The sequence below is a fragment of the Oncorhynchus gorbuscha genome, linkage group LG02, assembly GCF_021184085.1.
Source record: "Oncorhynchus gorbuscha isolate QuinsamMale2020 ecotype Even-year linkage group LG02, OgorEven_v1.0, whole genome shotgun sequence".
Classification (NCBI taxonomy): domain Eukaryota; kingdom Metazoa; phylum Chordata; class Actinopteri; order Salmoniformes; family Salmonidae; genus Oncorhynchus; species Oncorhynchus gorbuscha.
In genome coordinates, this window is record NC_060174.1 from 25,592,136 (window position 1) to 25,647,371 (window position 55,236).

General features: G+C 43.4%; 1 protein-coding gene across 1 annotated transcript; it reads left to right on the top strand.

Annotated features, from left to right (window-relative positions):
• The first annotated feature begins 5,096 nt into the window (after positions 1–5,096).
• Positions 5,097–49,735, top strand: LOC123999752 (sphingomyelin phosphodiesterase 3-like). The gene is made up of 8 exons (XM_046305783.1): positions 5,097–5,262; positions 38,820–40,533; positions 45,340–45,415; positions 46,517–46,675; positions 46,838–46,927; positions 48,343–48,406; positions 48,534–48,693; positions 49,151–49,735. The coding sequence occupies exons 2-8, from the start codon at positions 39,163–39,165 to the stop codon at positions 49,250–49,252; spliced, it is 2,022 nt and encodes a 673-aa protein (XP_046161739.1). The 5' UTR covers positions 5,097–5,262; positions 38,820–39,162; the 3' UTR covers positions 49,253–49,735.
• Positions 49,736–55,236: the final 5,501 nt, after the last annotated feature.

The following is a 55,236-nucleotide window of genomic DNA, read 5'->3' on the forward strand; positions in this document are numbered from 1 at the left end:
TCTTCTCAGGAGGAACCTGGTGATTTGACAGGAGTGCCGGAGGAATATCATGATCTGCGCACGGTCTTCAGTCGGTCCAGAGCCAACTCCCTTCCTCCTCACCGGTCGTATGATTGTAGTATTGATCTCCTTCCGGGGACCACTCCCCCTCGGGGTAGACTATACTCTCTGTCGGCTCCCGAACGTAAGGCTCTCGAGGATTATTTGTCTGTTTCTCTTGACGCCGGCACCGTAGTGCCTTCTTCCTCTCCTGCCGGAGCGGGGTTTTTTTGTTAAGAAGAAGGACGGTACTCTGCGCCCCTGCGTGGATTATCGAGGGCTGAATGACATAACGGTTAAGAATCGTTATCCGCTTCCCCTTATGTCATCAGCCTTCGAGATTCTGCAGGGAGCCAGGTTCTTTACTAAGTTGGACCTTCGTAATGCTTACCATCTCGTGCGCATCAGAGAGGGGGACGAGTGGAAAACAGCGTTTAACACTCCGTTAGGGCATTTTGAGTACCGGGTTCTGCCGTTTGGTCTCGCTAATGCTCCAGCTGTTTTTCAGGCATTAGTTAATGATGTACTGAGAGACATGCTGAACATCTTTGTTTTTGTCTACCTTGACGATATTCTGATTTTTTCACCGTCACTCGAGATTCATGTTCAGCACGTTCGACGTGTACTCCAGCGCCTTTTAGAGAATTGTCTCTACGTGAAGGCTGAGAAGTGCGCCTTTCATGTCTCCTCTGTCACTTTTCTCGGTTCTGTTATTTCCGCTGAAGGCATTCAGATGGATCCCGCTAAGGTCCAGGCTGTCAGTGATTGGCCCGTTCCAAGGTCAAGTGTCGAGTTGCAGCGCTTTCTAGGTTTCGCTAATTTCTATCGGCGTTTCATTCGTAATTTTGGTCAAGTTGCTGCCCCTCTCACAGCTCTTACTTCTGTCAAGACGTGCTTTAAGCGGTCCGGTTCCGCCCAGGGAGCTTTTGATCTCCTCAAGAAGCGTTTTACGTCCGCTCCTATCCTCGTTACTCCTGACGTCACTAAACAATTCATTGTCGAGGTTGACGCTTCAGAGGTGGGCGTGGGAGCCATTCTATCCCAGCGCTTCCAGTCTGACGATAAGGTCCATCCTTGCGCTTATTTTTCTCATCGCCTGTCGCCATCGGAACGCAACTATGATGTGGGTAACCGCGAACTGCTCGCCATCCGCTTAGCCCTAGGCGAATGGCGACAGTGGTTGGAGGGGGCGACCGTTCCTTTTGTCGTTTGGACTGACCATAAGAACCTTGAGTACATCCGCTCTGCCAAACGACTTAATGCACGTCAAGCTCGTTGGGCGTTGTTTTTCGCTCGTTTCGAGTTTGTGATTTCTTATCGCCCGGGTAATAAGAACACCAAGCCTGATGCCTTATCCCGTCTCTTTAGTTCTTCTGTGGCTTCTACCGATCCCGAGGGGATTCTTCCTTATGGGCGTGTTGTCGGGTTGACAGTCTGGGGAATTGAGAGACAGGTTAAGCAAGCACTCACTCACACTGCGTCGCCGCGCGCTTGTCCTAGTAACCTTCTTTTCGTTCCTGTTTCTACTCGTCTGGCTGTTCTTCAGTGGGCTCATTCTGCCAAGTTAGCTGGCCATCCCGGTGTTCGAGGTACACTTGCTTCTATTCGCCAGCGCTTTTGGTGGCCTACTCAGGAGCGTGACACGCGCCGTTTTGTGGCTGCTTGTTCGGACTGCGCGCAGACTAAGTCAGGTAACTCTCCTCCTGCCGGTCGTCTCAGACCGCTTCCCATTCCTTCTCGACCATGGTCTCACATCGCCTTAGACTTCATTACCGGTCTGCCTTCGTCTGCGGGGAAGACTGTGATTCTTACGGTTGTCGATAGGTTCTCTAAGGCGGCACATTTCATTCCCCTCGCTAAGCTTCCTTCCGCTAAGGAGACGGCACAAATCATCATCGAGAATGTGTTCAGAATTCATGGCCTCCCGTTAGACGCCGTTTCAGACAGAGGTCCGCAATTCACGTCACAGTTTTGGAGGGAGTTCTGTCGTTTGATTGGTGCTTCCGTCAGTCTCTCTTCCGGTTTTCATCCCCAGTCTAACGGTCAAGCAGAAAGGGCCAATCAGACGATTGGTCGCATACTACGCAGCCTTTCTTTTAGAAACCCTGCGTCTTGGGCAGAACAGCTCCCCTGGGCAGAATACGCTCACAACTCGCTTCCTTCGTCTGCTACCGGGCTATCTCCGTTTCAGAGTAGTCTGGGTTACCAGCCTCCTCTGTTCTCGTCCCAGCTCGCCGAGTCCAGCGTTCCCTCCGCTCAGGCGTTTGTCCAACGTTGTGAGCGCACCTGGAGGAGGGTGAGGTCTGCACTTTGCCGTTACAGGGCGCAGACTGTGAGAGCCGCCAATAAACGTAGGATTAAGAGTCCTAGGTATTGTCGCGGCCAGAGAGTGTGGCTTTCCACTCGTAACCTTCCCCTTACGACAGCTTCTCGTAAGTTGACTCCGCGGTTCATTGGTCCGTTCCGTGTCTCCCAGGTCGTCAATCCTGTCGCTGTGCGACTGCTTCTTCCACGACATCTTCGTCGCGTCCATCCTGTCTTCCATGTCTCCTGTGTCAAGCCCTTTCTTCGCACCCCGTTCGTCTTCCCTCCCCCCCCCGTCCTTGTCGAGGGCGCACCTATTTACAAGGTACGTAGGATCATGGACATGCGTTCTCGGGGACGTGGTCACCAGTACTTAGTGGATTGGGAGGGTTACGGTCCTGAGGAGAGGAGTTGGGTTCCATCTCGGGACGTGCTGGACCGTTCGCTGATTGATGATTTCCTCCGTTGCCGCCAGGATTCCTCCTCGAGTGCGCCAGGAGGCGCTCGGTGAGTGGGGGGGTACTGTCATGTTTTGTCTTATATTGTCTTGTCCTGGTGCTTTCCCTTCTGTTCGTTTCCCCCTGCTGGTCTTATTAGGTTTGTTCCCTTTTTCTATTCCTCTCTCTCCCCCTCCCTCTCTCTCTTCTCTCTATCGTCCCGTTCCTGCTCCCAGCTGTTCCTCATTCTCCTAACTCACTCATTTAGTCTTTTCACACCTGTCCCCTATTTTGCCTCTGATTAGAGTCCCTATTTCTCCCCTTGTTTTCCGCTTCTGTCCTTGTCGGATCCTTGTATGATGTTCGCTGTGCTGTGTCCTTGTCTCGCCCTGTCGTGTCTTGTCTCCTTCAGATGCTGCGAGTGAGCAGGTGTCTTAGTCTGCTACGGTCGGTGCCTTCCCGAAGCAACCTGCAGTCAATGGTCGAGTCTCCAGTCTGTCCTCATTACTACGAGTGGATTTAAGTTTTTTCCTGTTTTGTTTTCTTCTTTAGTGTTCCAGGATTATTACTTTTGCCATTTTACTGGAATAAAGACTCTGTTTTCGCTAAGTCGCTTTTGGGTCCTCATTCACCTGCATAACAATGCAGACTTGGTGTCACGCCCTGACCTTAGAGAGCCTTTTTTATGTCTCTTTTTGGTTTGTCATGGTGTGATTTGGGTGGGCATTCTATGTCCTTTATTTCTATGATTTTTGTTTCTATGTGTTGGTCGGGTATGGTTCTCAGTCAGGGACAGCTGTCTATTATTGTCTCTGATTGGGAATCATACTTAGGTAGCCCTTTCCCCTCCTTTCAGTATGGGTAGTTAACTTTAGTTTTGTTAGCGACATTCAAATAAAAAGGAATATGTATGCTCACCACTCTGCTATTTGGTCTCCTTCCACGATGGCCGTGACACTTGGCTACACAACCATACAGTATCTTCTGATGTGAGAAGGGCAGGTTTTCTATATGTTGCATCTTGGTTGCTCAGCAACACTCCCTTTCACAGAGCCAGGCATTACTGTCCTGTTTAGTTGTCCCAGAAGAGTAGATGCATTTGGACTATCAATCTATAATGCATATGATTGCCTGTGACAGGAATTAATCATAGAGTCTAGGGTATGATGAGACTTCTGTTTCCAGCAGAAGAGGAGTGCTATGGCGGGGAGGGGATGGGTAGAGATACACACAATATCTTCAATGTGATTGAGGTATTGTCTAGAAGGGCGCAGGGAGTGGATGGGGTTGCTAGTACCTGTGGAACAAGCTCAGGGGCGTCACTGGTTCCCAGCAGCTCGTGGAAGTCAACTGATGAGTTGGGCAGTGAAGTCACCCCTGCTGCCGTCTATTTTGGCCTTGACCACACAACTATCCATATTCACAGGCTCTTCGTTTACCCTGCAGGAATACCTGCCATGTTACCATTCAAGTATAAGCTTAGCTAACAGCTTACCTGGTCTCCCAGATCTGCGTGTGCTACCTTGTCACTTCTGCCAATGACCATGTGGATTAGCAACGCATCATCACAACACAGATCTGTGACCACTGGCTATCATTGTTTCTTACACTGTGTGCTATGAGCTATGTCACTTACCTGCCTGTTGCTGGTAGCCTACAAAAACTTCTCTGTTATGTTATGATAACCATGGAAACACTGTATTAACCTGTGCTTTCTGGGAATTGAAGTCTTATATATTTTACACAGCAAATCATATGGTAAAAGATCGAACTAGAATCCCACTGAGAAGTGTCATGCTAGATTGAAGATGCGGTTTTTGAACCGTACATGTTTTACTGGGTTGTCATGGGATCAGATAATAATGTAGTCGTGCAATAATAATGTAGTCAGGCAACCTCACGTTTGCATTTTTTCTTAATTAAAATAGCAAATGTATAAATGCAATATATATTGCCTCATTCAAAACAACTGGGAACGGGGAGCTCGGAAATGTCCGACTTCCGAAATCAGTGCGTTCAAGTCAACTGGGAGAAAATGTTTTGGACGGTCATCCACCTCGGAATTCTATGTCGGAAACTCGGGCATCTTTCTAGAGCGCCGACTTTCCAACCAGAACATCATTGACCTATTTTTTTGGAGTTCCTAGTTTTCTTGAAAGCACCACGAAACCAAATTTCCCCAACAAGCACCAAAGTGATCGTCATGAGATGTAACAAGGTTTGTCTCTTTGCCTTGCGATTGGCTGTGGTCGTTTTGAAAAGGGTGTGGCATCGAGCCTATGAGCGATGACGTCAATGGAGCTGTTCATGGAGTGGTGGTGCTGGAAGGAACCTCACGTAGTCCAACAGCTTCTGCGGGCAAGAAGTGGACTGTACCGTGGATTTCAGAGCATCAGAGGTTATTACCACGGTTCATATGGGAAGAATACCGACGCGAAATAGGGTTCCACCTGTTTGAATAAATCTGCGGGATCTGAAAGAAGTGAGTAGCTATGCTAGATCGCATGGTTTGCAAGGGAGCATTAAAGGGTTGGGTTTAATGAGGATGTTGCGTTTTTTTAACATCTTGAGAACGTTGCTCATATGAATTATCAACCGTTCACAAACGGTCCGGATTGGTTAGGTTACCTCCAGACTGTAATAGCTTTATGAGTGCTTTTTGTAGCATATTTATTATGCCGCGTCTTTCACCTCAATGCCTACAACATGGGATGATTTGACTGTATTTGCATGAAACCCAAAGATCGAATGTTCAAGGCAGATTTTGTGCGTGTGTGTGTGTGTGTGTGTGTGTGTGTGTGTGTGTGTGTGTGTGTGTGTGTGTGTGTGTGTGTGTGTGTGTGTGTGTGTGTGTGTGTGTGTGTGTGTGTGTGTGTGTGTGTGTGTGTGTGTGTGTGTGTGTGTAGTGAGTGAGTAAGAGAGAGAGAGAGAGAGAGAGAGAGAAAGAGAGAGAGAGAGAGAGAGAGAGAGAGAGAGAGAGAGATTGTTCTTTTACACGGGCCAGTCTAGTAAATCAAACCCATGGAAACAAATATTGTATATGCGCGCACCGTTTCCTATAGCCTAGCTTACATCTATCTCTCTCTTCTACATGGCTGAGGGGAGGGCTGCCTCAACATTGCAAAATACGCTATCAGACACGTTTTGTTTCAGGAGGCTAGGAAAAGTCACTTGGACCGAGTTTGAAAAATGTAGCCTTTAATAATACGTCATAATAACAGCTTGCAAGGAATTATTAGGCCTAGATATCACCACTGTTTGCACAGAATTGCAGCCTATTGAAATAGGCTAGTTTTGTTGACTGGACATGACTACTGCTTTAGCCCCTATGTTGCAGATTCAGTGGAAACACGATCTTTGATTTCGGGATGGTGATCTTATTCCAATGATAGGCGTGGCACAGCTGCGGCTGACCTGGTGAAGAAGCAACGTGGTCTCAGGGCAATTCGTATTATTCTGTAAATGTTTTTACATATAAAATTTTGGTCATTTAGCAGAGGTTATTTTCCAGAGTGACTTACATTTTCATACTTTCTTTGTCATACATAAAGCTGTGACAGGCCATTTAGTGTGATATATTACGTTAGGTTACATGATGAATGAAAAAGCAGTTAAACAATATCATATGAATTATAGCATGTATAGTATCATAGTATCAGCATGGTCGTACAATAGCGTACAAACTGGATGAATTTATTTAAGCGGTTAGAAGAACTAATGACAAAGGTTAGGATCATTTATGTAAAAGGTTAGGGGAACTAAAATGACAAAGGTTACGATAATTTATGTAAAAGGTTAGGGGAACTAAAATGACAAAGGTTACGATAATGTATGTAGTTAGGTGAAATGGGTTAATTTTAGAATAAGGGTTAGGGGAAGGGTTAGCTAAAATGCAACAGTTGTCCCCGACACACCTTGAACACGCAACCTTTGGATTCCTAGACGCTATGGAAAGTAACTAGACCATTAATAGGTCAAATCAAATCAAATCAAATCAAATCAAATCAAATCAAATCAAATTTATTTATATAGCCCTTCGTACATCAGCTGATATCTCAAAGTGCTGTACAGAAACCCAGCCTAAAACCCCAAACAGCAAACAATGCAGGTGTAAAAGCACGGTGGCTAGGAAAAACTCCCTAGAAAGGCCAAAACCTAGGAAGAAACCTAGAGAGGAACCGGGCTATGTGGGGTGGCCAGTCCTCTTCTGGCTGTGCCGGGTAGAGATTATAACAGAACATGACCAAGATGTTCAAATGTTCATAAATGACCAGCATGGTCAAATAATAATAAGGCAGAACAGTTGAAACTGGAGCAGCAGCACAGTCAGATGGACTGGGGACAGCAAGGAGCCATCATGTCAGGTAGTCCTGGGGCACGGTCCTAGGGCTCAGGTCCTCCGAGAGAGAGAAAGAAAGAGAGAATTAGAGAGAGCATATGTGGGGTGGCCAGTCCTCTTCTGGCTGTGCCAGGTGGAGATTATAACAGAACGTGGCCAATATGTTCAAATGTTCATAAATGACCAGCATGGTTGAATAATAGTAAGGCAGAACAGTTGAAACTGGAGCAGGAGCATGGCCAGGTGGACTGGGGACAGCAAGGAGTCCTCATGTCAGGTAGTCCTGGGACATGGTCCTAGGGCCCAGGCCAGTTGAAACTGGAGCAGCAGCATGGCCAGGTGGACTGGGGACAGCAAGGAGTCATCATGTCAGGTAGTCCTGGGGCATGGTTCTAGGGCTCAGGTCCTCCGAGAGAGAGAAAGAAAGAGAGAAGGAGAGAATTAGAGAACGCACACTTAGATTTACACAGGACACCGAATAGGACAGGAGAAGTACTCCAGATAAACAAACTGACCCTAGCCCCCGACACATAAACTACTGCAGCATAAATACTGGAGGCTGAGACAGGAGGGGTCAGGAGACACTGTGGCCCCATCCGAGGACACCCCCGGACAGGGCCAAACAGGAAGGATATAACCCCACCCACTTTGCCAAAGCACAGCCCCCACACCACTAGAGGGAAATCTTCAACCACCAACTTACCATCCTGAGACAAGGCCGAGTATAGCCCACAAAGATCTCCGACACGGTACAACCCAAGGGGTGGGGGGGAACCCAGACAGGCCGACCACAACAGTGAATCAACCCACCCAGGTGACGCACCCCCCCCAGGGACGGCACGAGAGAGCCCCAGCAAGCCAGTGACTCAGCCCCGTAACAGGGTTAGAGGCAGAGAATCCCAGTGGAAAACGGGGAACCGGCCAGGCAGAGACAGCAAGGGCGGTTCGTTGCTCCAGAGCCTTTCCGTTCACCTTCCCACTCCTGGGCCAGACTACACTCAATCATATGACCCACTGAAGAGATGAGTCTTCAGTAAAGACTTAAAGGTTGAGACCGAGTTTGCGTCTCTGACATGGGTAGGCAGACCGTTCCATAAAAATGGAGCTCTATAGGAGAAAGCCCTGCCTCCAGCTGTTTGCTTAGAAATTCTAGGGACAATTAGGAGGCCTGCGTCTTGTGACCGTAGCGTACGTATAGGTATGTACGGCAGGACCAAATCAGAGAGGTAGGTAGGAGCAAGCCCATGTAATGCTTTGTAGGTTAGCAGTAAAACCTTGAAATCAGCCCTTGCTTTGACAGGAAGCCAGTGTAGAGAGGCTAGCACTGGAGTAATATGATCAAATTTTTTGGTTCTAGTCAGGATTCTAGCAGCCGTATTTAGCACTAACTGAAGTTTATTTAGTGCTTTATCCGGGTAGCCGGAAAATAGAGCATTGCAGTAGTCTAACCTAGAAGTGACAAAAGCATGGATTAATTTTTCTGCATCATTTTTGGACAGAAAGTTTCTGATTTTTGCAATGTTACGTAGATGGAAAAAAGCTGTCCTCGAAATGGTCTTGATATGTTCTTCAAAAGAGAGATCAGGGTCCAGAGTAACGCCGAGGTCCTTCACAGTTTTATTTGAGACGACTGTACAACCATTAAGATTAATTGTCAGATTCAACAGAAGATCTCTTTGTTTCTTGGGACCTAGAACAAGCATCTCTGTTTTGTCCGAGTTTAATAGTAGAAAGTTTGCAGCCATCCACTTCCTTATGTCTGAAACACATGCTTCTAGCGAGGGCAATTTTGGTGCTTCACCATGTTTCATTGAAATGTACAGCTGTGTGTCATCCGCATAGCAGTGAAAGTTTACATTATGTTTTCGAATAACATCCCCAAGAGGTAAAATATATAGTGAAAACAATAGTGGTCCTAAAACAGAACCTTGAGGAACACCGAAATGTACAGTTGATTTGTCAGAGGACAAACCATTCACAGAGACAAACTGATATCTTTCCGACAGATAAGACCTAAACCAGGCCAGAACATGTCCGTGTAGACCAATTTGGGTTTCCAATCTCTCCAAAAGAATGTGGTGATCGATGGTATCAAAAGCAGCACTAAGGTCTAGGAGCACGAGGACAGATGCAGAGCCTCGGTCCGATGCCATCAAAATGTCATTTACCACCTTCACAAGTGCCGTCTCAGTGCTATGATGGGGTCTAAAACCAGACTGAAGCATTTCGTATACATTGTTTGTCTTCAGGAAGGCAGTGAGTTGCTGCGCAACAGCCTTCTCTAAAATCTTTGAGAGGAATGGAAGATTCGATATAGGCCGATAGTTTTTTATATTTTCTGGGTCAAGGTTTGGCTTTTTCAAGAGAGGCTTTATTACTGCCACTTTTAGTGAGTTTGGTACACATCCAGTGGATAGAGAGCCGTTTATTATGTTCAACATAGGAGGGCCAAGCACAGGAAGCAGCTCTTTCAGTAGTTTAGTTGGAATAGGGTCCAGTATACAGCTTGAAGGTTTAGAGGCCATGATTATTTTCATCATTGTGTCAAGAGATATAGTACTAAAACACTTGAGCGTCTCTCTTGATCCTAGGTCCTGGCAGAGTTGTGCAGACTCAGGACAACTGAGGTTTGGAGGAATACGCAGGTTTAAAGAGGAGTCCGTAATTTGCTTTCTAATAATCATAATCTTTTCCTCAAAGAAGTTCATGAATTTATCACTGCTAAAGTGCAAGTCATCCTCTCTTGGGGAATGCTGCTTTTTAGTTAGCTTTGCCACAGTATCAAAAGGAATTTCGGATTGTTCTTATTTTCCTCAATTAAGTTAGAAAAATAGGACGATCGAGCAGCAGTAAGGGCTCTTCGGTACTGCACGGTACCATCCTTCCAAGCTAGTCGGAAGACTTCCAGTTTGGTGTGGCGCCATTTCCGTTCCAATTTTCTGAAGCTTGCTTCAGAGCTCGGGTATTTTCTGTGTACCATGGAGCTAGTTTCTTATGAGACATTTTTTTAGTTTTTAGGGTGCAACTGCATCTAGGGTATTGCGCAAGGTTAAATTGAGATCCTCAGTTAGGTGGTTAACGGATTTTTGTCCTCTGGCGTCCTTGGGTAGGCAGAGGGAGTCTGGAAGGGCATCAAGGAATCTTTGTGTTGTCTGTGAATTTATAGCACGACTTTTGATGTTCCTTGGTTGGGGTCTGAGCAGATTATTTGTTGCAATTGCAAACGTAATAAAATGGTGGTCTGATAGTCCAGGATTATGAGGAAAAACATTAAGATCCACAACATTTATTCCATGGGACAAAACTAGGTCCAGCGTATGACTGTGAGAGTGAGTGGGTCCAGAGACATGTTGGACAAAACCCACTGAGTCGATGATGGCTCCAAAAGCCTTTTGGAGTGGGTCTGTGGACTTTTCCATGTGAATATTAAAGTCACCAAAGATTAGAATATTATCTGCAATGACTACAAGGTCTGATAGGAATTCAGGGAACTCAGTGAGAAACGCTGTATATGGCCCAGGAGGCCTGTAAACAGTAGCTATAAAAAGTGATTGAGTAGGCTGCATAGATTTCATGACTAGAAGCTCAAAAGACGAAAACGTCATTTTTTTTTTTTTTTTTGTAAATTGAAATTTGCTATCGTAAATGTTAGCAACACCTCCGCCTTTGCGGGATGCACGGGGATATGGTCACTAGTGTAGCCAGGAGGTGAGGCCTCATTTAACACAGTAAATTCATCAGGCTTAAGCCATGTTTCAGTCAGGCCAATCACATCAAGATTATGATCAGTGATTAGTTCATTGACTATAATTGCCTTTGAAGTAAGGGATCTAACATTAAGTAGCCCTATTTTGAGATGTGAGGTATCATGATCTCTTTCAGTAATGACAGGAATGGAGGTGGTCTTTATCCTAGTGAGATTGCTAAGGCGAACACCGCCATGTTTAGTTTTGCCCAACCCAGGTCGAGGCACAGACACGGTCTCAATGGTGATAGCTGAGCTGACTACACTAACTATGCTAGTGGCAGACTCCACTATGCTGGCAGGCTGGCTAATAGCCTGCTGCCTGGCCTGCACCCTATTTCATTGTGGAGCTAGAGGAGTTAGAGCCCTGTCTATGTTGGCAGATAAGATGAGAGCACCCCTCCAGCTAGGATGGAGTCCGTCACTCCTCAGCAGGTCAGGCTTGGTCCTGTTTGTGGGCGAGTCCCAGAAAGAGGGCCAATTATCTACAAATTCTATCTTTTGGGAGGGGCAGAAAACAGTTTTCAACCAGCGATTGAGTTGTGAGACTCTGCTGTAGAGCTCATCACTCCCCTAACTGGGAGGGGGCCAGAGACAATTACTCGATGCCGACACATCTTTCTAGCTGATATGCACGCAGAAGCTATGTTGCGCTTGGTGATCTCTGACTGTTTCATCCTAACATCGTTGGTGCCGACGTGGATAACAATATCTCTATACTCTCTACACTCGCCAGTTTTAGCTTTAGCCAGCACCATCTTCAGATTAGCCTTAACGTCGGTAGCCCTGCCCCGGGTAAACAGTGTATGATCGCTGGATGATTCGCTTTAAGTCTAATACTGCGGGTAATGGAGTCGCCAATGACTAGAGTTTTCAATTTGTCAGAGCTAATGGTGGGAAGCTTCGGCGTCTCAGACCCCGTAACGGGAGGAGTAGAGACCAGAGAAGACTCGGCCTCTGACACCGACCCGCTGCTTAATGGGGAGAACCGGTTGAAAGTTTCTGTCTGCTGAATGAGCGACACCGGTTGAGCGTTCCTACAGCATTTCCTTCCAGAAACCGTGAGAAAGTTGTCCGGCTGCGGGGACTGTGCCAGGGGATTTATACTACTATCTGTACTTACTGGTGGCACAGACGCTGTTTCATCCTTTCCTACACTGAAATTACCCTTGCCTAACGATTGCGTCTGAAGCTGGGCTTGCAGTACAGCTATCCTCGCCGTAAGGCGAGCACAGCGGCTGCAATTAGAAGGCATCATGTTAATGTTACTACTTAGCTTCGGCTGTTGGAGGTCCTGACGAATCGTGTCCAGATAAAGCGTCCGGAGTGAAAAAGTCGAGGAAAAAATAAATATATGAACGGTAATTAAAAAGTGAAACCCGTAAAGTTGTCAGGTAGCAAAATAGGTTGGCAACAAAACGCACAGCAATTTGAAAACAAGCCTGCAAGTTGTGACCGGAAATGACGTTACAACAATTTGATTTGATTTGATTTGATTTAATAGGTATCATTGGTCTTGAAGGTGTTCAGAAATACGTAAAGTATGTTTTGTATGGCTCTAAGGCCAGGTTGGAAAAAGAGTCGGGCCATAAAACTCTTGCTCTCTCACTCTTTCTTTCTCTGTCTCTCTTCTTGAGGATAGACGCTCAAAGCTGAGTTAAAGCTGACAGGACTAGGGAGGGAGCATGATGATGCTGGTAGCTGACACGTGTGTTCTGTAATTAAAAGACAACCTGCAACTCCTAAATGCTTGGCTACAATAGGAAGGGGTTGTGTGCTGACTGTCAAAAGTGTGTGTTTAGCGTAGCCTATTCTCCTTGTGCAAGGTGAAAGTGTCTCAGAAATAGGCTTACACAAGCACCTAACCCCAAAAAGGTAGTCAGACTGTACCCAGCCAACATGTGTTCTTAGCCACAAGGGCCCCAAGTTTAAAGCCAACATGGGTTAAAGAATGGTTTTAAGATGTGGGCCCCAAATAGGATAACCACTTAGTACCCACAACATTTTGTCCATGTTGGCCCCACATGTGGTTGCTATGTTGAGCTTTATGTGGGCTTTATGTTGGGCTTATTAAGGGACCTCAGTGGGAAAATGTCTAATAACTAGGGTTGCAAAGGTTCGGAAACTTTCCGGTAAAGTTTCAGAATTTTCCCAGGAATTTTCCATGGGAAGTTAAGCTCTGGAATTTGGGGAATTTAACTTAAATTCATCAAAAATGTTAGCTTATAACAGTGAACCTTTTTTGTGGGATACACATAAGACAATTCTAGGTCTTGTGGGATATCTTGACTAAACTATCCCCAGTTCAATGGAATTGCAACCCTCTGCATGCACAGTGTATTCTTCCATCACATGTACAGCTGATTCTCAAGATCCCACACACTAATGAGATGCTATTGAGCCCACATTACTACACTGTCTGAGCCAAGGATTACATGCTTTCTGGTAAGTTTTGATTACAATACCTGGTGGGGTGAAAATATTTTATATGACATACATGATTTTCTGTTAACTAGTAAATAGTAGCCTACAGCAAAGTGTATTAATCCTTTCTAACTTGTTAACAATTTCTGCTTGTTAGTTTTTGCTACCATGTGGGTTAGAGCTTGATTGAGCCTGCTAACTGAGGAGTGTTAATTCACCTGTTTCCATACGTTTCATTTTAAATCATTTATCTTACAAAGGAGTTGTCTAATCTAACTTATTAACTATTTATCTATACATGGTATTGTCTTTGCGTTTTCTTTTACATTTTTTTCCTAATCTTTAAAAGGAAAATGCCACGGGCACTATCTGATGTGTGGAGACATTTCACTGCAGCTAATGTAGAAGGAAACGCTGTGTACATTTGAAAATACTGTGCCAAATCATATGTGAAGAATGCAACAAAGAAGCAGAATCATCTGGCCAAGTGCATAACGTTCCGTCAGCACTCACAACACGTAACCTCTGACAAAAGTCACTCTACTTCTATTCAAGGTGACGATGCATCAGATAGCTTATCAATAGCAACAGCTCATCGTCCTCCTGGAATCAGAAGTTTTTTTGACTCAATGGAGGAACGTAGTCAGAGAAATACTGCTGAATGTCTTGCCCGAGCTGTGTATGCAACTGGTTCACCTCTGATGCTCACAGACAATGTGTATTGCAAAAGATTTCTGAATGTTCTTTGCCCAGCATACACCCCTCCAACCATACATGCTTTATCTACTAATTTGCTGGTTGCAGAGTTCAACAGAGTTCAAGTGAAGGTCAAGCAAATCATAGAGAAAGCAGACTGTATTGCAATCATCTCTGATGGGTGATCGAATGTTTGTGGGCAAGGAATAATTAACTACATTATCTCCACCCCTCAACCAGTATTCTACAAGAGCACAGACACAAGGGACAACATACACACCGGTCTCTACATTGCAGATGAGCTGAAGGCAGTCATCAATGATGTTGGACCACAGAAAGTATTTGCACTGGTGTCAGACAATACTGCAAACATGAAGGTTGCTTGGTCTAAAGTGGAGGAGTCCTACCCTCACATCACACCCATTGGCTTCTGCTGCTCATGCATTGAATCTGCTCCTCAAGGACATCATGGAACTGAAAACAATGGATACACTCTACAAGAGAGCCAAGGAAATGGTTATGTATGTGAAGGGTCATCAAGTTATAGCAGCAATCTACCTCACCAAGCGAAGTGAGGCTGACCAATACAAGGGTTGAATAATTGGTGGCCATCCGGGCAAATTTGAGGATTTTTGAGCCTAGCAACGAGCCATCCTCAACAAGGTTGGAACGTGACAGGGAAGATGAGGCATCAGAGTCGATGGGGATCATTCAATATTCTCTTTCTTTTGTTGTTCAGTGAAATCATCCCATGTGAAGAGTCAACTCATTTAATTAAAGTTCAATTCGTAACTAAATTGTTTTTTATTTAAACATTTGCAATTCTGTCTATGGTAAGGTAAAGGGTTTATGTTTCTGTCTCCATATGATATGGTAAATATATCCAATGCAAAAAACATCTACATTTAAATGGTATTAATATTAATTTACTTATATTTATGTTAGTTCCCATATATTCCCGTTAATTCCCATATATTCCTGTTAATTCCTACAAAAAGATTCCACCTCTGAATATTCCCCAAAATGTGCAACCCTAGTTATAACCCATATGGGTGTCACGTTCTGACCTTTATTTCCTTTGTTTTGTCTTTATTTAGTATGGTCAGGGCGTGAGTTGGGGTGGGCAGTCTATGTGTGTTTTTCTATGTTGGGGTTTTGAGTTCAACCTAGTATGGTTCTCAATCAGATGTAGGTGTCGTTAGTTGTCTCTGATTGAGAATCATACTTAGGTAGTCTGGGTTTCCCTTTTGAGTGGTGGGTGTTTGTTTTCCGTGTGTGTGTTTGTTGCCACACGGTACTGTTTCGGTTTCTTTCATTTCACGTTTATTGTTTTCTAGTGTTCAGTTTATGTCTTTAAATAAACGTTATGGACACTTACCAAGCTGCGCATTGGTCTTCCGATCCTTCTCGCTTCTCCTCCTCAGAAGAGGATGAGGAATGCCATTACAATGGGCCCTAGGTTTTAGCCCAGGTGTGTTAAAGAATGATTAACACTTGGCCCCACATGTAGGATAACCACAACGTGCACACAAGGTTTGGCCCTCAGCATCCACATTTGCCCCACATGTTGTTTTCATGTTGGGCTTGATGTGGTTTAAGGTTGGGCTTCATATGTTGCCCTAATGGTTTACCTAAATGGGTTACATCTGGGTAAAGGATGGGTGTGTAGTGAGATATATAAGGACAATAGGGGATTTCAGTTGGCCTGACCACCTGAAACAATCTTGAGTTTGTTCTCAGTCTCTATGCAGGCCCTAGAGGCTGCTGCTAAAGCAAGCTTTCTTAAGAGATTTAAGAGAATGAATACATGTTTATTTATAGCACATGGTCAGATCAAATGCAATGCAGGAACTCTGATTAAAAGGATAGTTCACTCAAATTACAAATGCAGACATGGTTTCCACACACTGTAAACAATTTAAAAAATGTGCATGCCAGCAGTGAAGTTCTCAAGATAGAGGACTTTCAGTATAGCAGTGTTCTCCAATCCTGGTCCCAAAGGGGTGCATATTTTTGTTTTTGCCCTAGCACTCACATACCTTATTCAATTCAAAGGCTTGATGATGAGTTGCTTAGTGGAATCAAGTGTGTGAGCATTAGGAAAAAACAAAACAAGCGGACCACTTTGAGTCCCCAGGACCATAAGTGGGAAACACTGCAGTGCAGAGAGAAAATAGTGAGGCTGATGCAAATTATATGCATTTATCATTTAGCTCATTTGCATATAATTTGCGTCACCATCATCATCATCACACTTTTAGCTCTGTACTGAAAGTGCTCTATCTTGAAAACTTGATTGCTAAAAAGCACAATTTTGGGGATTGCATTAACAGTGGACTAATGAAGAACATAATACAATACTTTGTTTTTGTAAAACATCCCTTTCAGAGTACCTACCACTCCATTCAGGAAAGCTGTGGGTTACTTTTAGTCCATCGCCTCCACATCCTGGACAGTATTCATAGTGTAATCAGACCCCTTGTGTAGTGCTGCTGTTTCCATGTTACCATTGTCAGGTCCTGACTCTTCTTCATCCATTTCTGAGTCCATCTGCACATCAGAAATCTTATCTGCCCTTTTAAGTTTGATTCGGGCCTGTTCATAGATAGCTGTGAAAATAAAACATCATTAAGCATTTAGGCTACTGATCTACCCCAGCATCCTGGGGTCGATTCTTCACTGTAGACGTTGAGACTGTAGACGTTGATACCCCTCCCTCTATAAAAATAAATACATTTTAAAAATTTAAAAATCCAAATAGCTTCACAGATCTTAATTGTAAAAGGTTTAAACACTCTTTCCCATGCTTGTTCAATGAAACATAAACAATTAATGAACATGCACATGTGGAACGGTCATTAAGACACTAACAGCTTAAAGACAGTAGGCAATTCTCGTCACAGTTATGAAAACTTAGGACACTAAAAGAGGCGTTTCTACCGACTCTGAAAAACACCAAAAGAAAGATGCCTAGGGTCCCTGCTCATCTGCGTGAACGTGCCTTAGGCATGCTGCAAGGAGGCATGAGGACTGCAGATGTGGCAAGGGCAATAAATTGCAATGTCCGTACTGTGAGACGCCTAAGACAGCGCTACAGGGAGACAGGACGGACAGCTGATCATCCTCGTAGTAGCAGACCACATGTAACAACACCTGCACAAGATTGGTACATCCGAACCTCACACCTACGGGACAGGTACAGGATGGAAACAACAGCTGCCCGAGTTACACCAGGAATGCACAATTCCTCCATCCGTGCTCAGACTGTCCGCAATAGGCTGAGAGAGGCTGGACTGAGGGCTTGTAGGCCTGTTGTAAGGCAGGTCCTCACCAAAATAAACGCAGTTGACAGTTGAGAAGACGTTGTTTACTTTTTGCTGAGTTTATATGACACCCAAATAACCACACAACACAACTATGTAGAGTTTTCTTATTGCAGGACTTTATCAGTCTTGCTATGTCACGACTTCTGCCGAAGGTAGCTCCTCTCCCTGTCCGGGCGGCGCTCGGCGTCGCCGGTCTACTTGCCATCACCGATCCCTTTTTCCTTTTATGTTTGTTTTGTCTTTGTTTCTTTTTCACACCTGGTTTAATTTGCGTTAATTTCTGTGTGTATAATTGTCACCTGTTGCCTGCCTATGTTTGTGCGGGATTAGTCTTTTATGGTGATGTGCTCGGTTAGATTATACCGTTATTTGTTTTCATGGATTCTTAAGTGTATGAGTGTCAGAACTGTGTAGTCAGTGTTAGTCAGTTAGTTGTGTTAGTCAGTACCGCTTACTGGTCGAATCACTCTATAGATTTCCAGCTCGATTTCCAGCTCCTGTTGTCTTGCCTGGACATACAGTTCCTTCAGAAAGTATTCATACCCCTTGACTTATTCAATATTTTGTTGTGTTAGAGCCTGAATTAAAATGGACTAAATAGATGTTTTTCTCATTCATCTACCCCATAATGACAAAGTGAAAACATGTTTTTAGAAATATTTGCACGCTTATTGAACATGAAATACAGAAATATCTCATTTACTAAAGAATTCACACCCCTGATTCAATACTTTGTAGGAGCACCTTTAGCATTGATTACAACTGTGAGTCTTTCTGGGTGAGTCTCTAACAGCTTTCCACACCTGGATTGTGCAACATTTGCACATTATTCTTTTCAAAATTCTTTATGCGCTGTCAAATTGGTTGTTGATCATTACTTGACAACTATTTCAGGTGTTGCTATAGATTTTCAAGTAGATTTAAGTCAAAACTGTAACTCAGCCACTCAGGAACAGTCACGATCTTCTTGTTAAGCAGCAGTGTAGATTTGTCCTTGTGTTTTAGGTTATTGTCCTGCTGAAAGGTGAATTAATCTCCCAGTGTCTGGTGGTAAGCACACTGAACCTGGTTTTCCTCTAGGATTTTGCTTGTGCTTAGCTCCGTTTCTTTTTATCCTGAAAACTCCCGTCTTTAATAATTACAAGCATACCCATAACATAATGCAGCCACCACTATGCTTGAAAATATGGAGAATGATATTCAGTAATGTGTTGTATTGGATTTGCCCTAAACGTAACACTTTGTATTCAGGACAAAAAGTGAACTGCTTTTCCACATTGTTAGCAATATTACTTTAGTGCCTTGTTGCAAACAGGATGCATGTTTTTGAAGATTTGTATTCTGTACATGCTTTCTTCTTTTCACTCTTTCAATTAGGTTAAAATTGTGGAGTAACTACAATTTGTTGATCCTGAGCGGTGTCCTTCCTCTCCGGTAACTGAGTTAGGAAGGACGCCTGTATCTTTGAATTTACTGGCTGTATTGGTGCACCATCCAACGTGTAATTAAAAACATATAAGTGTATATTAAAACTTAAAACTTGATATTCAATGTCTTTTATTTTTATTTTACCTGTCTACCAATAGGTGCTCTTCTTTGTAAGGCATTGGAAAACCTCCCTCGTTTTTGTGGTTGAATCTGTGTTTGAAATTCACTACTCGACTGAGGGACCTTAAAAATGATTGTATGTGTGGGGTACAAAGATGAGGTAGTCATATACAATTCATGTTAAATACTATTATTGCACACAGAGTGAGTCCATGCAACTTATTATGTCACTTGTTAAGCACATTTTTACCCCTGAATTGATTTAGGCTTGCCATAACAGAGGTCGACTAATTATTGACTGAAGACATTTCAGCTTTTCATTTTTTATTCATTTGTAGAAATTTCGAAAAACATAATTCCACTTCCACAAAAATCTAAATTGAATCCATTTTAAATTCAGGCGGTAACACAACAGAATGGGGGGAAGTCAAGGGGTGTGAATACTTTCTGTAGGCACTGTATACAATTCCAACGTTTAGTGCCTGAATTTGAAATTCAGTCATGTGTCCCTCCATCCTCAAAATATTGAATGCACATGCACCCTTCAAAAGATGTGTGACAGCACCCACTAGCTAGTCTGAGTACCAGTCTCTTTAGCTAACATTCCACTCCTTGCCACTCCTTATAAAGGCCACATTTCTTTGGCACATGACATGGAGAACAGGGAGTGGGTTAACTAAAAGACCCAGCCAACCCACTGGTGTCTGTTGAGGCAAAAACGATGTTGAATGGATTTCAATCTGCTAGTTCACTGAGCATTTTGGCTGTTTAGGTTTTAAAAAATGGTTCTTGAATGGATTTGAATATTCCAGGTCATTCAGCATATTTGCGGAGGAATTTCACAAGCATAATATAACATGGTTTTCTCATGCCTGCCCCAGATGGTATGCCCAACTGTGTCCCATAGACAATCCCTGACAATATTTACATCAGAAAGCACACTTACAACCCATTTCAAGTAGATTCAGTGCCTATTTTGTACCTTTGCCTGTTCGTGACCCAAATGGTTTACCCGATTCGGTCCCAGTCATTATTCCTGAACAAACACTTTCAACCCATAAAAAATGATTCAGGGCCCATTTAGGACCCACACTATAACCCCATATGGGTACCAGCTAAGATAACCATTTTGCCCTTGCCCAGTTGAAACCCATGAAGTCCATATAAAACCTAGGTGTGGCCCACCTGGATATATTGGCTGGGTATAGGACAGGATTTGTCTATGATGTGCTTATGTATTAGTCCTACAGAGGCATTATTACAGCACAGATGGCCAAATGTGATATATGTGTAAAAGAAAATACAGGCCCATATCTATTCAATATTAAAAGTATAAATAGGTCAAGCTGAGTGGGTCCGGTGATGACAGAAAAACATGAATGTTCAATGTCACTGTCATATTTCTATACAATAGTCTTCATTACATAGGTCTTTTGCCTGGTTTCTGTTCTGGATGGGGTGCATGGAGCCCTTAAGTGCTATCAAGTGTGAGGCTGAATACATTGTCACAATTCGGTACAACTAAATGCTCTATCGTTGGGAGTGAGAAATAAGGTTCGTAGAGAATTGTGTATGCTGCCAAGCGGTCAATTTTCTCAGCAAGAGGCTGCACCCAGTAATCAAAGGCATTGTCTAACGAATGCTTTTAGTAAAAGAGCAGCGATATGACATTGGCCCAAGTGTGAACCTCTACAGTCGTGGCACCAAAGGTTGTGACTGAACACAATGAGAGGGTGGGGCTCTTCGCCAGTCTAGACCTACACAGCTTTAACTTTTTATGACACTGAGCAAGTTGACAAGATTCTCTCTCCCTTTTTCTATCTTTCTATCTGTAAGGCCTACTTCCTACCTTCTCCCTTTCATCTAGTACATTCTGAAAATCTGTCTATTTTTTAACATCATCTCTCCATCACTTTCTCAATTCTTCTCTTTCATACAACACTGTCCCTCTCTGTCTGTCTATACCATCTCCCTTTCCTTGCCATCTGTCTGTTTCCATTCATAGTGCCTGGGTTAGGTTGTCTGCCAGCATGGCCAGCTGGCTCAATTTAATCTAACCCATGTCACAGTATTGCCATAGCAAACTAAATCACATAAATAGATAATGTAAAAATGCCTGGAAGAAACACTCCTCTCATTGCCTCCACTTTTCAGCGTAAGACAAAAATATTTTTCAGTTAGATTTGATTGAATACTGAGGTAGAATTCTTAATTGATCCAAGTAGTTGCACAATCTCCAAACCTCACTTGAAACACTTGCACGGAACCCAAAACGGCTGCGCGCGTGCACCTTTTTGTGCGCCTTCGTGCGCCTTCGTGCGCCATCGTGCATAAATGTATTTTGTCCCCCTACACCAAACGCGATCATGACAAGTAGCTTAAAATATCAAAATAAACTCTGAATCAATTACATTCATTTGGGAACAGGTCGAAAAGCATTAAACATTTATGGAAATGTAGCTAGTTAGCTTTCACTTGCTAGCTAATTTGTCCTATTTAGCTAGCTTGCTGTTACTAGCTAATTTCTCCTGGGATATAAACATTGAGTTGTTATTTTACCGGAAATGCACAAGGTCCTCTACACCGACAATTAATCCACACACTAAACGGTCAACCGAATCATTTATAGTCATCTCCCCCTTCTAGGCTTTTTCATCTTTGAACTTATATGGTGATTGGCATCTAAACTTTCATAGTATTACTACACCGACCGGCAACACAGTTTGTCTTTCAATCACCCAGGTGGGTATAACCAATGAAGAGATGGCACATGGGAACCTGCTTCTATAAACCAATGAGGAGATGGGAGAGGCAGGACTTGCAGTGCGGGCTGCGTCAGAAATAGAAAGGAGTTCTATTTTATCCCTTGGCAACGCAGACGCTCGTTGGCGCGCGTGAGCAGTGTGGGAGCAATAATTTAATAACATAGATTTCTACATTTATTTTGCAACGCTTGCGCACGTGATGCGAGCGGTGTGGTCAGCATATTAGGCCTAACAAAAGACATAGGATTTACTGAAGTTCTTCTATTAGCTGCACATGACCCCTCTGATTCTATGGCATTTAGAAAAGACTACAGACATCTCAGACGTCATTCAGAGTGGGCGCTCAAAGCACACACAGGGAAGGAACAACAGCTTACACATTGGAGTTCAATTGATGATCACAGACAGTATATAAGATGTGTGCTCTAAAATTGTATTTCTTCAGATTAAGTCAAAAACAATTGTTCATAGCTAAAAGCTTATAGGGATTTGAAATGTAAGGCCTGAGCTCAGAGAGTTGGAACATCGGGCAGAAGTGTAGTGTATGTGTGGAAAATGTCCTGTAAGGACAAAAAATGTCAGTAAGGAAGAAGCCATCCATTCAGAAACATTTAGGGGTTATGGACTTGGGGATGTTTGAGGTCAGTTTCTGTGTAACTTGGTTCTTACTGTATTCAGAAGGATTTTTTTTTAAATGGTTTTGCTGGAGGATTTTCATTTGCTAAAAATATTTGTGTTTTCGCTATGTGCACATGTGCATGTGTGTGTGACCACCAGCCCTCAACTAGTCCTGTCTGACTTTGCCGTCCACTCGTCCATGCACTCAGCCATCCACACTGGCAGGCTTGACCTATGCCATACTCGTGCCATCCTCATTACCATTCTCTCTTCTACAAAGCCAGAGCAGAGCTGTGTCATTTGGTGCAGTATGCTGCCAGCTGCTGGTCTGTGTGAGTGTGTAATTATGTTGCTGTATGGTTGCTCTGGGTGGTGCTGTGGGCTTGGGAGGCACCCAGATGGTCTGGTGGGCCAGCTCTCGTGGAGAGAAGTTTCCTCCTCAAATCCTTGCTACAGCCTGATCACAGGGGGAGAAGTCAGTGTGGGACCTGGGTCTGGGTGGGGCTCCATCCATCCCAACACAACTCCACCCTGCCTAACCTATCAGATTGTCTTTCCTTACATAGAGATCACGCTCTGACCTCAAAAAGCTGGGTGGGCATGTCATCTGTGTTCTGTACATGCGTGTGTGTGGAGTGGTGGGGTGTCGTGTTAATTAGCCTACTACACTCTGTTGGCATGTACTGTGATTAGAGATGGGGTTTGCTGGGGCGGTAGGACACGTAGCAGACTGCCTGCGGTCTCAGATACACGCAGGCCTAGAGAGCGACTGTACGAGGGCTGCTGTATTGCATGTAGGACATAGTGGTGCTCTCTGTGGAGTGTGTTTACACGGTCCTTGAATGTTTATACGTTCTGATTGATGTACCATAGTGGAAAAGGTACAGACACTAAATGTCTCTCTCTCCATCTATCTCCCTCTTCTATCCTGTCTCTCTCTCTCCTCTCCTAGGGGTCTACTCACCTTTGTTTGCTGTTGCCTGAACTTTGGGCAGTTTACGTGGCAACCTTCACTTCACACTTCAGTGATTAAGTAAACCTGTGATCTATCTCTGTCTGTTCTTTCTCTTTCTGTGTTTTTCACCTTTTGTCACTCCTCTCTATATCACTGTAACTGAGTAACTTGTTACAATTTCATTATTTGATGTGCTGATATGGCTATATCTCATTGCTAATGGGATCTTTCAAAAAATGGTAGTTCCTTCGAGTGGCAGTTGGTTTCGTTTGGAAAGACCATAGATATGGAAAGACGGTCTCTGTGTGCAGCTTTTTTGTGAAAGTCCTTTACAATGACTTACAGTACATCTACAATGCACTGGTTGAACAACCAGAAAATATCACACTCTCTCTCAAGTTCCACACCTACTGTATATGACATGGGGCATTTGAACTGTATTGCCTGCAGGAATGGTGCAAACGCCACAACATTTTTAGTCCGAGGCAGGCTTTCTTTTCGAGGCGTGGCTGGCTTTTAGTCCAACACTGGCTTGCTTTCCACACAAATAAATATTTGTTCGATCGGTGTTATGAATAGAAATGTATTTGTTTTCACTGTACGCAAGTTCCCAGACAGAAACAAACAGTTTTGACATTTCAGATCAGCTGTTTCTTTGTACATGACAAATATGGAACAAATCAATGCGACAACCAATCGATATATGTTTGTAGAAAACCAGGGCAGGGTTTGTACTAGGGACCACTCTCTATGTGTTTGTGTGTGTGTGTGTTGTGTGCGGATTTGCTATGTTACTGTAAAGAATGTGAGAATGCATGATGTCTGCCCATATGTCTGCCTGTGAAGGTATTTCAAGGGCAGGGGAGTAGGCTGCATGTTTACAGAAAGAGGAAGCTGGAGTATTTTTTTTGTGGTACAGTTTGGGCGTGGGTGTTAAAGAATGAGAATGATCAAATCAAATGTTAATTGTCGCATGCTTCGTAAACAACAGGTGTAGACTAACAATGAAATGCTTACTTACAGGCCCTTCACAACAATGCAGAATACAATAAAAAATGTAATAATAATATTATTAAAAAATATCGTAACACAAGGAATCAATACACATTGAGCAATGATAACTTGGCTATATGCATGGGGTAGCATTACCAAGTCAATGTGCAGGTATGTGACGGAATTGAGGTAGATTTAAGCAATAAGGCCCAAGGAGTGTGGTAAATGGCCAATATACCACGGGCTGTTCTTATGCACAACGCAACACAGAGTGCCTGGATACAGCCCTTAGCCGTGGTATATTGGCCATACACCACAACCCCCGAGGTGCCTTATTGCTATTATAGGCTGGTTACCAACATAAGCAGTAAAAATACATGTGTCATACCCATGGTATGCGGTCTGATGTACAATAGTGTCAGCCAATCAGCATTAATGGCTCGAACCACCTCGTTTGTACATATACGTAGGGGTAAGGTGACTAGGCAACAGGATAGATAATAGACAGTAGCAGCAGTGTGTGTGTGGTGACAGTGTGCCTGTGTCTGCATGTTATGTGTGAGTGAGTGTGTGTGTAGGCTCTGGGGTGGGTCCAGCTGTGTGGCTGGGGGACGGGTCAAAGGTCAGGAGTCGGGACAGGGAGAGAGGGGAGGTCAGTGTGCAGTAGAGGCACAGCAGAAGGGCTACGTAGCATGTAGTGTATGATGGCACATCAGCTCCTTATTGATCCAGCATCTAGATCTGAAAGGATATTTAGGGCAGCTGCCCTGTGGCAGTATGAGCCCATATGGGCCACAGCCCAGAGGCATGCTGGGTAATTCTGAATCATCATTGTAATCCCCATGTGAGTACACGCCAAGCAAAAGAGGCCTCTTCATACATTGGCCAGCTGTAAATACCCCACAGCCCTACTGTATGATATTCCAGGATTCACTCTCTCACGCATCCCTTTTTCTTCTTGGTAACCCTTTGTATGGTACATTTCTACTGTATACCTACTCAGTAACACTAACATTAGTTAACCAATTGTTGCATACAAATTGAGTCATTCTGGATTATTTTGGATTGTTTGTCTTTCTCACTTGCTAACACAAACATACACAAATATAGACCAAGGAAAACATGAGGAATGATTGTTCCTTACTAAGAAGCAGGTGGCAGGACGGGCTGATTGAGTTATAGTGATGATTTCATTGTGGTAATAGTGATGGCATTATCCATTTCCTCTAACAGTATTAAATCCCAAATTACACCCAGCCCAGAGCACACAGTCCTGTCTGTAATAGAAAGGGTGATGAATGAAAGAGGGGGAGAGAGGGTGGAGAAACTGAAAAAATTTAACAAATGACCCATTCTGACCCAGTCTTCTACCAGCATAAAGCAACAACTAGTGCTGCTTTGTCCAGACACAACTTAATCTACCAATGGAAATCCAGCGGTAACAAAACACTAATAGACTGACATTCATATAATACAATATTCAGAGCTTTTGGCAAAATATTCTTATCTGGCCAATACGCTTTCTGGCTTTGGAAAGGCATAATGATGGGTTGTCTAATGAGGCTTTCATATAACTGGGAGTGATTCTTTTCAGTCCGCTTTTCACTTAGGGACTTAGTCAAATAGTAGTAGCCAATCTTATGACATTTAAGAAGAAGAAATGCTTATTATGAGGACAGACTAGACAGGGGTCTGTTACAGACAGCTGAGTAACTGCATTAGAGTGTACAGTATGTCTGCCTGTTGGGGTGTAGATTTGAATTACACTTGCATGCTCTACAGCTGTGCTCAGGTTTATGTGACCAGGTGTGTGTGTTTGCCAGTGTGTGTACAATATTTATTGAGCTTTATGTATATTTACAACAGTGTGTGTGTGTGTGTGTGTGTGTGTGTGTGTGTGTGTGTGTGTGTGTGTGTGTGTGTGTGTGTGTGTGTGTGTGTGTGTGTGTGTGTGTGTGTGTGTGTGTGTGTGTGTGTGTGTGTGTGTGTGTGTGTGTGTGTGTGTGTGTGTGATCCAGTGTGCAGTTGTGTTGTGTAAAGATTTAACACAAACGTGTGTGGTAGGAGAATTGGAGGTGGGCAACATTCACCAACCAGACGCCGACCCGCTACGCTAGTGCAGTTCCTAGGTGCATGTGACTAGGTCACCATGACAACCGAAATCCCTTGAACATGCTCGGAGTGGCATCACTGGCTGGCTCTGGCAGACACTCCTGGTTTGGCTCAGCAGTGGAGGAAGGACGGGAGGCAACTTTCAAAGCTTACAGGAAAGAGAAAGAGATCCAGAGAAGTTCCTTCGCTCTGAGAAGAGGGAAACAGCAACTCTCTCAGATCCTACTGGTCTATTTTAGTTCTATGCCCTGAACACAGACATTTGTTCAGCATATACAGTGCTGCCAGTGTCTCTGGTCATTACTCACAATGTAGCAGCAGCATACACTCATACACTTTCCACTATTCGGCACCATTAATAATGAAACAGAAGGAATCCACCACAGCCAACTGGATGGGCTACTTCGGTCTCTGTGGTCACTGGATACTTAGCAGTATATCACTCATTAGTCCACTCTATCACGTTTGGACACGGTACAGCCACACACACACACATGCACGCACACACAGACACACACACAGACACACACACAGGCACACACACAGGCACACACAAACAAACACATTCACCCACTCGTGGTAGCAGGTGCTTTGACGTTATCAGTATTGATCCAATGGAGAGGGACATTTGGTAAACAGATCCATGGGGAGTGGTTGAGGCAGGCACCCCAGTTGTTTGTCATGTTCATCCCCATTGTCTGGGAAGCAAACTGGTGAATCTCACTGAGATTGGATTTGCCTCAGTTGAGTGTGTATTTTTTCAGGCAGGAAGGCCCCTTGGGTCCTTTATGAAAGATGGAAAAGATGATTATCAGAGTCATGTTTAACTCCAAAACAAACACATGGTTGGCTAGCTAGATGAAACAGATACCACCCTGCTCAGTGGGGGATACATCTTACACAACATTGACCAGAGCCTCCTGTAAAATGGAAAGATACAGTATATTCCTAGATTCCCTCCAGTAAACAACAGATAAGAGTTGTTAGTCATGTAAAGACAGTGAAGAGCAGAGCTGACTGCTGAGCTGGCTACTCTGGCAATCAGACAGGAGGGCTCTCTCAGTGTCACTACCTAACAGAGGTCAGGGCACTGCTGTGTATGTGTGTGTGTGTGTGTGTGGGGGGGGGGGACGTGCGTGTGTGTGCACATGTTATCTCTGTCTGTGTTTGTACGTGTGCGCATGTGCATGTGCGTTTGCCCACATGAAAAAATACTACAGTTTACTATATGATACTAGAGTACTTGCTATAGAATTATATAGAATTCTGTAGTAAACTGTAGTATATTGTAGCATATTATACTCCACACTCAATCATGCTTTGTTCTTACTTTAGAATTGTGTAGTGTAGTTGAGAATCCTATAGTAAATTGTACAGCATTATCCACCAAAACACTGTGCAGTAAATACTACAGTAATGTCAGCAAAAACACTACAGCTTTTTAACTAAAGTAATACTACAGTATTTAATTTGCATATACCGTGCCTATTCCCCTCCTCCTTATCCCAACTTGTGCTACCCATAAGGACAAACCTACATGCCAAGTATAGATCATTTGTTATGTTCCCTATGGGTTATAGAAAAGAGCAGAAGCGCTGAACGATTCATCCAGACTCCAGTCCGATCTACCTACAGGTTATGGATCATTTGCTCTTTTAGTATTTGTTCAATAGGTTTCCTCAAGGAAAAAGACCCTACTTTTTTGTCAAAGATTTTTAAAAAACTAAAACACTATAGTGAAATACTACAGTATACTACAGTCATGTCCACAAAAACACTACAGTGAATCCTATACTATATAAATATCATAATACTACAGTATTTTTTCATGTGGGTGTGTCTTGGTGTGTGGTCTTAGTGGCTGCAGAAGCCTTACTGGCTTGAGAAGTATTACTGTAAGCATTACTATAAACTGCAGGGTCAGGTAAAGTTTCCCATCTCATACTGTGCTCAATCTCTCTGACTATAGCATACTTCACGTTGTGTTCTGCCAAGCACAAGTAGTGTGTTCAGGCAGAGGTCATCACATTCAGTCCTGGTCGGGTCATACTGTAGGTACTGTAGGTGCAGCACCCTGCCATGTAGCACCAGGGATGGGCTCAGCGGGCTACAGTGGTGCCCTGTCTTCCCTGTCATCAGCAGCAGTAGACCCAGCAGAGCAAACACATCAATAAAAGACAAGATTGTTTCTGACTGCAAAACTCCTCTCTGTGAGTGTTCTTCTGTGTTAGGTTGTGTCACTGTGTATTTATATCTCTGAGAAAACTACAAATGTAGGATCTTAATTTGAGCCAGTTTGCTACAGCAGGAAAATAATCCAGCAGCAACAGGAAATGTGAATTGTTTATGCGGATTATAATACATTGACATTTTTCATTGAGGCAAATCAAGTCTCAAATTTCAACGTGGAAATTGCAAACTTTAGAAGCCTTTTTAAAACTCAAATACACATTTCCTACGTCGGTAGTGTTTGTGTATGTATGCTTTATGTTTGTGTATGTGCAAATATGTCTATGAAACTAAAAGTATGCATAGGATAGGATATTATACCGTTCATACCAGTGGCTGTTGGTGCTGTTTAAGATTAGCGAGGGACAATTTGTTATGAGCATGGCCTTTTTTCTATTACAGCAAATTGGATGACTGTCATTCATATTCCATTCACCCAGCTCAACATCGATAGGTTTAGGCTACTACATGATACAAAACTTTGCCCTATACCCATCATGAGGTTTCTACAACCTAGCCTACAAATTGAACTTTATAACTTAGGTGCACAGGTCGAGAGACAAATTGGAGTAATCAAGGTGACAGTGACACATTCAGTACCGCCTTGCACACTCTTGCCTGCATCTAGCTGATCTGGATGTAATCATTAGTCCAAACAGTTGCAAAACGTTCTGTTCTAAAAACAAAGGTTCCTATTGGACAAATTCAGGTAGGTCCATCCCCGTTTCATTCCGTTTGCTTCCATTTAAAGAAAACAGAATCAGCGGAATGAATACACCCATGATCACCCTCACACACAGTTAACTTTCATAGCAGCCACATACAGCATCGTCACTATGCTCGTTGTATAATTTATTCTTCAACTTTTGTAATGTTTCACTATTTGAATTGTTATGAAATTCACTGAGTAGGATGGTCCTCCCCTTCCTCCTCTGGTTCATACAGTTTATGCGATGTGGCACTGTGGTTTGCATGTCTGTGTATTTGTGGGTTAGATACAGAGATAGAGAGGATGATGATATGTGTCAGCTCTTGCACAATGCAGTGATATTTTTTCTATCATCCACACTGTTGAGGATTATGATTAGTTGAGTCTGGATAAGACACAGGGTTACTATTTGATAAAACAACTGGTGTTTTACTCTCCACTTGATCCTGCCATCTGTCACCCACCCCTCTGATGCAGAGGTCAGGAGTCAATCTGCTGCTGTGGGGAATGGGCTCTAGGTTGAAGATGACAAGTTTAAGACAATGTGGCAGCATTCGAAAGTAAAGACATTCATTGGACCAGTGCTGTTGATAACTACTAGCGCCGTTGCTAACTTGCAATGCTGGTCCCATTTTTGCAAAACATTATGGGATATTAGAATCCCGTTGTCTTAACCTTTGTCATCATCAACCTAGAATGGGCTGGGGAGATGGATGATGATGAGGACTGGAACTGGTTCTGCACTTTCTCTTCCTCTCCATCTTCCTCTGCACTTCTTTTCACGATATCTCTCCTTTGCTTTCTCTCCATCTCTATCTCTCCTCTCCATCTCTCCTCTGCACTTCTCTCTATCTCTCCTCTGCACTTCTCTCTATCTCTCCTCTGCACTTCTCTCTATCTCTCCTCTGCACTTCTCTCTATCTCTCCTCTGCACTTCTCTCTATCACTCCTCTGCACTTCTCTCTATCTCTCCTCTGCACTTCTCTCTATCACTCCTCTGCACTTCTCTCTATCACTCCTCTGCACTTCTCTCTATCACTCCTCTGCACTTCTCTCTATCACTCCTCTGCACTTCTCTCTATCTCTCCTCTGCACTTCTCTTTATCTCTCCTCTGCACTTCTCTCTATCTCTCCTCTGCACTTCTCTCTATCATTCCTCTGCACTTCTCTCTATCTCTCCTCTGCACTTCTCTCTATCACTCCTCTGCACTTCTCTCTATCTCTCCTCTGCACTTCTCTCTATCACTCCTCTGCACTTCTCTCTCTCTGCACTTCTCTCTATCTCTCCTCTGCACTTCTCTCTATCTCTCCTCTGCACTTCTCTCTATCACTCCTCTGCACTTCTCTCTATCTCTCCTCTGCACTTCTCTCTATCTCTCCTTTGCCCTTCTCTCTATCTCTCCTCTGCACTTCTCTCTATCTCTCCTCTGCACTTCTCTCTATCTCTCCTCTGCACTTCTCTCTATCTCTCCTGCTTCAGCTTGTGCGTGCAAATTTGCTTTGTCTAATTTCATAAAAAGGTCCAGTGTTGTTGGACTCTGTTTTGATCATCTAGACACAGCATTAGCACATCACCCTAAACAGTGAGATGGATTAAGCATATTAGATATGATTCAAATATATTACGCTAGTGTCACGATCGCTGTCGTCGTGGAAATGACCGGACCAAGGTGCAGCATGGTGGGTGTACATTTCTTTTATTGATAAATGTCGCCAACAAAACAAAGAACAACAAAATGACCGTGAAGCTTACTTAGGCTATAATGCCACTAACAAAGACAACTACCCACAAATACAAAAGGAAAAAAGGCTGCCTAAATATGATTCCCAATCAGACAATGATAGACAGCTGTCCCTGATTGAGAACCATACCCGACCAAAACATAGAAACAAAGAACATAGAGTTTCCCACCCGAGTCACACACTGACCAACCAAACATAGAGAATAAAAATATCTCTACGGTCAGTGCGTGACAGCTAGCTGATTCAAAAAGGGTAGCCAAAGCACAATCAAAATTATCATTGCTAAAACAGTGCCTATAGAGAGTATTCATGCTTATTCCAAATGTTGTCATGTTACAGACTGATTTCAAAATGGATTAAATATATATTTCTCACCCATCTACACATAATACCCCATAATGACAAACTGAAATCATGTTCTTAGACATTTTTGCAAAATGATTGAAAATTAAATATAGAAATATCTAATTTACCGAAGGATTCACACCCCTGAGTCAATACTTTGTAGAAACACCTTAGGCAGTGATTACAGATGTGAGTCTTACAGGGTAAGTCACAAAGAGCTTTCCACACCTGGATTGTGCAACATTTGTCCACTATTCTTTTCAGAATTCTTCAAGTTCTGTCAAATTGGTTATTGATCATTGCTAGACAACCATTTTCAGGTCTTGTCATACATTTTCAAGTAGATTTAAATCAAAACTGTAACTCAGGAACATTCACTGTCTTAGTGGTAAGTAACTCCAGTATAGATTTGGCCTTGTGATTTAGGTTATTGTGCTGCTGAAAGATTAAATAATCTCCCAGTGTCTGGTGGTAAGCAGAATTAACCTTGTTTTCTTCTAGGATTTTGCCTGTGTTTAGCTCCATTCCTTTTTTTTATCCTGAAAAACTCCCAGTCCTTAACGATTACAAGCATACCCATAACGTGATGCAGCCACCACTATGCTTGAAAATATGAAGAGTGGTATTCAGTCATTTTTATTGGATTTGCCCCAAACATAACACTTTGTATTCAGGACAAAAAATTATATTGCTTTGCTAAGTTGTTTTGCAGTATTACTTTAGTGCCTTGTTGCATGTTTTGGAATATTTGTTTTTTGTACAGGCTTCCTTCTTTTCACTCTGTCAATTAGGTTAGTATTGTGGAGTAACTACAGTGTTGTTGATCCATCCTCAGCTTTCTCCTATCACAGCCAATTCAACTCTGTAACTGTTTTGAAGTCATCATTGGCCTCTTGGTGAAATCTCTGAGTGGTTTCCTTAATCTCCAGCAACTGAGTTAGGAAGGACGCCTGTATCTTTGTAGTGACTGGTTGTATTGATACACCGTCCATAGTGTATTTAAAAACTTCACCAGGCTCAAAGGGATATTCAATGTCTGCTTTTTGTTTGTTTTATCCATCTACCAATAGGTGCCCTTCTTTGTGAGACATTGGAAAACCTTCCTTGTCTTTGTGGTTGAATCTTTGTTTGAAATTCACTGCTCGACTGAGGGATCCTATAGATACTGTGTGGAGTACAGAGGTGAGGTAGTCATTCAAAAATTGTGTTAAACACTATTATTGCACACATAGTCCATGCAACTTAGTATGTGACCTAAGCATATTTTTACTCCTGAACTTATTTAGGATTGTCATAACAAATGGGTTGAATACATTGACTCAAGACATTTCAGATTTTTGGGAATAATATCTATTTTCACATTATGGGTAATTGTGTGTAGGTCAGTGACAAAAAAAAATCTAAATGTAATCCATTTTAAATTCAGCCTGTAACACAACAAAATTTGGAAAAGGTTAAGGGGTGTGAATACTTTCTGAAGACACTGTACAAGGGATTTTTGAAAGCCAAGCATGTCGCCTCAATATGAATAGTAGTAATTACAGGTGTGATGCTGCATTGTCTTCTGTGTAAGCACATAGGGTTCAGAATGGAGAGCTATATCTGTGTCATTTGCACATCAAGATACCAATATGATCGATCTGAATGCTTTGCAGAGGGAAATTGATGGGAAATTCCTCAGATTGTTGTATAACATGCATATACGTCATTATCATCTTGGCAAAGTGGCACATACTCTATATTGAAGACAGAATAGTTCACAGTTAATAATGCTTAACTTCAACAAGCACTGACAGTTTCATATAGCAAAGAAAATATAAATAAAAGTGTAGATTATTTTAGTTATTTTTTGTTTCTCTGTAACATTACTAGCCGCCTAGCAATTTTATGAAGTTGACTTTAACTAGCCCAGATAGGTTCCCAATTTCACAAACTCATAACCAAGAAGTCATTTCAGGCTATCAATCAAGTTTGTGTAGTTAGCTTGTCGAACTATCTGAGCTGGCATGCCTGTTGGCAAGGTTATTAGACTTAAGAAAATCAAGCAGTAATTAAATGTACTGAATAAGATTTAAATTGCTTTCAGTCTTTTACGCAGATTTTAGCATCAATGCAGCATTTTTCTTTTAAAGAACCATTAGTCAGGAGGATACAGACAACTCAAGAGGTATGCTTAGATTTGCAGACACCTTTTTTTTACATAGAATTAAGAATAATGATTATGGCTCAAGATTGCAGGAAACGGCTGTTTCAGGTGTCTGAAAAACGCTACATTCTCCAACCCCCTGTCATGATGCCCATGTCAAGACAGCTAAGAAGAGTTCACATTGTAATGGTTTGTCATCGGACCCAAAAATACTCCCAGTCGTCCCCACTGCCATTTCAGCCCCGAAGGGAGAAGGTCACAAACAGCCCCTGGTGGGAGCTGCTACTGCTGCAGCCTACACTTCACTCCAACATGGTCATGGTCATAGGTCCAGAGACAGATGCAGTTAGTGTTCAGTCAGCCTCATCGTAGGGCATACTCATTGTCTAGCAGACAGAACCAGGCTGTGCATCCAAAAATGGAATGCTATTCCCTGTATAGTGCACTATTTTTTGACCAGCGCCCTATGGGCCATTTGAGATGCATTTGAGATGCAGACAAGGGCTGCAGTCCAAACCACAAGATGCAGACAAGGGCCACAGCCCTTGAGGTAGTCACTTTCCCTCGGGGGAATCCCCATCGTAACCGGATGCAGTTTGATTGCCATCTTCAGTGGAGGTTCAATTCACTAACGTTGCCCCGTCTGCCCTTGATTTAGCTCAAGGGAGCGAGTGAACAAATTGGTCACTTGCAGGGTTGATATGACCCACAATTCAATGCAAACTGTAGTTACATGTCAAAATCTGGTGGCTGCGAAGTGTCAGATGTAATCAACAAGGCCAAATTTTTGGCATGTCAGAAAAAGTATGAAGCTAGCTTGCTAATACTGTATATATATATATATATATATATATATATATATATAGGCATTGATTTTAGTATTGGCAAATTGACTTAGTCTCGTAGTGAGGAGCCTGTAAGACGTAGCTAGATTCATAAACATATTTTGGGGGAATTCTGACATTTATTGGAATAAATGACCAAACTATAAAACTAGCTAGCCAGCTATGGGTAACTATAGCTAGCTACCTGACAGGAGTGCTAGCTATATAAGTTATCTTACTAGGTATATTAATAGCTTTAGGTTGGTTGTTTTTAAGCTCAACATCAAGATTTTCACTAAGGACGCTGCCTCTCAGATCATAACTCTCCCTCGCTTGGGCAAGGGACATTTAAGGCACTTGGATGTGACGATGTAAAACGTAATTCAAGGGCTGAGGGTTTAGGGTCGAGGGCTGTCTACTTTGCGTTTGACACTCAGCCAAGGTCTATTCGGGGTTGATATGATAAACATAGCTGTGTTTACACAGGCAGCCCAATTCTCATATTCATTTCCACTAATTGATCTTTTGACCAATCACATAGATCTTTTCACATCAGATCTTTTTCAGAGCTGATCTGATTGGTCAAAAGACCAAGTAGTGAGAAAAAAAAGATCAGAATTGGGCTGCCTGTCTAAATGCAGTCCATCTGCCCTTGATGACATAATGCATGACGTTACACAATATGACAGAAAGTATGGCATTGGCCATAGTGACAAACTGTGAGGGCACACATGATGACACAAACAGCGACCTTACACATAATGAGACACCATGTAACCAGAGATGGTTTATAATCTTGTAACAGGCTTTGATGCAACCTACATGACATAATTAAGAGAGCTAATAGCATCAATATATCAATTTCTGATCTATTGACAGTTTTTCTTGGCGTCAGTCCTAAAGGGACTCACTATCTGCTTTGGATGTTAAAGTTGTTATCCTCAAAAATGAATTGTAATTGACAGGGGCTGCATAATTCATTGGCGGGAGCTGCACAGTGCTTTCTTTTTCTTAACACAATTACATTTTTACATGATCCTGATTGATTCAGAGATGGGCATCTGCATTTTTCAGCATGTTTTTACAAAAATATAGATTTTTCCGCAAGGACATATACAAGATTCTACCCTCCACAACATAACCTCCACTCGAAATCAAAACTCCAAACCTACAACCTGGTTTTAATAGGAGGTGTCAGAGGAAAGCCCATAAAAAATGTCAGAGACTCCAGTCACCCAAGTAATAGACTGTTTTCTCTGCTACCGCACGATAAGCGGTACCAGAGCGCCAAGTCTAGGACCAAAAGGCGTCTTAACTTCTTATGGCTGCAGGGGCACTATTGAGTAGCTTGGATGAAAGGTGCCCAGAGGTGCCCAGAGTAAACGGCCTGCTCCTCAGTCTCAGTTGCAAATATATGCATATTATTATTAGTATTGGATAGCAAACACTCTGAAGTTTCTAAAACTGTTTGAATGATATCTGTGAGAATAACAGAACACATATGGCAGGCAAAAACCTGAGAAGAAATCCAAACAGGACGTGAGAAATCTGAGGTTGGTGGATTTTCAAACCAGGCCCAATTGAATTCACATTGGGATATGAATGAAGTTGCACTTCCTAGGGCTTCCACTAGATGTCAACCGTCTTTAGAAACTTGAATGAGGATTCTACTGTGTTGTGGGACTGAATAAGAGCTGAATGAGTCAGCTTACTGGCAGAGAGCCATTTCCTGGTCACGCGCATTCCACATGATATCGAGTTGCGTTCCATTCCTCCTCAAGACACAAATGAATTCTCCGGTTGGAACTTTATTGAAGATTTATGATAAAAACATCCTAATGATTGATTCTTTACTTATTTTGAAATGTTTCTACGACCTGTAATATAATGTTTTGAAGTTTTTGTCTGGAGAAATGCACAAGCGTTTGGATATGTATACCAAACGCGCTAACAAAAGTAGTAGGACATAAATAACGGACATTATCAAACAAATGAATAATTTATTGTGGACCTGGGATTCCTGGGAGTGCATTCTGATGAAGATCATCAAAGGTAAGGGAATATTTATCATGTAATTTCTGGTTTCATTTCTGCCGTCTCAGATTATTAAATCTGACACAGCGGTTGCATTAACCTCTCTGAACCAACCATACCGGATCTGGGATAATTGTCATCAGCAACGCTGAATAGCATAGAACCACAGTCAAATAATATTACTAGAAACTATTCATATTCATGAAATCACAAGTGCAATATTGAAAAACACAATTTAGCCTTTTGTTAATCCACCTGTCTTCTCAGATTTAGAAATTATGCTTAACAGCGAAAGCAATACAAGCGTTTGTGTAAGTTTATCGATCGCTCGACAAAACAATAAGTACACTTAGCATCAGGTAACTTGGTCACGAAAATCAGAAAAGCAATCACATGGTCCAAACACACCAAGACAGTCGTGACGAGGGCACAACAAAACCTATTCCCCCTCAGGAGACTGAAAAGATTTGACATGGGTTCTCAGATCTTCAAAAGGTTCTACAACTACAACATCGAGAGCATCCTGACTGGTTGCATCACTGCCTGGTATGGCAACTGCTCGGCCTCTGACCACAAGGCACTACAGAGGGTAGTGCGAACGGCCCAGTTCTGCGGCCAAGCTTCCTGCCATCCAGGACCTCTATACCAGGTGGTGTCAGAGGAAGGCCCTAAAAATGTTCAAAGACTCCAGCCACCCTGGTCATAGATTGTTCTCTCTGCTACCACACAGCAAGTGGTACCGGAGCGCCCAGTCCAGGTCCAAGAGGCTTCTAAACAGCTTCCACGCCAAAGACATAAGACTCCTAAACATCTAGCTACCCAGAATATTTACACCCCCCCCCCCCCATTTACACCACTGCTACTTTCTGTTGTCGTCTATACATAGTCACTTGAATAACTCTACCTGGTGCGACAGGGTAGCCTAGTGGTTAGAGCGTTGGACTAGCAACCGGAAGGTTCAAATCCCTGAGCTGACAAGGTACAAATCTTTCGTTTTACCCCTGAACAGGCAGTTAACCCACTGTTCCTAGGCCGTCATTGAAAATAAGAATTTGTTCTTAACTGACTTGCCTAGTTAAATAAAGGTTTAAAAAAATAATAATAATAATGTACATACTACCTCAACTAACCGGTGCCCCTGCACATTGACTCTGTATTGGTACCCCATGTATATAGTCTCACTATTGTTATTTTACTGCAGCTCTTTAATTACTTGTTACTTTTATCTATTTATCTATTCTTATCTGTATTTTTTTGAAACTGCATTGTTGGTTAGGGGCTCGTAAGTAAGCATTTCACTGTAAGCTCTACATCTTGATTTGATTTGTCCCCGCAGTAGGCCTTTTGACTGTTCCTAGGCCATCATTATAAATAAGAATTTATTCTTAACTGACTTGCCTAGTTAAATAAAGGTTAAATAAAAATAAATAAATAAATAAACATAATCATTTATACTGTCATGACTTCTGCCGAAGTCGTTGCCTCTCCTTGTTCGGGCGGTGCTCGGCGTTCGACGTCACCGGTCTTCTAGCCATCATTGATCCATTTTTCACTTTCCATTGGTTTTGTCTTGTCTTCCTACACACCTGGTTTCAATCCCATTCATTACCTGTTGTGTATTTAACCCTCTGTTTCCCCTCATGTCTTTGTCAGAGATTGTTTTATGTCAGTGTTGTTTTTATGGTTGTATAGGTGCGCGGTGGGTCTTCGTACCCATGTTTATTGTGTATGTTCATTTAGTGTTTGGAGCATGTTTAGTGGACATATATTAAAAGACTCCATTACACTCCGTTTGACTCTGCTGCGCCTGACTTCCCTACCACCTATACACACGACTCTGACATATAGTCTTTGTAGCACAGTCTTGCCCCAGGGCCTCTGCCACACACACTCCAGGTTGTGCTGAATATGGTTTGGTGGCTCTGGGGTTTAGGCTGAGGCCAGTGACCCAACAGTGTTGTTAAACCCTCAACTGTTTCAATGAATGAATTAACAATTCATGATTTATTTATACAGAGTGGATTGCTTCCCTTTTTCACTCAACCTCTATTCATATAAGGTTACCCCACTGATTGCCTCCTGTGTCTAAAGATCGTTTACAGCACTGTTATTTGCTATGAGTTCTGCTGATTTATAAACCATGTTTTGTCACTAAAACCAATTGGGGTTTTTGTTGTGTTATAATAAAAACATGTCTCATTTTGACTGTTTCGACACACAGACACACCCATGAATCTCTGTTTTGCTGTAGTACATATTATGGCATGCACACAAGCCTATCCGAAACAATGTATCTGTGAAGCAGTATTTCTAACCATTGGGGGGGGACATTAGTGAAATTAAGACCCATTTTGCTGACCACACTTTTCATCACAGTGAGTCATTGCACAGCTAATTCCCCTTCCATTTATTCTCTCCCTATTTCTCTTATACATTATCTCCCTCTATCTCTCCCTCTATGTTTCTTTCCTCCATCTTCTATCTCCAGGTTCTGATGCTGAGATAGTGGTGAGATCTACTTCTTCATAGATCCGACTCCCTGATCAGTCCATGGAACCTTTGTGACTGCAGCATTTAGTTCCACGTCGTCAAGATGATCACCACCCAGAGATTATAGTTCATCCTTCCTCCATTGGAGGGCCACTGTTAAGAGGGGAGGGGGAGGATAAAGGAGCCTCCTGTCGTCAGAGAAAGAGCTTCAAAGCCTGCTGGTGAAAGCAAAGGGAACCATGTAGTGTCTTTTTCTCCACTCAGGGGGGAGGGTAGATTTGAGTTTAGTTTTTTCTCCATTGATTTTATTGTAAAAGTGTTTTATTTGAGCCAGAGAAGAGATGGTCCTCCACACCTCTCCCTACTCTAGTGCCTTCCTACGGTGCCTCAGCAGCCTGTCATGGGGCTTCATCTTCCCCTGCTACTGGCTGCTGGACCGCCTGCTGTCCTCTTGCGTGGCAACCTCTCTGGAGAAGCGTCGGCGCTCCCAGGACCCCTGCTCCTTCGTGACGCTGTATGTGCTGGTGTCCACCCCGCTCTACCTGTTGCTCCTCCTGGCCTCGCTGCCCTTCGCTCTGCTGGGCTTCCTGCTGTGGGCTACCCTGCAGGCGGCCCGCCATCCCTATCTCTACACCCACCGCCGCCCAGACAAGCACCAGGCTGAGCAGGGGTGCGTGGCGTCACTGGCCGACTGGAGGCCGCAGGGCCGCAGCTTCTGCTTCGGCAGTTCCAACGTGTGCCTACTGCCAGACTCCCTGGCACGCTTCAACAACCTGTCTGAGACCCAGCGCCGTGCCCGCGAGGTGGGCAAGCGCATCCGTAACGGGGCCAGCCGGCCGCAGATCAAGATATACATCGACTCCCCCACCAACACCTCCATCAGCGCAACCTCCTTCAGCAGCCTGGTCACAGGGTTCCGACGGACATCCTCCCTGGGCCAGCGGCCCGACAACACACCCGAGGCCGAGACCGAACCCGTAACCGACTGCCCAATACACACTGCAGGTTCAGACTGCCCAATACACACCACAGGTCCAAACTGCCCCATACACACTGCAGGTGCTGACTGCCCCATACACTCAAAAGGGGACCAGGGCTCCTCAGATTGTCCCGTCCATGTAGCTGGTGGAGAGGACACACCAGAGTGCCCCCTTCACACTGCTGGTTCTCAGAACAACTCTGACTGTCCACTGCACACCACAGGGGCCCAGAACTCCCCAGACTGCCCCATGCATGCCTCGGGGGTCCAGATCAGTATCAGTGCCCCAGAGCCAGACCCCCCAGAGGCAGGGAATCACCAAGGGGAAGGTGATGCAGAGAGCCTGACAGGGGGGGTGTCTTCTAACAACACCCTGTCCCACCGCACCTCCATGTTCAAGAAGCACACGGGTCGCAAGCGGCGCCAAGGCGACGACGGATTCGACCATGAGATCTCTGCCTTCTTCCCTGCCAACCTGGACTTCCTGTGTCTGCAGGAAGTGTTTGACCACCGGGCCATGTCCAGGCTGAGGCAGCAGCTGCACCACTACTTCCCCTACATCCTGAGTGATGTGGGCCGCTACGCCTGGAAGGGCTGCTGCTCCCGCTTCAAGTTCCTGAACAGTGGCGTCATGATGGCCAGCCGCTATCCCATACTGGACGCCCACTACGAGTGCTACCCCAACGGGCGAGGGGAAGACGCCCTCGCAGCGAAAGGAGTCCTCTTTGTCAAGGTGAGGTGTTTTTTCTCTGTCTATCCTTATGATAGCATTGGCAAGTGCTGTAAATAAATCTCTGTCAGTGTGTAAAAGGCTGAAGGAATAATAATAATTAGGCTAGTACTTTTCAACCCGGTGAGTTTTACCAATGTGTTACTGCCTCTTATTGGGCCAGACTTTTGGTGAAGGACTTAAATGTCCTCCAGGCTGCATCCTCACTTCTGGCTGCTTTTTGAGGTTGAATCTGTTTCCTCTTTTGTTGGACAGATATATTCAATCTAACTGTCGCAGAAACTCTGTGAACAAAAGGAAGTTGAATTATTTAGTCATAGTCCCCTGTACCCTTAGCTTGGGGGGGATTTTGAAATTGAACATCTCTCTTGAAATCCTGGCAGACACCGGGACAAAGAATGAATGTATTTTTATTCCTTTTATTCGGTCTCAAATAAAACTGTAGGCCTTAGTTTTCATTTGAGGGTTGCAGATATGTGTCTACCCTCTGTTCAAAGGGTGGTGTCATTTCAGCAGTTTTTGCTATTCCCATATTTTTGTATTTGATTATAATTAGGTGGGCTGTCTTTTTATACCATGACAGTATTTCTGAAGTTCTCAAACAAGCAAGGTCTCTTTTTGTATGTTGTAGTGACACTAAAACAGTTTCAAGAACGACATTTGAATTATCACAGGGCAACAGGAGCTTATTGAACCTATTTGATCTTCCTTTTTAAGGATAATCTTCTATTACAGCTGTCTTTGGGCTTTCAAGTTGCTCCAAAACTACAGATTCACAACTTTTCCTAAAACATACATTAAAACATACATTTGGGCTAGAATGTTAGTCACTCCCATTCCCAGCAGTGAGCTATGGTAGTCTGCTGCCGTAGCAGCGCTGTGCCGTGTGCTGTGGGTGACTGACGAGGCACTGTGTGTTGACTTCATTGGGGAGAGTGATGACTGGCAGATCGGAGAAGAGTTTTAGTTTAGTGATCACTAATCTGCGTGGCTGAGGCTGTGTGGCTGGGGCTGAGGCTGTGTGGCTGGGTCTGAGGCTATTGTGGTTGGGGCCTGGGGCTGTGTGGCTGGGGCTGAGGCTGTGTGTCTGGGGCTGAGGCTGTTGTGGTTGGGGCTGGGGGCTGGGGCCTGGGGCTGTGTAGCTGGGGCTGAGGCTATGTGGCTGGGGCTGGGGCTGAGGCTGTGTGACTGGGGCTGGGGCTGAGGCTGTGTGACTGAGAATGGGTCTGTGGCTGTAGCGGTGGCTATGTAAGGAATAGAGTGCCATTTGGAATGCATCCCTGGTACTGGCTGGGCTTCAGGTCCTGCTGGGGTAGCTCAGCCTGAAGGTGGTGATGGATCTGAAAGACGCTAGGAGGTTGACAGGCCTGCTAGATACTGTAGGCACCAAGTAGTTCTACCACTCTGACACACAGGTTTGATACCTGCCCCTGCTAGCTATTGCTTCAGATAACAAGCTCACATGGTGTTGCCTCTAAGTGGCTCCCTCCCTCTTCCCCAGGGTCATTCTGGGTCACCATCTCACTGTCTCCAGAGCTGTAGTATTGACCCCTAGCTGCAGGGTTCTAATACAGCTTGACCCCACAGACTAGCAGGTTTCAGCAGTAGCGGTGTGTGCGTAAAATCACAGAGGAAGCCAAGCCAGTAGAAAAGCCATATTACAACCTATGTTGTGATATTTGCATTGTTTGCTCTATAACCGTTAGTTCATACGCCACAGTGATATACAATAAGGCTGTGACAACAAAACGGCAACAGTCACACAGTGGCGGAATAAATTCAACTAAACATACATGTGTTTCATCACAAAACCTGAGAGCAACATCTTTCCTCTGAACTCCACAAAGCAAATATTGCATGTGACAAACTGTTATATGACCATCAGCATGGTCAAGCAAGTTAATGTTTTCGACAGTTTACTAAACAACTAGTGTGTGTGTGTGTGTGTTTGTGCTTGCACAAGTAAAAACATTTTTTGACTCACCCTACTTGTAGACTAGTTGAGCGCCAATACCATCCTCCACTCTCTATGGCTCTGTCATAGGCTACCTAGTTAAAAATGCTCGCTAACCTGGGTAACAATGAACCAGCTAAGTTAGCTAGCTAGTTAACCTGAGCCTACTAGGCTAGATATTGAACTTCAATCCTCTCAGGCCAGTTAATTTATGATTAGATCATAATCGTCATCATAATCTTTGGCCTGTACAGAGGATTAAGTCAAAACCACATCTAAATCCCCATCTCCATCCATGGTTTAGGAAAGTGCCGATTTAGCAAGCTAGCTACTGCAGGACATCAACACAAGCAGGCCATAAACTAAAATTACGTTTAGCTTAGGATGTGATTTGATTGTTTTGAAGCCAAATCCAAACTGGCCTCCCTTGGGGGCATTTCGCTGCACCAGGACAACCCACAGTTGAGCTCAGCTCAACACTGATTGGCTAATTAGTTTAGAATTATTTTATCAACCGAGGCCAAATGCTTGCTGGCATCAATCATCAAATGCTACGGCCGCAACATGTCATACTCTTTTGGTCCAGACAGCATCAGATACATGGACTACACATACTGAGACAGAGGGGTGCTGTGATAAGAAAATATATATATTGGTGAAATATTTTGGGAAGCAAGGCTTGCTTCCCTTGGCATCCATGAATGCATGCCACTGGGTTTCAGAAACAATGATGTATCCCAGGGATCTTTCTCTCTAAGCTTGGGAGTCTTGTGACCAAATCAATATTACATGGTAATTTCCTCCAACAGTCTATGGTGTAAGCAGACCTACATGAAGTGAAAGTGGCAGATTTCACTTCCAATACAAAGTGACAGACTCAAACATTACAAAGACATGAGCTCTGGAGGCAAAAGGAAGGAGGGAGGAAGGGAGGGAAGGAGGGAGGAAGGGAGGGATATGGGGAGGAGAGTGTGCAGAGATATTAACTTAATTAAAAATGTCTCCCTGAAGAGTGAGCAACCCAGTAATTAAATAATTTGAGTCTCAACAATTAGCCCTCTATTTATTATTTAAAACCGCAAAGGACAAGGGTGAAGAAGGTGTGTGTGTGTGTGTGTGTGTGTGTGTGTGTGTGTGTGTGTGTGTGTGTGTGTGTGTGTGTGTGTGTGTGTGTGTGTGTGTGTGTGTGTGTGTGTGTGTGTGTGTGTGTGTGTGTGTGTGTGTGTGTGTGTGTGTGTGTGTGTGTGTGTGTGTGTGTGTGTGTGTGTGTGTGTGCGTGGTTTGAATTACAGAGAAAACCTCAAAACAGGGTCAGGCCCACTCAAAGCTCACATCAAATGGAGATCAATTAAATAAATAAACCCATAGCTTCTCCTCTCAGTGCTGAGGTCGACTCCATTTGTTGATTTAAATCACCTTCCCTCCTGGTGGATAAAGGGCTTTGCTGTTACTCTGCATGTGTCAATATGAAAGTCTATTTAAGCATTGAACACAGTAATGGTGTACTGTAGAGGTATTGGTCCCTCTCTCTAGCCTCCATGATGAGAGAGACAAAGGTCTGGGTGCAGGAGAATTTAAAGTGGGTCACATATCTAGTTCTTTGGAATCACATGGACCTTTTACTCTGCTACTAGTTTAGTCAGTTCCAATTATCATAATCATCATTATAATATATTTATTTTCTCACACAGCCTACGTAAAACACAAACACACAGCGACACACACACATGTGCACACACGCACACATTTAAGTGCGCACACACACACACAAGAGGCCCGAGACACATACCCCTGATTCCCCCTTCAGGCCTGTTGTCAGTTTCAGAGCACACACTTACCCAAGCATGGATAAGCCTCTGAAATATTCATACACAGGGATACAGTCAGGGAAAGAGAGAGGAGATGAAAGAGAGAGAGAGAGGGAGAGAGAGGGGGGGGGCATGGTGAGAGGGTTGGGGAGGCAGCAGCTCCAGCACTACAGATGGGTCAGGGACAGTACAGTGTGTCAGGTTATGGCTGGACATAGAGTTTACTGCATCTTAATTGAGTTAATGTTGAAAATCTCTGTGGGTGAAAATGTCACTGAATTTATTATGTTTGAGGTCTAAAATGTAAAGCTTGCATTTCATATTAAAGTCTAGCTAAGTGGGTTAATGCTTTATTGGTCCTCAGCATTTACTGTGAGGCCCTTGATGGTGAGACCAAGCCAAGACTGCAATTCAGTGATTGGATGACTGCACAGTGTCTGAACAGAGAACACTGTATACACTGAATACACTGTAATCAAATCTAATCCAATTTACAATAGCCCTGATCACAGAGGAGACCTATTCAGAGATCTCTTCATAAAGGTCTTTAAAGAGACCTTTACTGATTCTGCGCGAGACTTCAGAACACTGTGTGTTTCCAACCCACACAATCAAATACTCTAATCGGCCCCTATACCCTACACCCCTCTGTGTAGTCCACCCATCCCTTACACTCAAGAGCACCAGTCCATCCATTCAGTATCCATTTTTGGCCCAGTCTCACAGACCCAGTGTGATCTGCAGTAAAAGCCTCTCCATTCATTCCACGCTCATCATAGCCAATTCAGGTCTGTAAATCAAGACAGTGACGGACAGACTGTCTCCACTGAGGGGATTTCAAAGAGGGACAATGTCAGAGAAAAGAGTGTTGGAGAGGGGAGACGAGAGGGAGGGAGAGGAGACAGATGGAGGATGAGAGTTTTGGGATTGGGCCAATGACAGAGAAGGTGGTGTAAATGCGGTATTAAATTTTTTCTAATTCAATATTCGATCAAATTGTTGACAGAGATATTTAACTTCCTCTTTGTCTCTCCCTATTCTCTACAGGTGCAGGTAGGCACCTCCCATCAGGAGCAAAGAGTTGTGGGATATCTCACCTGCACTCATCTGCATGCCATTGAAGGTACGTTGAGAACAATACACATCAACAAAGCAATACATTTTGAGATGCTTTTTTAATTGGATCCCAGCCATAACACTTATTCTCTCTAGTGTCTGAATGGGTCTATTCTGGCTCTGTGGTCTAATGTGAATATCAGAGAGAAATAGGACAAATGTTATAGAATAAAAAAAGGGTGTGAGTGTGATTGTACCTGTACAGGTGAGTGTGTGAACACAACAGTTGTAGGCAGATGGTTTAAGGTGGTTAGTGTGTAGTAGACTACTCAGCTTTCTACCTCGGTGTATAAGATAAATGGATGCATCAAACCCGCACACATCCTCTGTTCCCATGGAGACAAGTGTCAGGCCTATTTAAAGCCTCTGGTCTCTGGGTCTAATTTTTTACCAAGACAGATCTCTCTGCTATTTCTGGAGCCTCCCATGTCTTTGAGAGTCAGCTAATTATAGAACTACGGCTATTTCTAAAGCCAACTTAAACATATGGGAGAGAGTACAAGAATAGCCTCATTATGTTCTGGGTGATGCTGCACACTACAGTAAACATCTTTGCAACGGGGCACATTTTATTGCTGTTTGTTTTTCATGGCCCATTTTTCCCTTCTTACTGCTTGTTCTGTGTGTGTGTGTGTGTGTGTGTGTGTGTGTGTGTGTGTGTGTGTGTGTGTGTGTGTGTGTGTGTGTGTGTGTGTGTGTGTGTGTGTGTGTGTGTGTGTGTGTGTGTGTGTGTGTGTGTGTGTGTGTGTGTGTGTGTGTGTGTGTGTGTGTGTGTGTGTGTGTGTGTGTGTGTGTGTGTGTGTGTGTACTTGTGCATTTTACTTCTGTTTATTTTGGCCTTTGCTGCTTGTGCAGGCAGAGGCAACTATTATATTACTGTCTACATTTAGAACACATGTTTGCATTGTCTTGTTGACTCATAAATGATCAGCATTGAATATACGTCATCCAGGGTTCCTGACAATCCCTGCTCTTCCCCCATACAAATATGTTTAGTAGCATGGTCATCCTCGCTGGCTTAGCTAAGCCACTCAATTGTTTTATTTCCATCCCCCACACCCTCCCCTCTCTCTCCCTGTCTCTCTCTCACTCTCTCTCCATCTCTCAGGAGATGCAGCTGTGCGTTGTGAGCAGTTGGATCTGCTCTTGGTGTGGGGGGCGGAGTTCCGCAAGATGACATCCCGCCCCTCGGAGGAGAAGGGTCTGGAGGACCAGGTGGCCTTTGATGTTGTCCTCGGCGACCTCAATTTCGACAACTGCTCCTCAGGTAGCTAGCTGTCTGACTGCGTGAAAATCTTCTGTTCTCTGACATCCTGCAGAAATTGTACTTGTGGGTGTTGTACATATAATTTTATGTATCTAGACCAATGTCTGGTGGATCTGTACAGACAAGCACCTCTTTGTTTCTCATTGCACCCCTCTATTTCAGAGGATAAACTGGAGCAGCAGCATGCCGTCTTCACCCAGTACAAAGACCCATGTCGCCTGGGGCCAGGGGAGGACAAGCCTTGGGCTCTGGGTGAGTGGATAGAAGTTTGGGCTGGTACTGGAGGAAGTGGGTGTGCTCATGTCAGGGAACTAGGCTTTGCCTCTTTAGAAAAAGCTTGATTTCCTATAGCAGCCAATCTGGGCACACACTGTGCAGACCAAAAATAAGTACAATAGATGCTGGCATAAATCTGGAGAATTATGGTCTGGAACCGAATCTAAAGGAGAGGGAACATTATCTAGGACACTGTGATGTTTGGCAAGTGCTATATGCTGTGAGAGATGGTAGGATGGATGTTGGCGTATATTCAACCAAGCCAAGTTTATTGTGCACTAGAGCCAATGTGTAGATATATAGGAGTTTACAGTCCTTCAGAAAGTATTCCTACCCCTTGACATACTCCACGTTTTGCGGTGTTACAGCCTGAATTCAAAATTGATTCAAGCAATGTTTTTTCTTACCCATCTACACACACAATACCAGCTAATGACAAAGTGAAAACTTGCTTTTGGAAATTTAGCACATGTATTGAAAATGAAATACAGAAATGCTTTGTCTGTATGCTTGGGGTCATTGTCCTGTTGGAACGTAAATCTTCACCCCCAGTCTAAGGTTGTTTGCACTCTGAAGCAGGTTTTCATCAAGGATTTGTCTGTTTGGCTCCATTCATTGTTCCCTCTATTCTTATCTGTCTCCCAGTCCCTGCTGATGAAAAGCATCCTAATAGCATGATGCTGTGCCTGGTTTCCTCCAGACATACCGTTTTGCATTCAGGCTAAAGAGTTACATTTTTGTCTCATCAGACCACAGACTCCTTCACGTGCCTTTTTGCAAACTCCAGGCGTGTTTTCATGTGCCTTTCTCTCAGGAGTAGCTTCCGTCTGGCCACTCTCCCATAAAGCCCAGATTGGTGATGTAGAGTGATGTAGAGACTGTTGTCCTTCTGGCAGGTTCTCCAATCTCAGTCAAGGAACTATGTAGGTCTGTTAGAGTGGTCATTGGGTTCTTGGTCACCTCCCTGACCAAGGTCTTTCTTTCCAAGTTGCTCAGTTTGGTTGGACATCCAGCTCTAGGCAGAGTTTGGGGAGTTCCATATTTGTTTTATTTAGCCATGATGGAGACCACTGTGATCTTGGAAACTTTCAACACTCTAGAAATTGTTTTATACCCATTTATACCCAGATAAAGACTACCATTCAAAAGTTTGGGGTCACTTAGAAATGTCCTTGTTTTTGAAAGAAAAGCACATCAGAAAAACAGTGTGTGTGTGTGTGTGTGTGTGTGTGTGTGTGTGTGTGTGTGTGTGTGTGTGTGTGTGTGTGTGTGTGTGTGTGTGTGTGTGTGTGTGTGTGTGTGTGTGTGTGTGTGTGTGTGTGTGTGTGTGTGTGTGTGTGTGTGTGTGTGTGTGTGTGTGTGTGTGTGTGTGTGTGTGTGTGTGTTAACAGGTACACTACTGGACACCAGTGGGCTTTATGACGAGGAGGTCAGCTCACCAGAGAGTTTACAAAAGTAAGTAAAACAACGAATATCAACACACACACACACACACACAGGTAGACAATACATATACACATATTAATATCTGTTGAAATTGTATGGTATTTTTAAGTTGTTTATTGGTTGTTTTTGTTGACAGAGTGATGGAGAATGAGGAGGGGAGGAAGGAATACCTGGTGTTCCCCACCAATAAAAACCACTGTCCTAATCAGAAGGGCAGAAAAATCCCCCTGAAAGGCAACGGGAGGAGGATCGACTACATCCTTTACAGAGAGGAGGTGCAGCAGGACTGGAAAGTGGTGCGTAAACCCTGGCTAAAGACCCTGTAGATACCAAGGAGGTTGTGACGTAGAAACATGCAAAGAGAGGAGACTGAGCATCAAGACCAGATCAAACAGACTGGGAAAGGAGAGTTAGGGTTAGGTCAATGTTTTCATCATTAGAAAACCAAATTCACTTTATTTGCATAGATTGCAAATCTGTGCAGGACAACATCTCGTACTACTGCTGTAGTTGTTCTCATTATCAATCGTTGCACTGAACTGCCCCCTTGTGATTAAACTTGGCTATGGCAGGAATTCTGGTCGACATACATTTTCAGATACACACAGTGGTGCAGAATATGATGATTTAAAATACACTGTGTTGTAATCTAGCATTACGCTGACTTTATATAATTCATCTGTAATCCCATAATGTTGTATCATGAAATTATTGTGGTGATGTCATGAAGCTTCTCTCTGTCGCCACCTGCAGGACATTGAAGAGTTCAGCTTCATCACCCAGCTAGCCGGCCTCACTGACCACCTGTCTGTGGCCATGCGTCTGGCTGTGTCCACGGGAGAGGAGGAACCTTAGAATGGGGAGGGAAGAGAGAGAGAGAGAGAACAAAAGGGATTCAGGTCTGAGAAATACAGAGCTTGACAAAGAAAATAAAGATGGATGCAAAGAGGAAGAAAGAGAAGAGCAGATACAGAGGAACCATGTGATCCAGATGGAACCTGATGGAGAGAGAAAGGAGTGGTTGTTGTGTGTGTCCGAGGTCTGGACTGGGCCTAATGTGGATCTGAGAGACTGAGCCAAAGACTTAAACACACAAACAGTTTCAGTTTGACTCACGCACCTACAGGCCACCGTACTGTATCACCTCTGGTCCTCGTGGACTATCAGCTCCCTGATGATGGAGTCCCAATGATTGATTTACTATAAATAATTTCCTGTATTTAGGGACTATTTTGTTTTTAGGCCTCATTTATGTCTGACCTTTTTATGTTTTTACTTTTTGGGCTTGGAAGTGTCAAATCTTTGTTCTTCATTTCTATGATAAAAAATGGAAACATTTGTATGACTCATGGAATCTAGAGTGTAGCCTGGCTTTCTATGGCCCTCTGTGTTTCTCTGTTGGTGTTTGTTCTTGTCAATTGAAGGAACCTCAGCAAAAATGTATTTTTTTCTAACTCTTTCTAAAGGTTTCTATGGTCACTGCACCATCTTTGTAGGGAGTTTAAACACCTGCATTTAATATGTTACATTTATAATGGAGGAGTTGTATGAAAACCAATATCTTTGACTGAAAAGGGATGTTTTTGGGGCCACCACTTACATGCATCTCATGTTTCAGTGGAGGTTGGTTGGTAGGTTGTTTGGCAGAGCTGAGAAGTGAGGAACACCTGATATGATTAGATAAGAGGAACATAGTTAGGAAGGCCTGGGTGGGGAAGTGGGGGGTTTCTGCATGGAGAGGGGAATGAGGATTTCAGACTTCAATCCCTCGATAAGAGACTGTTTAGGTTGGAAGCCTGGTCTCCAGGGCGATAAGCATGTTTCCTTGACGATACAACCTCAAATACTGCCAATGCAATGTTTCTGCATGAAATGCCACCCTGCCAATACCCACAAACACACACATTACAGACACAGACGGGCACTCCTGCCTGCCTTGTTTGTGATCACACCTTTTTCCTCTCTCACCTGTTCTAGCAGTATAGTATTGACTCTGTTGCTATTGCTGGCTGTATCACAGGACGATAAGGGATGTGCCTATGTGTGCAGGGCTGGCTTTGGGATATGTGATGACCCCATGTCCACCTTTAGCATGGTGCAGTTTTTATAAAGCTTATTCCTGGTTGTGGCCACAACAGAGGAGAATGTTTACACACCTGATTATTCGTTTCTGGTCAGTGAGTAAGCCTGGTCAGTCAGAATATCTCTGTACTTTACTAGCTATGTAAGTATAGTACCATTCAAAAGTTTGGACATACCTACCCATTCAATGATTTTTCTTTATTTTTACTATTTTCTACATTGTAGAATAATAGTGAAGACTTCGAAACTATAAAATAACAAATGAAATCATGTAGTAACCAAAAAAGTGTTAAACATATCAGAATATATTTTCTATTTGAGATTCTTCAAAGTAGCCATCTTTTCCCTTGATGACAGCTTTACACACGCTTGGCATTCCCTCAACCAGCTTCATGAGGCAGTCACCTGGGATGCATTTCAACTTACATATGTGCATTGTTAAAAGTTCATTTGTGGAATTTCTTTCTTACTTAATGCATTTGAGTCAATCAGTTGTGTTGTGACAAGGTAGGGGTGGTATACAGAAGACAGCCCTGTTTGGTTAAAGACCAAGTCCATATTATGACAAGAACAGCTCAAATAAGCAAAGAGAAACGACAGTCCATCATTACTTGAAGGTAACTCTGGGTCTTCCATCATTACATGAAGGTCAGTCAATCTGGAACATTTTAGTCGCAAAAACCATCTAGTTCTATGATGAAACAGGCTCTCATGAGGACCGCCACAGGAAAGGAAGACCCAGAGTTACCTCTGCTGCAAAGGATACGTTTATTAGAGTTAACTGCACCTCAGATTGCAGCCCAAATAAATGCTTCACAGAGTTCAAGTAACAGACATATCTCAACATCAACTGTTCAGATGAGCCTGCATGAATCAGGTCAATGATGGCCAAATTGCTGCAAAGAAACCACTACTAAAGTACACCAATAAGAAGAAGAGACTTGTTTGGACCAAGAAACACAAGCAATGGACATTAGACCGGTGGAAATCTGTCCTTTGGTCTGGAGTCCAAATTTGAAATGTTTGTTTACAACCACCGTGTCTTTCTGAGACGCAGAGTAGGTGAACAGAAGATCTCCGCATGTGTGATTCCCACCGTGAAGCATGGAGGAGGAGGTGTGATGGTGTGGGAGTGCTTTGCTGGTGACACTGTCAGCGATTTGTTTAGAATTCAAGGCACACTACCACAGCATTCTGCAGCAATACGCCTTCCCATCTGGTTTGTACTTAGTGGGACTATCATTTTTCTTCCAACAGGACAATGACCCAACACACCTCCAGGCTGTGTAAGAGCTATTTTACCAAGGAGGAGAGTGATGGGTGCTGCATCAGATGACCGGGCCTCCACAATCACCTGACCTCAACTCAATTGAGATGGTTTGGTATGAGTTGGACCACAGAGTGAAGGAAAACCAGCCAATAAGAGCTGAGGATATGTGGAAACTCCTTCAAGACTCTTGGAAAAGCATTCCAGGCGAAGCTGGTTGAGAGAATGCCAAGAGTGTGCAAAGCTGTCATCAAGGCAAATGGTGGCTACTAGAATCTCAAAAATAAAATATTATTTTATTTGTTTAACACTTTATTGGTTAGCACATGATTCCATATGTGCTAATTCATAGTTTTGATGTCTTCACTATTATTCTACAATGTAGAAAATAGTAAAAATAAAGAACAATCCTTGAATGAGTCAGTGTCTCCAAACTTTTGACTGGTACTATGTGTACTGTATGTATGCCCACCTGGAGTTTCTACTCATCTACTAACGTTATCAGCTGGTTGCTTTTATACTCTCTAAAGCCTCTTTATTATTATCATTATTATTATTATTGGTAGGGTTTATCTTTTTTATCGATCTGCTAGTTTCTTATTTAGAATGCTGCAGTTCCCTGGTTTAGTACACAAACTCACAGAGATAAAATCCCTGTGGTTCTTGTCTGACTCTCCAATGCCTCAGCCTCTCTGGGGTTGGGCCTGTATCAGGGATTGGGGGTCAAAGGGCAGGCAGAACTGCTGTAGCTGCATGCAGTGTGTAATGGCTTCTAGTCTCTCCACAGAAAATGCATCACCTTACTATTGTTTTGATTTTGTTTTCTAAAATAACTGTTACAGATGGGTTTTATTTCATTTTACTGGGAATTCTGCTTTGGTGTAGCCTTGTTTTCTGAGTGATGTGGCGGGGAATTGTCTTCCTCTTTTTAAGCTTCTTCGACAAACATCTTATTTTCTTCTGCTTTAAAAAAAACAATTTCCCCCTTTGAATCGCTGGCTCTTTGTGTGTTAATTTGAGTGTGGAGTGTATGTCTAAAGTAGTCTCATTCACCAACGGTCATTCTCTGCCAAACCTCCAGTGGAAAACACCAGAGAAACTGCTTGTCTCGCTCTGCGTCCTCTGGGACTAAGGGACTGTGTGTGTGTGTGTGTGTGTGTGTGTGTGTGTGTGTGTGTGTGTGTGTGTGTGTGTGTGTGTGTGTGTGTGTGTGTGTGTGTGTGTGTGTGTGTGTGTGTGTGTGTGTGTGTGTGTGTGTGTGTGTGTGTGTGTGTGTGTGTGTGTGTGTGTGTGTGTGTTTATTTTCACAACCACAAGTTGTGTAAATATCTCTGAATATCAACAATACACTCTTATAGAAAATTCATGTCAGTATCACATTGGGTAATCCAGCATACTACAGAATACCACAGCTCACACCGACCTAGACATTACATGGAACTTCCGCCAATCAATCTTTCTCCCAGAGCCAGGATGGAAACAAAATGACTGTCTGCAGATTCAAGTCATTTCTATGACTGTGTGGATATACACTGAGTGTATAAAATATTAAGACCACCTGCTCTTTCCTTGACATTGACTGACCAGGTGAATCCAGGTGAAAGCTATGATTCCTTATTGATGTCACTTGTTAAATCCACTTCAATCAGTGTAGATGAAGGGGAGGAGACAGGTTAAATAAGGATTTTTTTTAGCGTTGAGACATGGGTTGTGTATGTGTGCCATTCAGAAGGTGAATGGGAAAGACAAAATATTTAAGTGCCTTTGAATGAGTTATGGTAATAGGTGCCAGGCGCACCAGTTTGAAAACTGCACCACTTGACACAACTGTGGGAAGCATTGGAGTCGACATGTACCAGCATCCCTGTGGAAGGCTTTTGACACCTTGTGAAGACCATGCCCTGACAAATTGAGGCTGTTCTGAGGGGAAAATGGGGGCACTCAATATTAGGAAGATGTTCCTAATGTTTCTTACACTCAAGAGTATATTCAATGATATTTAATGAGCTTCAGTGTCTTTGAAAGCTTGGCGTTACAAAGGGTAATTGTGGTTAGCTCTACAGTATATAGGACTATGTAGGACTATCATCAACTTTACTCAGTACCAGGATATTAACCTGGGCAGCAGGTAGCCTAGCGGTTAGTAACAGAAAGGTTGCTAGTTCAAATCCCCAAGCTGACAAGGTGAAGAATCTGTCGATGTGTCCTTCAGCGAGGCAGTTAACCATAATTGCGCCAGGGTCACCATTGATAATGGCTGACCCTGGCAGTGACCCACTCTCCGAAGGTGTCTCAGGAGGGAGTTGGGATATGCAGGTATACAGTACCAGTCATAAGTTTGGACAAACCTACTCATTCAAGGGTTGTTCTTTATTTTTACTGTTTTCTACAATGTAGAATAATAGTAAAGACATTAACACTATGAAATAACACATATGGAATCATGTAGTAACCAAAAAAAGTGTTAAACAAATAAAAATATATTTTACATTTCAGTTTCTTCAAAGTACCCACCCTTTGCCTTGATGACAGTTTTGCACACTCTTGACATTCTCTCAACCAGCTTCACCTGGAATGCTTTTCCAGCAGTCTTGAAGGAGTTCGCACATACTTTGAGCACTTGTTGGCTGGTTTTCCTTCACTCTCCGGTCCAGCTCATCCCAAACCATCTCAATTGGGTTGAGGTCGGGTGATTATGGAGGCCCGGTCATCTGATGCAGCACTCCATCACTCTCCTCCTTGGTCAAATAGCTCTTACACAGCCTGTAGGTGTGTTGGGTCATTGTCCTGTTGAAAAACAAATGAACGTCCCACAAAGCGCAAACCAGATGGGATGGGGTATCGCTGCAGAATGCGGTAGTAGCCATGCTGGTTAAGTGTGCCTTGTTTTCTAAATAAATAACATACTGTACAGTGTCACCAGCAAAGCACCCCCACGCCATCACACCTCCTTCTCCATGCTTCATGTTGGGAACCACACACTCGGAGATCATCCGTTCACCTACTCTGCTTCTCACAAAGATACGGTGGTTGGATCCAAAAATGTCAAATTTGGACTCAACAGACCAAAGGACAGATTTCCACCGGTCTAATGTTCATTGCTCGTGTTTCTTCGCCCAAGCAAGTCTCTTCTTTTTATTGGTGTCCTTAGAAGTTGTTTATTTGAAGCAATTTGACCATGAAGCCCTCAGTCTCCTCTGAACAGTTGATGTTGAGATGTGTCTGTTACTTGAACTATGTTAAGCATTTATTTGGGCAGCCATTTCCAAGGCTGGTTACTCTAATGAACTTATCCTCTGCATCAGAGGTAACTCTTGGTCTTTATTTCCTGTAGAGATCCTCATGAGAACTAGTTTCATCAAAGTGCTTGATGGTTTTTGTGACTGCACTTGAAGAAACGTTCAAAGTTCTTGACATTTTCCGCATTGACTGACCTTCATGTCTTAAAGTAAGGACGGACTGTTATTTCTCTTTTCTTATTTGAGCTGTT

What these genes read in the sequence shown, in the direction of transcription:
- LOC123999752 (XM_046305783.1), top strand. Translation starts at nt 39,163, where the DNA reads ATGGTCCTCCACACCTCTCCCTACTCTAGTGCCTTCCTACGGTGCCTC. An exon ending in TTTCGACAACTGCTCCTCAG is followed by an intron (nt 46,676 to 46,837) that starts GTAGCTAGCTGT and finishes CCTCTATTTCAG; the next exon opens with AGGATAAACTGGAGCAGCAG. An exon ending in TGCAGCAGGACTGGAAAGTG is followed by an intron (nt 48,694 to 49,150) that starts GTGCGTAAACCC and finishes CGCCACCTGCAG; the next exon opens with GACATTGAAGAGTTCAGCTT.